A 72,089-nucleotide genomic window follows, 5' to 3' on the forward strand; every position below is an offset into this window, starting at 1 on the left:
AAGGAATAAGCGCGGGAACGACGCTGCCTACGAACTGACGTGGGAGGAACTGAAGGCTATCATGCTGGACGAGTTCTGTCCTCCCCACGAACGCCAAAAGTTGGAGGATGAGTTCTGGACCATCAAGCAGAAGGAGGGCGACAACGCTGGTCTCACCGCCCGTTTCAAACAACTGAGCATTATCTGTCCAGACCAGGTCAAGACTCCTGAGATGACCATCAAGAAATACATCCGTGCTCTTCCGGATTGTGTTGCAGATTTTGTGTTCGCCGCCAAACCCGCATCAATCGAGGAAACCTACCTACTCGCTGCCGAGATTAATGACAAGCGAGTTAAGGCTGGTGTCTGGGATAAGCCATCCAAGTCGTTGCATCAAGTTACTGCCGCATCAACCGACAACCCTACTGCTCAAGCCTCCAAGTCCTCGAGAAGAAGAAAGAAGAGCAAGAGTTGCGCCGCCGCAACCAATGCTGCTCCTCTTCAGTCAGTACCGCCACAACAGCAACAACCACAGCGCACTGCGCCAGTGATCAATGCGCCGCCAGCTAAGCGTGCGTACACCGGCCCCCACCCACTCTGTGCTACATGTTCTTATCATCACCCGGTGGGTGTGGCCTGCCGTTACTGTGCCCACTGCAACGTTTACGGGCATTTCACTGCGAATTGCCGCTATGGTCCTCGTCAAACGCAAGCTCAAGCCGCTGTTAATCAAGCCCTGCTACCTGCTCCTCAAGCTCCTCAAGCTCCTCAAGCTGCACAGGCTCCGGCAAACAATGTTCGGACCTGCTTTGCATGTGGTGACCCTAACCACTTCGCAAACCGGTGCCCGAACAGAGTGGTGAAACAAGAAGCTCAACAACCCCAGCAACAACAACAGCAGCCTCAACAACAAGCCGCTCACGCCAGAACTTTCAACATCAACGCACGCCAGGCTCAAGCTGATAACAACGTGGTCAATGGTACGTTCCCTGTGAATGGTATATATGCATCATGTTTGTTTGATACTGGAGCCGATAACTGCTTTGTGTCATTTGAGTTTGAGAAACTTCTTAGACGTAAGCGCTCTTATCTTTCGTCACCCTTCGAAGTAGAAGTCGCTACCGGAAGAACCATTGCTGTCAATTCTGTGCTCCGTGATTGTACTCTCGAGCTCAACAATCATATATTCCCGATTAATCTCATTCCAATGCAGCTCGGAAGTTTCGATGTCATAGTAGGCATGGACTTTCTTCGTGAAAACCATGCTGAAGTTGTGTGTTCCGATAAGATGATTCGTTTTGTGCTAGCTAGTGGTGATATTCTATGTGTTTATGGTGAAACTACTGCAAAAGATCTCAAGCTCATGTCATGCCTTCAAGCTCGCAAATATCTCCGCAAGGAATATCGAGCCTTCTTGGCCAACATTGTTGTAGCAGAGACGGACAAGAAAAGGAAAGTTGAAGTCAAGGATGTTCCTGTTGTCCGAGAATTTCCTCAGGTGTTCCCTGATGATCTTCCTGGATTACCTCCAAGTCGTGATATCGACTTTCGAATCGACCTTATTCCAGGAGCCAACCCAGTGGCCAAAGCTCCGTATCGACTCGCTCCATCTGAGATGCGAGAACTCTCAAACCAACTCCAAGAGTTACTTGAAAAAGGCTTCATTCGCCCGAGCACTTCTCCATGGGGCGCACCAGTCCTTTTCGTCAAAAAGAAGGACGGGTCGTTCCGAATGTGCATCGATTACCGGGAATTGAACAAGCTGACCATCAAGAATCGATACCCCTTACCAAGAATCGATGATCTGTTTGACCAACTACAAGGTGCTCAGTGTTTCTCCAAGATTGATCTACGTTCAGGCTACCATCAGTTGCGGATTCAAGAGGAAGATATACCCAAAACCGCTTTTCGAACCCGATACGGCCACTACGAATTTGTTGTCATGCCTTTTGGTTTGACCAACGCACCCGCGGTCTTTATGGATCTGATGAATCGCGTGTGTAAACCGTTCTTAGACCGTTTCGTCATTGTATTTATCGACGATGTCCTGATCTATTCCAGATCGAGGGCCGAACATGCGCAGCATTTGCGATTGGTTCTCGAGTTGCTTCAGGGAAACCAACTCTACGCCAAATTCTCCAAGTGTGAGTTCTGGTTGGAGGAGGTTCAATTTCTGGGTCACATTGTGAATAGTCGGGGTATACACGTTGATCCTGCAAAGATTGAGGCAGTCAAGGGATGGGTTACGCCAAAGAATCCGTCAGAAGTTCGCTCTTTTCTCGGATTAGCTGGTTACTACCGGCGATTCATCGAAGGATTCTCAAAGATTGCTGTACCGCTTACCTCCCTTACTCATAAAGACAAGCCTTTTGTGTGGGGAACCGCGCAGGAGACTGCTTTCCAAACCCTCAAACACATGCTGTGCCATGCACCAGTTCTTACACTGCCGGACGGAAGCGAAGACTTCGTTGTCTATTGTGATGCTTCAAACCTTGGACTTGGCTGTGTTCTCATGCAACGAGACAAGGTTATAGCTTACGCATCTCGACAGCTCAAAATCCACGAGAAGAATTATACAACCCATGACCTTGAGCTAGGCGCAGTTGTCTTTGCCTTAAAGATTTGGCGACACTACCTGTATGGTACAAGGTGTACGATCTTCACCGATCACAAGAGCCTACAACATATCTTTAACCAGAGAGAACTCAATATGCGTCAACGCCGATGGGTAGAACTTCTCAACGATTACGACTGTGAGATCCGTTATCACCCAGGCAAGGCGAATGTAGTTGCAGACGCCCTCAGCAGAAAGAATTACGTGATAGGTGTTCGAAACATCCAGGCTCAGTATAACCTCGAAGCTCTCATCCGCGAAGCACAACACGCTTGCTTTAACGAGCGTACGTTGAAGAAAGAACGAATCTATCATGATGGAACTCAGCTCGTGAGCAAAGCCGACGGGATATTCTATTATCTGGACCGAATCTGGGTTCCGAGAAGGACAGATTTGCGAAAGACCATCATGAACGAAGCCCACAAATCCCGATATTCCCTTCATCCCGGTGCGGACAAAATGTACCAGGACCTTCGCTACAAGTACTGGTGGCCTGGGATGAAAAGGGATATTGCTCTATATGTTGGTAGCTGTTTAACTTGTGCAAGAGTCAAGGCTGAACACCAAAGACCTTCAGGCTTACTCGAACAACCGCCGATACCCGTATGGAAGTGGGAAAGCATAGCTATGGATTTCATAACTAAGCTTCCGACCACGCCATCAGGTCACGACAGTATTTGGGTTATAGTCGACCGTCTAACCAAATCAGCCCACTTTCTGCCAATACGAGAAGACTATAAGGTGGTCAAGCTAGCCCAAATCTACACCGACGAGATCATTAAGAATCATGGTACGCCTCGAGACATCATTTCTGATCGCGACGCTCGGTTTACATCGAGATTGTGGGAAACTTTTCAAGCAGCTCTTGGTACGACGCTGAATTTGAGTACCGCATTCCACCCGCAAACCGACGGGCAGACTGAAAGAACGATTCGTACTATTGAAGACATGCTCCGTGCGTGTGTTATCGATTTTGGTGGTAGTTGGAGCAAACACCTACCGTTAGTCGAATTTTCGTACAATAATAGCTATCACTCCAGCATCGAAATGGCACCTTTCGAAGCCTTGTATGGTAGGAGATGTCGCTCGCCTATTGTATGGCACGAGGTCGGTCATTCACAATTGACTGGGCCCGAGATTCTGCAAGAAACGACTGACAAGATCCACCAGATAAGGGAAAACTTGGTAAAGGCCCGGGACAGACAAAAGATGTACGCCGATAAACGACGCAAGCCCCGCGAATTTGCAGTTGGCGACTACGTGCTCCTAAAGGTATCACCTTGGAAGGGAGTAGTCCGATTCGGCAAAAGAGGGAAACTTGCGCCTCGATTTGTTGGACCTTTTAAGATTCTGGAAAGGATCGGTAAAGTTGCCTACAAACTCGAATTACCGGAGGAACTCAGCAATGTCCACCCGACTTTCCATATTTCAAACCTTCGGAAATGCGTAGCCGACCACGACGCAATAATACCACTCGACGATCTTCAGGTCAATGAGACGCTACACTTCGTGGAAAAGCCTGTTGAAATCATGGACCGACAGACCAAGCAACTCAGACGCTCTCGCATTCCTATTGTAAAAGTACGATGGGAAGGCAAACGAGGCGCGGAGTTCACTTGGGAACTCGAAAGTGACATGAAGGCCAAGTACCCGCAGTTATTCAGATAGATCTGAAGCATCAAATTGGTAAATCGCACGGTGATGTACGGTTCTCGGCCTAATTTCGGGACGAAATTCCCTAAAGGTGGGGAGACTGTAACACCCCGTGTTCTCCCAAAAGTCAAAGTCAAAGTCAAGAGTTGACTGTTATTGGAATTAAAGATCAATAAAGATTAATTTCATTTTAGTTTCATTTTGATTTTCATATTATTTGGAGTAAGTGTTGTATAATCAAACTAATCGGCCGATAATCGAACTGTGAATCAACGACCGACTGTGAATGATAGGAAGTAACAATGCAATAAAGCTAGTCAATCAATAATCAAGCTAATCAAATCAATCATCGAACTCAAGTGTGGATAATTTTAATGCTTTTATACGTGTGTGTGTGCCTTACGTGTTACTTGTGCATGTTTACTTTATGTTAAAGTGTGTGGTGAATCAATCAAAATCAATCAAGACTCAAAGGTGAATCGAACTCAATGAAAATCGAACCCGAAATGGTTGTAGGGATGCTCGTATGTTAGATATAGTAGTTGAGACTAAAAGTAATTTGATTAGGAATTCTATCATTCTCAAATCATCGTTCATCGAAGTCGAAATATCAAAAATCGTCGCGAAATACTCAAAACAGGACAAGCCGATCGAACAGGACAACCTGATCGAACAGGCTAGCCGATTGAACAGGCTGTTCGATCGAGCAGCCCACTCGATCAGGGATGCTGTTCGATCAGCTGACCCTTTCCTCTTTTGGAAGCCTATAAATAGGGCTGTCCTTGTCAAGCTTTCCACTTTTGGAAAAGCTCTGACCGACCAGCCTCTTCTTCTCACTAAATCTCAGATTTCTCTCAAACCGGTAAGTATTTCGCTCTAATCCTTGTACGTTTTTGTTCATTAATCGATTCTACATCTTTCTATCTTTCAAAACTTGGATTTCATCCATGAAATCACCAAGATCTAGGTGTTCTTGGGTGATGTCATCATGTGTTCTTCAAGAACACTAAGTTTTGGCATCATTCCACCATGAATAACTTAGATCTAACCGATTTCCACATAAATAACCTAAAATCTACCAAAGATCTTAACATTTCACGGTGGAAAAGGATTGGAAGATGGGTTTTCATCTATCTTTCAACTCTTTTACACTCAAAAAGGTGAAAACGAGACTTGAATCGATTTACAAATCAACCTAAACAGACACATGGTTCAAGATTCGGGTTCTACCGAGAGATATACCGATTTCGGGTTAAACGTTAAACTTAAGTTCCAAACCGCCTCTGGCCGAGCTTGGGTGATTCCTGCTCGAGTCAGTAGACTAAGTAGGGACTTCAGCTTTGTGGTTCAACTCGTAGTCAAAATATCTCTAAAACATCAACAATTAACGGGAATAACCAAGTGTTAAGTGACAGGTTAACCGAATCGAGAAGCTGGCCGAACGGCTAGGCTGTTCGATCGAACAGCCCAACCGAACGACTATGCCAGCCGATCGACTAGGCTAACCGATCGACTAGCACTTAGTCCCACAAACTCATGAAGTGTAATATTGACAGAGTTCTATTCGATCGATCGAGCCACTCGATTGTGATCATTACTACTCGAATCATGAGATACTACACTTCAAAACACTTAGACTTTTCGAAACATTGGAATGTCAACCGATCGAGCATGCCAACCGATCGAGTGACATATTTGAAAACAATGAAGTGCTAGCCGATCGGTTGGGCTAACCGATCGAACAGCCCGTTCGATCGGCCAACTTGAAAGGTAGTACAAACCATCATACACAAACACGTCCTTCACATCAAAGGAAGAAACAATCCACTTGAAGGAACCAGCCGATCGAGCCAGCCGGCCGATCGAATGGATGTTCGAACGGACTTTCAAACCAATCGAACAGCCCACTCGATCGAACTGCTGTCCGATCGAATGGCCTACTCGATCCAAATACATTGTTTACTTTTCCGCGTCACTCATCGTTGTATTGTTATCGAACTATTCAGGCTAACCTATTCTCAGTGCTCCTCTCAACCCACGATCAACCACTGTGAGTATACTCGATCCCTTTTTGCTTTCAGCACTTTTGGGTGTTACATACGTAATCTATCAAATTCACGAACAACACAAACTATTTGAACGCTAACCTACTTGCATGTATTACTTGTCTAAATGATTGCTGTTTATTATGTTTACACGTGGAGTGCTATCTACCTGCTTTAGCAACGTAGTACTATAGTTTGGACTCAGCACCCGTTCACACGGGGGTTGCTAAGGACAATTACTTGCATGGATTACAGTGGTAATCATGTATTGCGAACTGTCTCGGACAGTCAACTCGAAGTCGTTGGTATCGATGGTCCCATGTTGATAATTTACATGCATCGTTTGCCCTTGTGTACGTGCTTGGTTATGCGTAAACTTTTCGAACTTTATATGCTATATCAAACTTGTGTACTCACCTTTACATTATATGTATTGACTTTTATTTTAACGTATGTGACAGGTGTTTAAGCTACTAGCGTGCTAGGGAAGCGAGGCAATAATAAGCTTCTAGGAGCCTGTGACCTTAGGACAGTGTCCACATACCTGCTCCAGGGCCATAATTATCTGTAGATCTTGTACTGGCACCTGTAGTCAGTAAGATCTATAGTTAGCCGTCTAGAAGTCTTAAAACAATATCTAAATTCGGTTTGTAATAACTAAGAATCTGAGTTGTCGGAACAGTTCCCATGTTGTTTAGTTGATTTCTATGATAACTTGTTATTATTTGGGACACGGTATGGGACGTGTTATATAACTGAATTGTATGATAGTTGTTGTGGAAACTTCTGAACAATCTGTTTCGCTCAGTGCCGCGCCCCGATGATTCCGCCATCGGTTGGGGTGTGACACCAGGATACAACAAAATGATCACTTGCATTGCCGGAGTTGACGAAACCCGAAGGTATACCTTGAAACAAGAAAGAAAATGAAGATGATTCTGCAGAGAAGAAGTTGCATATGTTGGAGAATTTTCGGTGTGTCTTGCAGCAGGTTGTGATGCTGTACTTATACAGCATCTGAGATGAAACAGCAAATCTGAATTAAATGAGAAAATTAAATTGCATTAAACGACTTCAATGCACTTTAATTTGTCATTTAATTCTTAGTCAAAACCGTTGACTCGTCTGTTTCGAATGCTGAAGTGAAACTGCTCTGTTATTAAGCATGAATGACAGACACTCTGGTGCACGTGCGCCACTTTGCCTCACTTTCATGCGCGCGCGTGCAAGACATACACTCTGGTGCGCGTGCGCCATTTTGGCCCACTTTCATGTGCGAGCGTACAGGTCTGCACCACCCAGGCGCCCACACGCCATGTCACCATTGAACCTATACGATCACGCCACACGGTCATGTCGTATTGTCTTACTTTGGTGCGCCGCGCGCGTCACATCAGTGTCCATGCGCCATTGCGCGCAGACCAGCCTGGTCATGCACCATGTACGCCAACAAAACGCCACATTGCGCCCATCTCCTACGCCACGCGCGCGCGCGTGTGCGTGTTCGCAAGTACACTAGTGTGTGCTTCCATGAAACAGTATGGAAGGAGTGTTCCCACTTAAATACCACTTTAAGTTTCATCTCTCCTCCTATGTGGGACAAGGTGCCACTTTCCCATTATTTCAGCATTCAATGTTTGAAACACCAAACTTTGAGCATCGCTATCTCATTGATCTTAGCTTCGGTTTTGGACGCGGTTTAGTTCGTTGCGAAGCTCTTCCAACATAGAACACAAACATACAAATAAATATATAAGATCCCCTCAGTTTCTTATATTTATTTCTAGTCCAAATTTAGGAAAATGCATTTCCTATATTTGTGAAACTTGCTATTTTCACAAAATTTCCAACAGTTACCATCATGCGCTAGTGCGACTTTAAGTTTTCGACGGTTTGAGGGGTATCACCGATGTCATTACAACAATATTAATAAACAAGAGCCTATAAATCTGTGTCTTTTTGGTTGTTTCCGATGATTGAGTCATAGAACGTATGAGTGCGAGAACGTTTTCTTCCTGTATCATCTTTCGTCCATTTGCGGATTACGACTTTTGGCTTAGAATATGACCCGTCTTGTTATTTCCGCCTTTTCTTTCTTTCTTGATGACGAGGGTGTAGCCACCGGTGATGGGGTCGGTGTCCCGAAGATTGAGTGTCCGCGGGTGGTGGAAACGATGTATAGACGCCTTGTGTAACTTTTCCCCCGTGAAATTATGCATAACCGCTTGTTTAATTTGTTGATTAACTTGATATTGTTGGTAACCATAGTTGGGACTCGGGATTGTAGGCACATGGTATGCAAACCCGGATTGCATATTTCGGACAAACCCTTTGGACGACCCCTACTATGTGCAATAGACTTGTGTTTGGTCCATCTCTTGGTCACGTGTTTCGAATGTCCATAAGGCATATGCCTTGCGGTCCGTAAGGATCACTCAGGGGCCAAACTTTGGCAATTTGTCACAAATGATCCCTCCACATCCAATCTTCCACACTTTTACATGTATGGTCCCTCTCGTCCAAATAATTTGGCATAGTTGAGAGTTGATTGGACACGTGTTGCCATATAATTCGATATAAATTTCCAAGGTGTTACAGGTTAAGCCCAACGACCCCACTATTTCGAAAGATATGATCCTATAGTTCCCAAGACTGAGTTCTAGACTCCACAAAGGCATAAACCCCAACATCTCGAGCTGAGAGGAGGCCAAAACCACCTAGACGTATTGGCAGAGATGCCATACGCCACTGGAGGTCACCAAAGAAAGGGTCGCAACCCACGACTATGTCTTCTATAGCCTCCCTGAGGCCATCATCGAACCGAGATACTGCATGATCCGTCAAATGGGGTTGACAAGTACGCAGCCCAAAAAGTAACTGTAACACCTCGAAAATTTACGTCCAATAATGTATTGACACGTGTCATAAAGTTTCGGTATGTGAAAACAAACTTTAGAGGGACTAAAATCGACAAACGGTGAAAACTATGGAACGTAAGGGTCCAAAGTGTCAACAATGGATAAATAGACTCTATGATAACCCTACATAATGTTTATAACCTTAAACGGATGGATCATGGATCATACGAAGCGGAAATTGCACAAAAGTGAGGAATTACAAACTATAGGGGCTAAAAGTGTCAACATGTTTAATTTATACCTCTGAGTGAACTTTTGGCAGACCCGAAGCTTTGTAATGCTAAAATATACTCATTAGAATGTGTGGTAAAAATTTCATGAAGTTTCGTTACCGTATGAGAAAGTTATGGCCAAAATCGTACTTGAGGGGTTAAAAGCGTCAACGTCGAATTTCATGGCTTTTCGGTTGAGCGCAAAGTTATCCGAGGACATTACCATGTTGGTAAATGTCCCAAGGTTCTTAAAAACCAAGTTTGAGGGTTTACGAGTCATGATAAATAGCCGAAACCTTGTTTGCGAAGACAGGGACCAAAACTGCCAACGATTGAAAGTGTTTGGGCCTGCAGAACCCCAGGCGGCCCGCCTGGGCTACATGAAGCGGGCCGCGTGCCCCTGTCAGATGCAGAATTCGCGAATTGTTTGCATTTTGGTCCGAATTTGAGTGCTAAACAGCTGTGGTCGCCTCCAAAACTCACCAATAAGGTTACATGCATGTTGGGACACCTGTTGCCTTCTTAAAACATCTGAATTCACCATAAATTAGATCATTCTTCACATTTTGAGGGCACTTGTGATAGTAACAAGAACCAAGCAAACTTCAAGAACTTCACAAGGCAACTTCTGGAGCAATCTGATCGTCAAGGCCACTTCCAAGTCCTATCTAAGCTTCATTAGGACCTTTGTAAGCCTTTATATCATTTTATAATCCGTTCTAGCATAGATTATTAGTTAAAAGTCAAACCGTTGTTCATATAGTTTGACTTTTCGATTAAACGAATTTGGCTCTGTCATTTCTCAAATTGAAACCACTTATAAGTTGGTATTTATGTGGGAAACAAACCCTCAAAAGGGTATTCTCCGATTCCCACTCTAAGCATGCTATTTGTCGAGTCAAAGATGTTCTTAAAAAGTCAACAGAAATTGTTTTTGCGAAATATAGCATAAATGGTAATGTAGATGACATGCAATCAGTTTGATCATCAAAAAATAACTTATAATGAATATAAGAATGTGTTTTATCATAATCAACTCGACAATCTTTAGTATAAACTCGGATCGGAACCGAAAGTCTTATAAAACGACTTTTTCGTTGACTCTCGATTCGGATCCGTGCATGCATGTTTGAGATCTGTATTAGAGTTTATTTTTGACCATTTTTATTTTAGTTTAACTCTCTGGAATTTTTACATCATGAGTCTATGCTTAACCGATTCATATGCATGTTTCCGATTATGCTTAAAAGTTGACTATTTTGCCCTTTTTGATATAAAACGTGATTTTTGGAAAAGTGAAAGAGTAGAAATCTTTATTATTAATTTATAAACTTGCACCGAAAATTTGAGGTCAGTTGGTGGTCCAGATTTTGAGTTATGGCCGATAGCGTAAAACTATATCTTTATGTTTAATAAACGACGCATTTAGCGTATAACCTATTTCAGGCCACGTTTTGATATAAAACTTTTTACCCACTAATGTTATATAATATTTTGGGATTTTTGATGATTTTTATTTAATTTTTGGCTGATCGTTTCTTAGATCGCTAAGTTATTTCGGTTAATGCCGTTTTGACCGTTTAAGCCATAAAATGAGTTTTATACATCCTTTTGACCCCAAACCTTTTTCTACTGATTTTATTTGTTAAATAAAGTATTTTAAGTATTCTAGAAATATAAGAATCACTGCTTTCTTTTGAAAACCCGGAAACGGCTCTAAATCGCATTTTTAGCGTTTTTAGCGCATAGTAAGCGTTATACTCATTTTAAACATATAAGAATTATACCTACTGATGTATTTAGCATATTTTCATATAATAACAATAAGTATAAAAGGTTGAACTCAGATTTCCAGTTTTGACATTTTTAGCCCTTGTGAAATTACTAAAATACCCCTACGGTGCATAGTTTGATTTTAAATGATAAGTTTTGTATATGGGTCATACCCTACTGTTATAATATGTTAAATGAAGTATATTTACTGTATAAATCAGACCCGTAACTCAGAGTTCCAAATTTACTCTTTTATAATCTTTTAAATGACCAAAATGCCCTTCTAAAGCATAAATTGAGTATAAAATTAATCGGGGCATAATAGAACATAACTTACTGATATTATATTATGTTTAAAGCATATTATCTCAAGAAACTTGCATATGACTCTTTTTCCTACCCGTAACGCCCTTTTTGCGTTCGGTTCGGTTTACGTAACTAGTTTGCGTAAATTGACCGAATCGGGTCAAACGTTATCATTTTTATCTCAAAATCCAGAATGTATTTAGTATACCCATATTATACAAGTATTCAAACTTGTCGGGTCTAAATCACATCCTATCCGGTCTTTCGCTTAATCGTGCGCTTGTACCGTATCGTCCTTAAAACTAACCGGTCTAAGCTAAAGGTTAAATAAAGACCCGTTAAGAATCTAATAGGTTATTATAAACCTTTGTTCCAGAATAGGAGGCCCAGTAAAAGCTACCTACACTTACCAATTGTGATTCATACTTACTCAGGTAAATACATTTTGACTTATTTTCCCTATACGGGCTTGGGTAAGGTATATAAAATACCGCTTGGTCCGGCATCGAATCATTTAATCGTATAGTGGTTAAATCCATTGAAATGACCCTGTTTTGAATGTGTTTTATTATTGAAGCCTTTGGGGGGTTAATGACCATGTCCCGGATATCCTTGGCATTATCTTACGAGATGGCCACGACCAGAGCACGGGGTGTCGGCGTACATCCGTCGTGTATAACTCTATATTGTGGTGTGTCTATTAATCTTTAACCCGGACAGAAGATCCCGGGCTACTGAACGCGGAGTAACATATAAATCCATTACAAGTTTATCTTGCATAATTATCCCAAGTTATAAAAATATTTATGCCATGTGCATTTAAATCAATTTTCAATCATTTTCAAAATGAGTCAGTTGATTTGTATTTACCAGTGTAAACTGACGTATTTTCTCAAAAGGTTAAGTGCAGGTACTATACGAACTAGGCTGGCTGTCTCCTAGAGCGTCCACAATAGTCTCGCAAGCTCGGACGACAAATAAACTGTTAAACAATTTATCTTATTTTATTTGATCCGCCTGTGGATCCGTTTCAACTACTTGTGATATTTATTATTACATTTTATTTAAAGTTGAAATGAATCTATTTCTGCTTCCGCTGTGCATTATTATATTGTGTTGTTTGTCTATGACGATGCCAACTACGTCACCATACCCCACACCGGGCCCACCGGTGACACGTGGAGATCGGGGTGTGACAGGTTGGTATCAGAGCCAACGCTGAGAGAATTAAACACTAGTCTTTTGTGTTTAATCTCAGTTACACAATTGCACATTCCTCGATTTTCGAGTCTAGACAAAGAACTTAGGAAATGTTCAAAATTTCGTTTATTTTTATTTTTCTAACTTTGTCTCATATATATATTTTTGTTGTGCAACTTGTTTGATTTTTGACAGGTTCATCATGCCGCCACGTATGCGAGGACGAGGAGGATTCGCCACATCACATGACCACGAGGCAGGGCCTTCGCACAGGCGAGCCCCATCGGCATCCCACAACACTGCTGCCCACGATCTTTGGAGATCATTTGCTGAACCAGCCAGGCACTCGGTATCACTGAGTACCTCACCATCCCTACCTCACTCCTTTGGGCCACATTCTGAAAATGGGCCCCATGACTCCCATGGATCTTTCATACCCCTACACCAGTCACCTCACCACTACCCAGCACCAGTTTATCAGAGCCTGTATAACCCTGATGCCTACTTGGATGAACCAGTGGGTCATAACCCACTAGGACCTGAAGACCACTTCTCTGGTGGCAACGAGATGGAGGTCGACGAGGACACCGATCCCTCCATGCCACCGTCCGGCACTCCCAACCATCCCATAGAGATATCGGATGGGTCACCATACAGGGGATCACCTTTCAATGGTGTTGACAGCTACGAGGAGAGGTTTAAGCAGCACGATTGGGTCTATACCCCCAGCTACCATAACTCCCCCATGCACCAGTCTTACCACGGTTCTCCCGTGCACTCTCAGCACCACTCCCAGCAGCAGCAGCTTCAGCAGCAGCCTCAGCAGCAGGACCCATCTGAGGCCTTCTGGCGCGACGTAGTCACTCCGTCGCCACCACCACCATCGGTTTTGCCTCCTCCGCCTCAGAGGCCAAGGAGGAACGCGCGTATGTCTACGCGAGGAGGGATTCGCATTGGCACCCCTCGACATTCAGGTAGCGGCCGCTACTCGCCGCTCCACGAGGAGTCAGAGATGGGAGAATCTCAGCATCCCGTCTCAGAGGTTTCTTCTGCGCCTATTGCGCCACCGCCACCACAGAACTTTGGAGAGCCAATCCCTGCGTATGCTAGCGCAGCACAGTTCAACCCTTTCGAGCCGACTTTTCCTCCCGGTTATGATTATACGGGAGATCCCTACTGGTTAGCTTCAGGCTACAACCCTCTCAACCAGGAGAGTGCTTTTGGAGGTCCCTGGGCTACGGGACAATCAGCTTTTGGGTACTTACCGCAAGGGTACCAGCAGCCGCAGCCTCCACAGCCACCGCAGTATCAGCCACCGCCGCCGGCGCCGATGATGTCGCCACCGCAAGTCCAAGAAATCCTGCAAGGGATACACGACGTGCGACGGGAATTGCAACATGATCGCCGACACAACCGCGGTATGTTCAAGAAGATGGTTGACTTGATTAAGGGTAAGAGTAAGAAGGATTATTAAATCCTTTGGTTGTTAGCTCATTTACTCATGTCCCTGCGAGGACATTCATTCCTGTATTCTACCCCTGCGTGGGTATATTTCTCTTATTCTACCCCTGCGTGGGTATGTTATTTCTGTTTAACCCCTGCGTGGGTTTGTTTTGTTTTAATTGTTTGTTATTTGGTTTAGCCCTTGCGTGGGCATGTCATTTGAGTAAAAGTCCCGTTTAGGGCAAAGTTGTATTCGTTTACTTTATTAAAAATGGTTAATTTAAGTTTTTCATTTTATCTATGTGCATGAACATAATATACAAATAAATGAAAAATATCAATTTTATTTTGATTTATCATTTTAACAAGGATCTTAAGAAGGTAAAACCTAGCTTGAATGTCTTATTAAAAGGCCTGGCCAATATGGTAAAACTTGGATAAAAAGATTCAAATCTCTGTTAACATCTGTGAACATGTTAACATTCTTGGCTAAGCGTGATCTGTAAAATCACACAAGCCACCCTTTTTAATAAATTATCTACAGATTATATCTGTATACAAGTCTGATTGTGACTTGATGCCTGCGGGTTATGACTATGTCATATAAAACAAAAGGCAGTTGTGGTTTATAACTCCCTGCCAAGCAAAGGATTATCTGTTTAATTATACAAATTTTAATCCTATAAAAATCTGAATTTAAAATTTAGAAGTTGTCCGAAGTGACTAGGCCTATGGTGCCAATATATATATTTCATTCTATGATATAGTTGTTAATAAAGGTGCTGAATGAAATTAAATAAATTAACTATTATGGTTATTAATACCATGGTTAATAAATCGTCAAGGACGATAATACTGTTAGGTTTCTAAATAGACCTTGTCCTTACTTTTATATAGCTTAAAGCTACATGGCAAAATCGGAAGAAACCAACAGTCGTTCTGGGGAACACCCAGATAATACAAAGATTCACGTAACTGGTGCGGAACTGCAAGCACTGGTAGAAAACGCTGTTGCCAAAGCTATGGATAGGCAATTCAGAGAATCTAGCGGGACTCGGAGTAGGACCCGAACCGTATCGCACGTCAAGCCCAAGACTCATTCGGAGGCTCATAGTAAGCCGCCTTCTAAGAAAAATGAGCCGAAAAAGGATGAGGAGGATAATCACTCCTCCAACCACAGCAGCGTACCGAAACAAGAACTCAAGCTGAAGCATGATACGCACAGCAAGTCCTGCACGTACAAGTATTTCGTTTCATGCAAACCCAGGGATTTTACTGGGGAGAAAGGAGCAGTTGACTGCATGACGTGGTTAGATGAGATGGATACGGTAGTTGATATCAGCGGGTGTGCTGATAGGGACGTGGTGAAGTACGTGTCCCAGTCGTTTAAAGGAGATGCTCTAGCATGGTGGAAGTCACTCCTACAAGCTGCCGGTAAGGCCACATTGTACAGCATGACATGGGATCAGTTTGTAGCCCTGATCAAGGAAAATTTCTGTCCGCAACACGAAGTCGAAAGGATCGAATCGGATTTCGTATCCCTGGTAATGAAGAACCTCGACTGTCAGGCATATCTCACCACATTCAACACCTTATCTCGATTAGTGCCGTATTTGGTGACCCCGGAGCCGCGAAGGATCGCTCGTTTTATTGGGGGTCTGGCACCAGAGATCAAGGCGAGCGTTAAGGCATCCAGGCCTACGACGTTCAGATCAGTAGCTGATCTATCCCTCTCCCTCACTCAAGATGTAGTCAGATTGAGAGCCCTTAAGAGCTCGGAGGAAAACAAGAGGAAACGTGAGGATGACACCTCACGAAGATCTGAGAAACGACACCGAGGGAACAACGACCGCAGGAAAGGGTCGGGATCTCGGAGAGATTGGCAACCATCAGGGGATAAGCCCAGATGCAAGACCTGCAAGAGACATCATTTTGGGAAATGTCGTTTGGAATCGAAATCGCAGTCTCCCTTGAGGCCCTGTGGAATCTGCAAATCTGCAGATCACACAACTCTGAAGTGCAAAGGTCTGAAAGATGCAACATGTTACGGTTGCAACGAGAAGGGGCACATCAAGTCTAATTGCCCAAAGAATACTAAGAAAGCTGAGGATGGAAAGAAGACAAATGCGAGAGTCTTCAGAATGGACGCCAAGGAAGCAGTTCTAGATGACAACGTCATTACAGGTACTTTTCTTGTAAATGATGTTTTTGCTAGAATTCTATTTGATTCAGGAGCAGATAAGTCATTTGTAGATGATAAGTTCTGTAAATTGTTAAACCTTCCTGTTAAAACCTTAAGTGTGAAATATGAGGTGGAATTAGCCGATGGAACCATAGAAACCGCCTCGACTGTTCTAGATGGATGTGTTATATCCATTAGGAATCATTCCTTCCCGTTATCCTTGCTTCCCTTTAAGCTAGCTGGATTCGACATAGTAATAGGCATGGATTGGTTATCGCATAACCCAGCCCAGATTCTGTGCAATAGAAAGCAAGTGATAGTGAAGACTCCGTCTGGTGAGTCACTTACTATCCAAGGAGACACCCAGCATGGATTGCCTGAGCAAGTGTCCATGCTCAAGGCATCCAGATGCCTGCAGAAGGGTTGTGTCATTTATATGGCACAAGTTACTATTGATGAACCGAAGCCGAAGATTGAAGATATCCCTGTCATCTCAGAATACCCTGAAGTATTTCCTGAAGAACTCCCCGGTTTGCCACCGGATAGGCAAGTGGAGTTCCGAATAGACATCATTTCGGGTGCAGCGCCTGTAGCAAGAGCACCATATAGGTTGGCACCAACAGAGATGAAGGAGTTGAGGACGCAATTGGATGATCTGTTAGCTAAGGGTTTTATTAGGCCTAGCTCATCTCCTTGGGGAGCGCCAATCTTGTTCGTTAAAAAGAAGGATGGATCGATGCGTCTGTGCATCGATTACCGTGAGCTTAACAAGGTCACTATCAAGAATAGGTATCCGTTACCCAGGATCGACGATCTGTTCGATCAGTTGCAAGGAGCAAGCTATTTTTCGAAGATCGACTTGAGGTCGGGCTATCACCAGTTGAAGGTCAAGGAGGAAGACGTACACAAGACAACGTTTAGGACTCATTATGGACATTACGAGTTCCTAGTGATGCCTTTTGGGCTCACTAACGCACCAGCCGCATTCATGGATCTCATGAATCGCGTCTGCAAGCCTTATCTGGATAAATTCGTCATCGTCTTTATTGAAGACATCCTTATCTACTCAAAGAACCAAGCTGACCATGAGAAACACCTTCGTTGTATTCTCAAACTTCTGCATCAGGAGAAACTTTATGCCAAATTTTCGAAGTGCGAATTTTGGCTTCGAGAAGTCCAATTTCTTGGACATGTGGTAAGCGAGCGTGGTATCCAAGTGGATCCCGCTAAGGTAGAAGCAGTCATGAACTGGCAGGAGCCGAAGACTCCTACAGAGATTCGCAGTTTCCTTGGATTGGCAGGATACTATAGGCGATTTATCGAGAACTTTTCAAGGATTGCCGCGCCCCTAACTTCGTTGACTCGTAAGAAGATTAAGTTTGATTGGGGCCCTAAGCAGCAGGAATCCTTCGACATTTTGAAGAAGAAGTTGAGCAATGCGCCCGTGTTGACATTGCCCGATGGTATTGAAGAATTTGTGGTGTATTGTGATGCGTCACATACTGGTATGGGCTGTGTACTCATGCAAAGAGGCAAAGTCATTGCCTACGCTTCTCGTCAGTTAAAGGTGCACGAGAAGAACTACACCACCCACGATTTGGAACTGGGTGTTGTTGTGTTTGCTTTGAAGCTATGGAGACATTACTTGTACGGAACCAAGTGTATAATTTATTCGGATCACAAGAGTCTTCAACACTTGTTCAATCAGAAGGAATTGAACATGCGACAAAGGCGATGGATGGAAACTCTAAATGATTATGACTGTGAGATAAGATACCATCCAGGCAAGGCAAATGTGGTTGCCGACGCCTTGAGCAGAAAGGAAAGAGTAAAACCGATCAGAATCAATGCCAAGCGCATTGAAATAAGGAATAATTTGAATGAAAGGGTGTTAGCTGCACAGAAGGAAGCTGTGCTGGAAGCTAACTATCCTGACGAGAAGTTAGGAGTAACTGAGGAGCAGTTATCCTACGACAAAGATGGAATGCTACGACTAAACGGACGAATATGGGTTCCAGTTTATGGAGGACTTCGGGATGTTATCCTCCAGGAAGCCCACAGCTCTAAATATTCCGTTCATCCTGGAGCTGATAAGATGTACCAGGATCTGAAAGCAAACTACTGGTGGATTGGTTTGAAAAAGTCAGTAGCTGAGCACGTAGCTAAATGTTTGACTTGTGCGCAAGTCAAGGCTGAGCATCAGAAGCCGTCAGGTTTGCTTCAGCAACCTGAAATTCCCAAGTGGAAATGGGAAATGGTGACAATGGATTTCATCACCAAGTTGCCGAAGACAAAAAAGGGAAATGATACCATATGGGTCATAGTAGATAGACTGACGAAGTCAGCTCATTTTCTACCCATCAAGGAGACGTATAGCTCCGATATGTTAGCTCAATTATACGTTGATAAGATTGTAGCGTTGCATGGTATACCTGTATCTATTATCTCCGATAGAGATACTAGATATACGTCGCATTTTTGGAAGAGTTTCCAACAATCGTTGGGCACTCGTTTGAATTTTAGTACGGCTTATCATCCTCAGACCGATGGTCAGAGTGAGCGTACTATTCAAACTTTGGAAGACATGCTTCGTGCATGTGCGATCGACTTGGGTGGTAGTTGGGATAAGAACCTACCACTGATTGAATTCTCCTACAACAATAGCTACCATTCCAGCATAAAGGCTGCGCCTTTTGAGGCCCTATACGGTAGAAAGTGTAGATCGCCCATTTGTTGGGCAGAAGTTGGAGATGTCCAGTTGTCAGGACCAGATATCGTTTTTGAGACGACGGACAAGATCGTGCAGATACGCGATCGTTTGAAAGCTGCCAGGGATAGGCAGAAAAGTTATGCGGATCCTAAGCGCAAAGACTTTCACTTCGATGTAGGTGATAAAGTGTTGCTTAAGGTATCGCCCTGGAAAGGGGTGATGCGATTTGGTAAGAAAGGCAAGCTAAGCCCAAGATACATAGGACCTTTCGAGATTATCGAACGTGTCGGGGCAGTTGCTTATAAGTTAAACTTGCCTGAAGAACTTAGCGCTATTCATAATGTGTTCCACATCTGTAATTTGAAGAAGTGTTTCGCTGATGAATCACTGGTTATACCGCATACAGATATACACATAGATGAGAGTTTGAAGTTTGTAGAAAAACCTTTGTCGATTGAGGATCGACAGGTGAAGAAGCTTCGAAGGAAGCATGTGCCTATTGTTAAGGTCAAATGGGATGCCCGTAGAGGTCCCGAATACACGTGGGAAGTGGAATCCACGATGAAAGAGAAATATCCTCATCTGTTTCAGTAAATCTCGAGGTCGAGATTTCTTTTAAGGGGGTGAGGATGTAACACCTCGAAAATTTACGTCCAATAATGTATTGACACGTGTCATAAAGTTCCGGTATGCGAAAACAAACTTTAGAGGGACTAAAATCGACAAACGGTGAAAACTATGGAACGTAAGGGTCCAAAGTGTCAACAATGGATAAATAGACTCTATGATAACCCTACATAATGTTTATAACCTTAAACGGATGGATCATGGATCATACGAAGCGGAAATTGCACAAAAGTGAGGAATTACAAACTATAGGGGCTAAAAGTGTCAACATGTTTAATTTATACCTCTGAGTGAACTTTTGGCAGACCCGAAGCTTTGTAATGCTAAAATATACTCATTAGAATGTGTGGTAAAAATTTCATGAAGTTTCGTTACCGTATGAGAAAGTTATGGCCAAAACCGTACTTGAGGGGTTAAAAGCGTCAACGTCGAATTTCATGGCTTTTCGGTTGAGCGCAAAGTTATCCGAGGACATTACCATGTTGGTAAATGTCCCAAGGTTCTTAAAAACAAAGTTTGAGGGTTTACGAGTCATGATAAATAGCCGAAACCTTGTTTGCGAAGACAGGGACCAAAACTGCCAACGTTTGAAAGTGTTTGGGCCTGCAGAACCCCAGGCGGCCCGCCTGGGCTACATGAAACGGGCCGCGTGCCCCTGTCAGATGCAGAATTCGCGAATTGTTTGCATTTTGGTCCGAATTTGAGTGCTAAACAGCTGTGGTCGCCTCCAAAACTTACCAATAAGGTTACATGCATGTTGGGACACCTGTTGCCTTCTTAAAACATCTGAATTCACCATAAATTAGATCATTCTTCACATTTTGAGGGCACTTGTGATAGTAACAAGAACAAAGCAAACTTCAAGAACTTCACAAGGCAACTTCTGGAGCAATCTGATCGTCAAGGCCACTTCCAAGTCCTATCTAAGCTTCATTAGGACCTTTGTAAGCCTTTATATCATTCTATAATCCGTTCTAGCATAGATTATTAGTTAAAAGTCAAACCGTTGTTCATATAGTTTGACTTTTCGATTAAACGAATTTGGCTCTGTCATTTCTCAAATTGAAACCACTTATAAGTTGGTATTTATGTGGGAAACAAACCCTCAAAAGGGTATTCTCCGATTCCCACTCTAAGCATGCTATTTGTCGAGTCAAAGATGTTCTTAAAAAGTCAACAGAAATCGTTTTTGCGAAATATAGCATAAATGGTAATGTAGATGACATGCAATCAGTTTGATCATCAAAAAATAACTTATAATGAATATAAGAATGTGTTTTATCATAATCAACTCGACAATCTTTAGTATAAACTCGGATCGGAACCGAAAGTCTTATAAAACGACTTTTTCGTTGACTCTCGATTCGGATCCGTGCATGCATGTTTGAGATCTGTATTAGAGTTTATTTTTGACCATTTTTATTTTAGTTTAACTCTCTGGAATTTTTACATCATGAGTCTATGCTTAACCGATTCATATGCATGTTTCCGATTATGCTTAAAAGTTGACTATTTTGCCCTTTTTGATATAAAACGTGATTTTTGGAAAAGTGAAAGAGTAGAAATCTTTATTATTAATTTATAAACTTGCACCGAAAATTTGAGGTCAGTTGGTGGTCCAAATTTTGAGTTATGGCCGATAGCGTAAAACTATATCTTTATGTTAAATAAACGACGCATTTAGCGTATAACCTATTTCAGGCCACGTTTTGGTATAAAACTTTTTACCCACTGATGTTATATAATATTTTGGGATTTTTGATGATTTTTATTTAATTTTTGGCTGATCGTTTCTTAGATCGCTAAGTTATTTCGGTTAATGCCGTTTTGACCGTTTAAGCCATAAAATGAGTTTTATACATCCTTTTGACCCCAAACCTTTTTCTACTGATTTTATTTGTTAAATAAAGTATTTTAAGTATTCTGGAAATATAAAAATCTCTGATTTCTTTTGAAAACCCGGAAACGGCTCTAAATCGCATTTTTAGCGTTTTTAGCGCATAGTAAGCGTTATACTCATTTTAAACGTATAAGAATTATACCTACTGATGTATTTAGCATATTTTCATATAATAACAGTAAGTATAAAAGGTTGAACTCAGATTTCCAGTTTTGACATTTTTAGCCCTTGTGAAATTACTAAAATACCCCTACGGTGCATAGTTTGATTTTAAATGATAAGTTTTGTATATGGGTCATACCCTACTGTTATAATATGTTAAATGAAGTATATTTACTGTATAAATCAGACCCGTAACTCAGAGTTCCAAATTTACTCTTTTATAATCTTTTAAATGACCAAAATGCCCTTCTAAAGCATAAATTGAGTTTAAAATTAATCGGGGCATAATAGAACATAACTTACTGATATTATATTATGTTTAAAGCATATTATCTCAAGAAACTTGCATATGACTCTTTTTCCTACCCGTAACGCCCTTTTTGCGTTCGGTTCGGTTTACGTAACTAGTTTGCGTAAATTGACCGAATCGGGTCAAACGTTATCATTTTTATCTCAAAATCCAGAATGTATTTAGTATACCCATATTATACAAGTATTCAAACTTGTCGGGTCTAAATCACATCCTATCCGGTCTTTCGCTTAATCGTGCGCTTGTACCGTATCGTCCTTGAAACTAACCGGTCTAAGCTAAAGCTTAAATAAAGACCCGTTAAGAATCTAATAGGTTATTATAAACCTTTGTTCCAGAATAGGAGGCCCAGTAAAAGCTACCTACACTTACCAATTGTGATTCATACTTACTCAGGTAAATACATTTTGACTTATTTTCCCTATACGGGCTTGGGTAAGGTATATAAAATACCGCTTGGTCCGGCATCGAATCATTTAATCGTATAGTGGTTAAATCCATTGAGATGACCCTGTTTTGAATGTGTTTTATTACTTGAAGCCTTTGGGGGGTTAATGACCATGTCCCGGATATCCTTGGCATTATCTTGCGAGATGGCCACGACCAGAGCACGGGGTGTAGGCGTACATCCGTCGTGTATAACTCTATATTGTGGTGTGTCTATTAATCTTTAACCCGGACAGAAGATCCCGGGCTACTGAACGCGGAGTAACATATAAATCCATTACAAGTTTATCTTGCATAATTATCCCAAGTTATAAAAATATTTATGCCATGTGCATTTAAATCAATTTTCAATCATTTTCAAAATGACTCAGTTGATTTGTATTTACCAGTGTAAACTGACGTATTTTCTCAAAAGGTTAAGTGCAGGTACTATACGAACTAGGCTGGCTGTCTCCTAGAGCGTCCACAATAGTCTCGCAAGCTCGGACGACAAATAAACTGTTGAACAATTTATCTTATTTTATTTGATCCGCCTGTGGATCCGTTTCAACTACTTGTGATATTTATTATTACATTTTATTTAAAGTTGAAATGAATCTATTTCTGCTTCCGCTGTGCATTATTATATTGTGTTGTTTGTCTATGACGATGCCAACTACGTCACCATACCCCACACCGGGCCCACCGGTGACACGTGGAGATCGGGGTGTGACAGTAACTTAGCAACCCCCATGCACGACCTTAGCAGAAGGAGTTCACATTAGGGATCCCTAAGGCAGGGCAAGAGTTTTATAAGGTCAACCGCCCCCAAGGCCCATCGCGCTGCCAACTCCCTAATAAAGCTAGCATCACAGCTAACAGCTCCACCAAGGAGCTTAACCCCCCCCCCCCCCTCTGGTCTACCAATCCCTCCCGGTTGTGGTTTCGAATCCTGGATCGATTCCTTTACCGTTGAATGCGTGCGAACACGTAAGTTGTGCGGAATCTAAAATACGCGTGTGGATGTAACGCCCTAACACATTTTAACCTAATATTCGCAGCGGAAAACGCATATGTAAAATTTCTTTCATGATACTCTTCAATTCACTTAAATACATTAATCTCTTTTTATAATTTAATGAAAACTAACATACATATATCAAATTAAGTGACCGTATACACACCCACGTACAATCCATGACTTGACTCGATTCTTCGACCGCGTACACTTCTTGATGAAATTTCCATAACCCTGTACAGCCTGCAGTCACCACATTCAATCACATCATTAGAAACCGGTGACATAATACAAATAATCATAACACATGCATAATAAAGCGTCATCATATCATGCTTTCTCTTATACTAGCCCCATCATCCATCCATTCGATCACTCGCATCGGATTGCGGAGTCAACCTTCTCTTCCATAGTTACGTGCCTATACTTCACATTAATTCTCAATAGGAAAACGGTTAGTATCATTAGCTTCCCTTCATATGAACATGTCCTCAAATACCCATAACTCGACTTATTCATTCAAGCATATAATTAAATACCCACTCAAACATGTATTCAATTTCTATCCATACACGTACTTGCAATTTACATCCTACATGTATAACTCCTTAATTCGCCTTTATGCATAATTCATTATGTAAGTTCCCCTTTCTTACCCAAACTTAATCGAATCCCTTTCTTAACCACTTTCAACCCATTACCACTAAAACTTAACTTAGTAATAATCATTAATTCATATCTTCTTACAGTACATTCAATAATTACCCTATTTCATAAATACCTTACCAAACAAAAAGGGGTAAGTTCGGAGTTCACTTACCTCGTGCGTCCGAGTTCAAGTATAGCTTCCGTGTTTATTTTTTTTTTTGGCCCGTTGCCCGTCCATGCTTGTGCCCATGTTGACATGACTCCTATCCGTACATGCTATCACATTCATCATAACATGATTAGCATACATGAGCGTGCATATCTTTTAATGAAGGTTTCTAGCCATATCATGTTATCAAACTAATTTCCCACTTGTAATTCATTCAAAACACATTCCTTATACAAATCTATTATCTAATACATCATCATCACATACTACATACATTTATTCATTATTAGCATACAATCTCACTTATCATTTCTCTTAAGCATTTCATCAAACACCTAGTGCGCGTATCACTTTCTCAGCATAATGTACAAGTGCTTTAAACATGTTCCTCCTTATTTCATCTTATGAACCATTACATTCAAGCAAAATCTCATAATCATGAATCCTACATCAAGTTTATCTATCTTTGCCTATCATACAATACCCTATACATCACAAGATCACACTATAACATCTTCAAGTTCATCATGATCATCATCTTCACACACATGCAATGGGTTTTATTCTAAATCACCCAATTACTTGAAATTATTCATATCACAAGTTCTATTTGGTGTTTCTAACACCTCTACATGCTTAAATTCATACAATTTCATGGATTGATCATAACCCACTTCAAACAAGATCATCAAATCTGAGTTTTAAGACATACCTTGTGATCCCCTTGTGAAGGTGATCGTTAATTTATGTTCGGTTGTGAATTTGGGCTTCGTTTAGTCTTTCAATTTGAAGAACTTGATGAAGTTTAGGGTTTTTGGCTCCATGGGAGCCTTCCTGCTCGTTCACGAACACACACACACGATGTGTGTGTCTGTGTGTGTGTTGTTTTCTTTTAATAGAACAACTTTCAAGTTGTTCACTTTGGTCCCTCATGTTTCGTTTTAATTAAATAAGGCTACAATCCTTCGTTTAATACCAACGATACTAATATTCAACTAGGTTAATTATCCCTAGTAAATATTCATTTACGGATTCCCTTTTACTCCTAACAGTATTTTTACACGTTCCTTTATGTTACCCGGGTTTAAATTACCAAACCCATTTTTGGGGTGTTACAGTGGATCAGAACACAAAGATGTAATTATATGTTGTTTTCTATTACTGATTTGACAGATACAAAACCGTGAAAACAAATGGACAGAGCTTCGCCTCAAAGTTTGCAAAAGTTCTCTAATGACAAGACCCTACACTCCTATTTATAGGCAGACTCCATCCGGATCAAACAAGCTAGCGGATGGACTCTATCCGGACGGATGGACTCAACCTATTAAATTTCGGATGAACAAAAGGTGCATTCGTTCGGATGGACTTTGTGTCCATCCATCTGAATGGACTGTAACCTTTATCCTTTTGTTGTTTAACTCAGTTCAGCATCGGACTTGATTCAACTGATTAAGCTACGATACGTGATTGACGGAAGTGATAAACATTACGCATTCACACCGGGAAAAACCAGTCCTGAACTTTCCGCCTGTTGCATGTCGGCCAAAAAAAACCTCTGCTTTCTTAACGTTGAGATAAAGCCCCAGAGATGGCCCCTCCTCATTGATGATGTCTAAGGCCTTAGCAAGCTCAGACACGTTGTCGATAAACGTCCCATCATCCAAGTACCAAGCATTAAAAGGGAGGTTACCGCGATCCTGGACTCGGAGAATAAGGAATTGAGATTCAAGTTCCTACAAATTCAATGAACCAAATATCTTAAGAGATGGAATTCAGATTCCAATTCCTATATATCTCATTGAATTCCTGCGAACCAAACCCATTTGGAGAAAAGAATTTGTATATTTAATAGTAGATTAATTGTTGGACAAAAGAACTTGTATATATATATTTTTTTAAGGGTGACTTTCTATGTACAGGACCTAGTGGTCACCGGGTTCTTGTCAAAGACAATTCCCCGTTAGCCCCGCCTACGGACACGATGTTCTATCGGGCCCCTGCTGCCGCGCAAACTGACCTTCGCCCGTAAACCATACTGCCTCCACACGAGAACCTCGCTGGGGTAACAACTGGATAAAACCGGGTTGCCCTCCGGATCAAACCATTCCTCGATAGGAAACGATCCATCATTGGGACGTCCCGCACCTTTTGCTACAGCCGGGAGTCGAACCGACGTCTCCAAGGAAAACACCAGCCCAACTGACCAACTGAGCTAGGGTGGGGGATAAAAAAAGAACTTGTATATTTACAAGTAAATTAATCAGTGTGTGAGTTAGTTGTGTAAAAAAAATGTTAAAACAGGCTTTGGTGTGAACGGGAAGCTTCTAAGACATGGGTCCAGCAGTGGGATATTGACAGTAATGTGAACAAGAATTTTCAAGAATCATTTAGAATGATAAGGTGACAAATTATATGTACGTGGGGAGCAAGTCAAAAACATTGAGAAAATATTAATGTAAGTTATGTTGCAATCACTCAACCAAAATCTTCATAATACTGTAAAAATTTAAAAATAAAGTATATGGATAAGGAATAATATATACACTGTACTTCGATACCAAGACACTGACCAAAAGCTATATATTATAGTTTTTTTATATGGACAACTGGACAAATAACCACCCAAGTACAATGAAAATAAAACATTTTAGGGTCTAAAATGTTTTGCACGGTATTATTGGTTGGGTTTTTTTTTTTTTTTTACTTTGAAGTTTTATACAATTTTTAGAAGTTAACATGCTTATATGAATTTGATATAAACGAATTATGATACGTAATAAGTAAAAGGATCATTGAAAACATTTGCTGTTAAAAAAAGTAGACTTTAATATACAGCCTTTTTTTCTATAACAAAAAAGTAGTAGACTAAATTGCAAAATCAATCTTTATGTTATACCCAAACTGCACTTCGTATATTTCACTATGAAATCAGCGAAAACCAACATTTGTGTTCATGTTTTGCTACAGGTTCAACCTTTACCACTCACAAAGTTAGATTTCTTGGTTAAGTTACCTCACGTGCTTTGCATGTGAGGGTATTAATGTCTTTTCCCATTTTATCAATACAATTTATATATTTATTTATGTATTATTGTAACTAGGGTTAAGCCCCGTCCGCGTTGCGGCGCGGGTACATCGTAAACATTGAATGGGTTAGTCCAAACGTTATATGATAACCATACGAAAACACACATTTCGACGTATCCAGTTGAACTTAATGTAACCTGTATAAGCGTTGTGATTGGATCAAACGTAAAGTAAAGTAAATCAAATTCATATCGAACAATCATAACGTACTAATGTGACCCAACTCATACATAGAGAACGTAACGAGTATGAAGGAAAATATGCACATGTAATCAAAAGAGTTTAATTAGAGCTTTCGAAAAAAGGGGAGAAAAAGAAACCATAATTTGACTCCACTCAGTTCAAAACAAACTTTACGAAACATACATAAAATAAACACGAAAACATATTATATTTGACCTGAATCATTTACCAAAAAAGTTTACGTCGAAACGTAGAACAACTTGAATTTATACCAAAACGTACATAAAAATATACACGTAAAAATGGTTTCTTTAAACGAAAACGTAATTTATTTGACCTGACTCGTCTATAAAAAAAAGTCTACGTCGGAATGTAGAATAAATCATATTTATACATATCCGTACATAAAATATGCATGTAAAAATAGTTTTTAAGTAAAGGAAGTATAGGGGTAAACCGAAACAAAATATTAGTAAAAAATTTAATAGGTTAAAAACGTTCGTAAAACCGTGCCAAGTAGCACCAATGCCACAACGACATCGACTCTTAACATCGTAAAACTAAAATAGATAAAATGGTAAAAATCACACTGAACGAAAAGCAGACTAAAATCGTTGAACCACGCGCACCCGTTATAGTGTGTTAATGCAAAGAAATTAACCAGAAACGTAAAACGTAGAAAATAATAACTTAGTCGATCTAGGACCCGCCCGTTACGACGAACTTTATAAAAGGGAAAAGTTGGACGCATTGCGACGGGTTTGTCAAATATGAAAAAATAGAGCAAAAAACATTGAACCTCACATGCACGCTACGACATGTTAACTCGCAAAATTTAGAACGATATGTAAAACGAAAAACTTGTGAAAGACATAAAGTATGGTGGACCAAAGTTGTAAATAATAAAGTGTTGTGTTAAATTACAAAAGATGAAAAAGTTTAAGTTAAAAGTAAAAATTTGAAATGGGTTAAAATTTAAAAGAAAAAACTTTAAGGTTTAAAGTGGAAAATGAAGTTTTTTGTTTGAAAAACTTCCAAAGCATGATGTACAAATTATGATGCATAAGAAAGTTGCTAATTTATATATGAAATAATATATAGAAAAACAGAGTATGTGTTGTCCATCTCTCTTTGATTTCTTTTTAGTTAAATACATCAATGGGCCCTCCATCTTTTTCCCTACCCACCACCTACCTCATCTTCTTTTCTACCCTCCACCTTCATTCTCGGAACCCTAGCCCACCGTCGTTGGAACTGAAAACCCAACCATAGATGGAACTAAGACCCCAACCAGTACCCTCTCTTCGGTCACAAAACAAGAAATAAATTGCAAATTCTTAATTACTTGAAGTCTAGATCATCTCTGGATCATCATCAGAACTGAAACCCCAACCCGAACCATCACCATCTTGCAATCATGCCATTGCCATTACTGGTTACTAGGAAAATATGGATTTTTTGTTATGACTATCTCTGCTGCAAGTTACAGTCCCATCTACCACTACATGAAACTGGACCTTTCGCGACTAACCCTTTAGCGACAAAGTTTTTATTCTGGCCCAAAACTAAAACCCACCAACTCTCTGCGATTTCCGACGATTTCCTGGACTATTCATAAGCTCCAACCAACTAAAACCCATTAGCTGCTCTCTGCGATTTCCTAGTTAGCGAAAGCTTTCGGCTTTTTTATACAGTATCAAGCTCATGGTCAGATGCATTAACTGTGAAAGCATGGTACCCAGAGTTAGAATCTCTCTGGGGAAATAAATTATAGCATTCTACCATTGAAAGCTAAGAACATATTGGTTGTTAATTACTAGATTTATTGTTGATTTGTTGAAGTGATTTCAAGAACAAATTGAAATTTTAGTGTTATTTTAGGTATGGGTAATTTCAAGAACTGATCAAGATTGAAAGAGTTGAGTTTTATGGTGGGTTATTAATTTAAAAAGAATTATTAATTAAAAAGACGGGTGAAAAGACATTAATACCCTCACATGTAAAGCATGTGAGGTAACTTAATCAAAAAATCTAACGGTGTTAGTGGTAAAGGTTGAACCTGAAGCAAAACATGAACATAAAGGTTGGTTTTTGTCGATTTCATAGTAAAAGGTACGAAGTGCAGTTTAGGTATACCATAAAGGTTGATTTCTGCAATTTTGTCAAAATAGTATCAAATCGCATAATAAACATCCAAACACCTCTTGGAATACAAGCACCATAGTTCGTAGTTTTGTACAATAATATAAAAAGAGAGTTCTTTGATACAAAATCAATTTAAAATAGAGAAATGTAATTTGAATAGACATTTTTTAACATTTAATTTAAATAGATATTACAGTATTAATAAAAAATTGACTCGACTATAAGCTTTTAAATTTCTAACTTCGTAAGAGACCTTCCGTTAGCTCGTGCATATTCTGCACATGATTCTTCAACGGCTGTCTCATCGTTCTGATCGTGTCCCAAATTGTTGATTCATTTGCGGTAAATTATATGAAATCTTTCAAGTCCTGACGCCATACTTGTCCACTTTGCAATATTTAAACAGTTGTATGTTCGGTTGCAAAACCCATTTCTCTCGTCAAATCTATTGTTAACGTGACGCAAAAATTGGGACCAAATCTATCCCTTGTAGGCTTGTACCTTCCTCGTGTAAATTTAAGGTCCTAACATGTACAGAAGCAAAGCCACGGTGTACTCCTCATCTTCGGTCCAAACAAGACCATGACATATCTATTTATTGTAACTTGTTTTGTGGGGTGTGGGAGGGGGTTATGAATTAGTGGTAAAAAAGGTAAAAAAACAACCACAAACGGTCATGTGGCCGCTCTTTAACGGTAAAAACGTCAAATTAGCATATGCAACAATTCGAACAAACTGCTTTTTTAGGCTTGGCAAAAACCGGTTCGGGTCGGTTTTGTGTGGGGATGCGGAACCATTGCCAACCTACGGTTTGGAATGCAAAACAAACCGGTTTGTAAACGGTTTTGGTTCAGCCCGGTTTCTCCAATTCGGGTCAGTTAACCGGTTTTGGTGTTCATCTCTAGGAGTCTAGTGAGGACCTAAGCCCCTTGCCTTGCCCTCAAATGCTATTGGGCCGGCCTAACAAACCGATACCAACAGTAAATCCTCCGTGAAACGTGAAAATCCCACTAGTTTACTATATTAAAATCTACTATACTACTATATTCAAATCTTATGTTGATTATATTTAAATCATAAAAACAGGTTTTGGCGTGGGCGAGAAGCTTCAAGACATGGTCCAGGTAGTGGGATATTGACGGTAATGTGAACACGAATTTTCAACAATTATTTAAAGTGATTTTCAACAATTATTTTAAAGTGATGATGTGACAAATTATATGTACGTGGGCAGCAAGTCAAAACATTGAGAAAATACTAAATGCAACTTATGTTACAATCACTCAACCAAAACCTTTATAATAATATTTTTTTCAATTTTTTTTTTTTTTGAATTGTAATGTAAGTGGATAAGGAATTATCCCTACAATAAATACTTCGATACCAAGACACTGACCAAATGTTAAATATTATAGTTTTTAGACTTAAATGTCATTTTAGTCCCTGTGGTTTGGGTCATTTTGCCAGTTTAGTCCAAAGGTTTTAGTTTTAACCTGTGAGTCCAAAAAGGTTTCACAATTGCCATTTTAGTCCACTGGGTTAAATTCATCCATTTTTTCTGTTAACGAGAAGGCGAATTCGGTCATTTTATATGGCTGAATTGCCCTTTTAGTTAACAGAATTACATACAAAATGACCGAATTGGCCTTCTCGTTAACTGAAAAAATGGATGAAGTTAACCAAGTGGACTAAAATGGCAACTATGAAACCTTTTTGGACCCGCAAGTTAAAAATGAAATCTTTGGACTAAACTGGCAAAATGGCCCAAACCATAGGGACTAAAATGGCATTTAACTCTAGTTTTATATGGACATGTAACCACCCAAGTACAATGAGAAAAAAAAAAAACATTTTGGTGTCCTAAAATGTTTTCTACAGTATTGTTGGGTATTGTTGGGTATTTTTTATATTTTGAGTTTATTTTATACATTTTTATAATTAATAATGAATTTGAAATATACAATACATAATCAAGTAGACTATAAAATACATCAAGTATTATCAAATCACCACATAAAAGATAAAACTATCACCCCAAACACCTAAAGACAAAATATCCAAAACATGTCTTGGAATACAAGCATAGCCATAATTTGTAGTTGTACAATAGTTGTATTCATTGTTTTCGGTGTGACACATAAGCAATGTCGGACCCAGAAATTATTTGCTGGAGGGTGCGGATGAGTAGTTCAAGCATATTTTCAAGGGGTGCGGTCAGGGTTTATGCCTAAAAAATACACTAATTTTTTTCAAAGGGTGTGCCTGCCCACCTTGGGTTTCACCTAGGTCCGCTCCTGCACATAAGACAGTTACATAACCGCATATTTAGCTTACTTTCTCTCTCATATTGAACTATGTTATAAACTCGTCAAATTATACATTTAGAGCACGGCGATGATCAACGAACCAAATCGAAACGAATTTGTTATCAATATCAGATGATTTGGTGTTGCTATTTTTGGTATATATTCATTGAATGTTGAATATTTAACCCTAACCACTATTTAATTGTTGTGATTTTCTTGATATCAACATCAACAAACATCATCATGTTAATGTAATTTAACATTTTTAATCCAGTCAAATATGACAATTCCAACTTGGCTCACCTCACCTTCCTTTGAATCTTCCTTCACTTGAACCTCACCGGACCACCCGGTGACCGGTTAACTTTTAGCATGGTGGCTAAGGTTCCTCCACAAATCCACATTTCCAAGAAGCTTCCATTTATATATATTTTACACACAATTAGATAATAAAGCTCCCACTCCACTAACAACCAACCACTCACTACTCACTTGTACTTCATGCATCAAAAGTTGTACATACACCCCCCTCTGGACAAAGCAAAAAACATCTCCTCGTACTCTATATTAACCCATGAACCAAACCCTGTTGTGTTTCATACATTTCACACTAGCAAACCTACATGGACACTCTATATGCTACTGCTATGAACAACTACATCAACGGTTACAACCACCATACTGTTCAACCAACTATCTACCTGACACCCATGCAGTATCATCAGGACCCATCGCCGTCAAACACTGTCGACGGCGATGGGTCATGCCTCCAGAATCCATCGTCATCTGCTGTGGACGATGGGTTCTACAACCAGGATCCATCGCCACTAGCAGCTACAGTTGGCGGCGATGGATTTTACAGCCAGGATCCATCGCCGTTAGCTGTTGACGGCAATGGGTTCTATGACCAGGATGGTCATCCATCGCCGTCAGCAGTTGTTGTTGACAGCGATGGGTTTGAGAACCAGGATCATTACGATTCTGTTCTCAAGTTCCTGACTCAAATGTTAATGGAAGAAGATGAGTTACAAGTAAAACCATGTATGTTGAACGAGTGTTTGTCGCTACAAGCGACGGAGAGATCGTTGTACGATGTTCTCGTCAACAATCAGCCAGCGAATTCGTTGGATAGTTTCGTCGGAGCCACGAGCAGTGAAGACAGCAGTACGATTACTATCTGTGGTGGTTATTATAGCAGAAAGAGAAGCCCTGATCGAGAAGAAGAACGAGGAACGAAAATGGCAACTGTCTCGGATCCTGAATCCGATCAACCTGAACCGTACGATGAAGATCTGCTGCTGTATGATCACGAGCCACAACAGTTTAGCTCAACTGCATTAGCGAAAAAGATGAACGAATCGTCGAAAAGAGGACGACCACGAGGGAAGAAGAACACCATCACTCAAGAAATTGTTGTTGATTTAAGGGATTTGCTGACTCAATGTGCTCAAGCAATCACAAACAACAATCCCAGTTCTGTTTGTGATTTGCTGACCCGAATCAAGCAGCATTGTAACCCGAATGGCGATTCAACGGAAAGATTGGCGTATTATTTCGTGACAGCGATCGAAGCCCGGTTAGCGGGAAACGGGGCCGAGGTTTACCGATTAGCGAGTCTGAAAAAGATATCAGCTGCACAGATCTTGAAAGCTTACCATGCTTACTTAATGTCATGCCCTTTTCATCGGATGTCGAATATTTTAGCTAACGGGTCGATCGAGAAGCTATCAAAAGGGGCGGATAAGCTACACATTATCGATTTCGGGATCTTATACGGGTTCCAATGGCCATGTTTTATCAAGAATCTGTCCATGCGGGCCGGTGGCCCGCCCACGCTTCACATCACCGGCATAGATCTTCCACAACCCGGGTTCCGCCCAGCCGAGCGGGTCCAAGAAACCGGTAAACGTCTCGCGAAATATTGCAAGCGGTTTAACGTACCGTTTAAGTACACCGAGATAGCAAAGAAATGGGAGGAGATAACGGTCGATGATCTAAACATTGATCGAAGTGAGTTGACCGTCGTCAACTCGGTTAACCGGATGCATAACATTCTCGACGAGACGGTTATAGAGAACAGCCCTAGGGATGCGGTCTTGCAGTTGATTAGACAGATCAACCCGGACATGTTTATTCTCGGGATTCTCAACGGGACCCACAACGCCCCGTTCTTGCTAAACCGGTTTAGAGAAGCCCTTTTCCATTTCTCAACAATGTTCGACATTTTCGACAACACGGCGGCCCGAGAAAGTAAAGAGAGGTTGTTATATGAGCAAGAGGTGTTTGGAAGGGAAGTGATGAATGTGGTAGCATGCGAAGGGACCGCTCGGGTTGAGAGGCCCGAGGGGTACAAGCAGTGGCAGTCGCGGAACGTTCGGGCCGGGTTCAAGCAGGTCCCGTTGTACCGCGATAAAGTGGAGGAAGTGAAGAGTAAAGTGAGGTCTAATTACCATAAAGATTTTCTTGTGGATGAAGATGGTAAATGGATATTGCAAGGATGGAAAGGGAGAGTTCTTTTTGCATGTTCTTTATGGAAACCTGCATAACTAATGTAGAACCCCTTGCATTTTTATTATTCATCATGTCTTTATTATTTCTTTTTTTATTATTATTATTATTAACTAGAGTTTGAATCAAGTTCAGAAGTTCTGAAGTATTTCATGTGGAAATGCATACTTGTGTTACAATATCATTTCAGACATCAAGAAATCCATATAAAAACATATTTAGGGTGGTAATTAACTAATTATAAGTTAAGGGTGTATATGTTTAAAATGGCATGGGTTGACCCGACCCGGCTTATACTAAACAATAGCCCATTTCAATCAATGTTTTTATAATTGGATCAGTTTTTGAATTGACAAGAAACCGCCTTATGCGCTACTGAATGGACAGGTTTTAAAAACGGGATGACATGATGATTAATTTATAAATTAGAGTTAATTACTGTTTTCGTCCCTGTAGTTTGTCAAAAATCACTATTTAAGTCCATTAGTTTAAAAATTGCGATTTCAGTCCCTGTGGTTTCACTTTCGTAACCATTTCAGCCTACCTCGTAACCATTTCAGTCCCTATACTTATCAGAATAATGGACTGAAATGGTTACGAAAGTGAAACCACAGGGACTGAAATCGCAATTTTTAAACTAATGGACTGATATAGTGGTTTTTGACAAACCACAGGGATGAAAACAGTGATTAACTCTATAAATTAATATTTAGAACTATGAAACGAATTTATGTTTTGGTGTGAATTTGTAATGTTAACAAAATATATATAGTCTAGCATAAATAAAATATGGAGCCTAAAGTATTAAATGAACCTAAAACATATTTTGAAAGGGAAAAATAAAATTAAAAAAAAAAAAAAAAAAAAAAAAAAACTTTTTTTACCATCTAGTCCGACCGATTCAAATGAACTCAACCAGACTGGTTATAATGTTATATACCTAGCTCGTGGTTTGGTTCTAACACTAGTGGTTTCAATAAAAAATCTATTAGAGCATATAAATATGACAATTTCAGAAGGTAAAAACATATCTAACCTCTTATTGAGTTTGACTTTGACCTTTGAGAGCAGCACACAAGTAAAATCAAATTTAATATTTGAATCTTTTTACCAACCTCGTGTTAAATTTCTTGATTAATCTAATGCATGTCATTTTCAAGATATTATTGTATTTTTATTATAACATCAAAATCATGTTTGCACTTTTTGGCCTTTTGCATTATTCACTGAACCTGGTCCATTATGTCTTAGTTTCCTGTGAAGCATCCAATTTTGAATATTTTATAGATGAAAGGTCCAGAGGCAAATGTCTCATCATAATATTCAAACTTTATATAAACCATTTTATATGTGTATATATAAAACAAAAAAAAAAACACCAGTTAGTCATAGAGCTAATTGTTTGACCAGCCTGTAGGAGTCAAACCCATACCCTTAAACCCTAACACTGCCAATGAAACCCAGTTAGTGATTATGTAGTTAATATCGGTGGGATAGTAGTGAGATATCGATTATCGGCCCTCTGCAAAATATTGGCGTCAAATATTGGTCTGGAATTTGGGTTCCGATACGATCGGCGACGGCGATATTGACTGCTATTTGACCGATATTGACCTCTATTTTGGACTATGCAGTTAATGAGGTAAAAAATTGGATATCGATTAAGGACCGATATCTGAGATATCGGTTATAGTGGTGGGATATTGGTAATTTTACTATCATACAGAATTTATATATATAGCCTAAGTAGTTAATGCGGTAAAATATCGGATATCGGTTAAGGACCGATATTTGAGATATCGGTTATCGCGGTGGGATATCGGTGAGATATCGGTAATTTTAATATCATGATAAATTTATATATATAGCAATTTAATACTAACAATTGTAACAAGTAAGAAATGACTAAGACTTAAAACACTAACATTTAACAGTAACAACTAACAATTAAGACTTAAAACGCTAATAGCAGCATTAAGAAGAAAAATGAACGGTAGAAATAAGAAGAATGGTACTGATATCGGGAAAAATCAGTGATTTATCGATCAAATATTAGGACATATCGGTCAAATATCGGACAATATCGTTGATATTATCGGTACCGATATTGTGACCAATATTTTGTAACGCTATCTCGGCAGGGGACCGATAACCGATATATCACTCATATATCGGGATATTAACTACATAGTATATAGCAATTAACCTTTTGCAACTTGCTAAACACTAACAATTGCAACAACTAGAAACAAATTAAGACTTAAAACACTAATATTTAACACTAACAATTAATAATTAAGACTGAAAACACTAATATTTAACACTAACGATTAACAATTAAGACTTAAAACACTAACAGCAGCAATAAGAAGAAAGACGAATGGTAGAACTAAGAAGAAAGGTACTCATATCGGGAATATCGGTCAATATCGCCGATAATATCGGTACCGATATTTGCCACCGCTATTTACATGGGGACCGATAACCGATATATCGGTGATGGTGATATATCACGATATTAACTACGTAGCACCAAACACTGCCAATCAAACCCAGTTAGTCATAGAGTCCCTTTGAATGTTTCTGAAAATTAAAGAGGCAAAAGATTGTTCTTTGACTATTTTTAGTCAAAATTTAATATAAACTAATAGAAGTTACAGGAAGTCAAACAATGGGAGCTAAAGAAATGGTAGTTCTACGATAAACATGACAAAATATTCTTGATTGTATAGCTTGAAAAAGATCAGCCCATTTTGTTTTGACGGTTTGGAGATCTTAAGACATTGAAGTCAAGCTTTCCACGCTTGTTAGAATTTTTTCTACGATTATTTGACGAAGAAGTATGGTTGCGTTCAATAATATTTGGTGAATTATTGGGAAGTGGTACCTCTGTGATGACTTCAACTTGTTTCCTTTTGATGTCTCCGTTGGCTTTATTGCTATGCTCGCTTACTGGTTCTTCATTTTCTCTATTATTAAAAACAAAAAAACTTATAAGATGAGCAACTTTGATTCATTTTCTCTATTATTAAAAACAAAAAGACTTATAAGATGAGCAACTTTGATTCTTTGAGCAAGAATGATGGGGATTTGAGGTGGGAAAATGGGTTGGTCTGGTAACGGGTCAGAATCGGTTTTAGTCAAAATGGGTTAGTTTGGAACCAGGCAAAACAGGTCGGTTGGTTTGACACGGACTACTTTTGACCAAAAATATTTAAACCTTTAGGCTTCTACAAACAACGAGAGTTAAAAAAGATTAACAAAATTGACTTATGTCATTAACAAATAATAAGATTTAACCTTTTAGGGATAAACTGATTTAAGAGGTTTTATGCATTAGACATACACTTGAGCAACTTTTGACCCATTTCTGTCTAAGTATTTTTTTTTCTAATTTTCCCATTGACCTATTAAAACAGGGTCAACACATACATAAGTAACGGGTCAAATTATCACCTCTAACTGGAAATAAAGAAAATAAGATATATACATTTAAATGTATGAACATAGCTTTTGTGCATCGTTAGAGTACATAATATTTAATACGAAACCATGTAATCAGACCATATAGACAGAAATCTATAACCATTAAATGGTTTCCTGATACCATGGTATTATAATACTTCATAAATCAATACAAGGAATAAATCAAACATGAGTGCTTCTTTAAAAAGTCAAGGCTGACCAACCTGTTAGACGGTTTTCCTCCTTGATTGCCCGAGCACATAGAATCACCTTCAGATTGTCTTGGGTTTGAAGCTTCTTCATTCAGTTTCTACCCAAATAAAAAAGAATTTATAAAAAGGCAGACCATATAGTAAAGAAAACATATTACTCATCACACAGCTATTATGCTTACATCGATTGATGGATTGAAACTTTGAAATGACATCCGGCCTCTAATGGCCCCTGGACTAGGATCTCCTTCCATAACAACCATACTGCATGTACAAACATTTAATGATTTTAAAATGAACATAGAGACATAATTGTGAAAACGGAACATAAAGAAATGCCAATATACCAAAAACTTTGGTTTTAAAAAGTGTGCATGAGGAGCACAAGGCTATCTGGATTCTGGAAACACTTCATGGCCTTAACACGGTGCTTCAAGAACACGTGAATAAAAAATGTTAACATCTAGGGTCTATAAGAGGCCGATATGTATTAAACAACAAAAGGGATGAAAAAAGTTATGATTCGTTTAGATAAAAAGGCTAATATGTAAAAGAGATTTGAGATTTGAGATGCAGCTTTTGGCTGTACATAAAGCTTATTTACTTATACATAGAGCAGGACCTCACGTACGTGAAGCTCTCGCCTCTTGGCACACATCACACTTCTTAAAACCAAGCCGAAAACTATGAATTTGCCATACGGTCATTTGTACAACGAATACTACAACTATGTAGTTAATATCCCGATATATCAACCGATATATTAGTGACATATCGGTTATCGGTCCCCTGCCGAGATAGCGGTACAAAATATTGGTCAGAATATCGGTACCGATAATATCAGCGATATTGTCCGATATTTGACCGATATAGGACCGATATTTGATCGATAAATCACCGATTTTCCCGATATCAGTACCATTCTTCTTATTTCTACTGTTCATTTTTCTTCTTATTGCTGCTATTAGTGTTTTAAGTTTTAATTGTTAGTTGTTACTGTTAAATGTTAGTGTTTTAAGTCTTAGTCAGTTCTTACTTGTTACAATTGTTAATGTTAAATTGCTATATATATAAATTTAGCATGATATTAAAATTACCTATATCCCACTGCGATAACCGATATCTCAAATATCGGTCCTTGACCGATATCCGATATTTTACTGCATTAACTACTTAGACAACAAGAAATCCCCAAATATAGAACATCCAATATTATTCAAGGAAGACTAAAGAAACAACACAACTGACATTATCAGTTGTCAATTCAGTCTCGGTATCTATACTGGTCAATAAGTTCATAATGTGGCTCATTATCCCAAGAATCAATCATTAATTCCAATTTTATAAACTATTCATCCATCATTCATCAAGTAAACAACAATAAAACTGATAAGTGATGATTAACAATGAGTAATACCACTTTTTGGTAGTAAGATTAGCTGGAAAACTTCCATCAGGTATGGCCTCTTCTTCCTTTATTGTTTTCTCCTCTTTGTTAGCTCCCCTTTGCATGAACTATATATCATACATTAACAAATTATGCTTGAAACCTCAAATTTGTGAACAAATAAAAACCCTAGCGTTTGAGTGATGAAGTAGAACAGATGTAATTGAGCAATAACTCAAAGGAATTCGAAGAAAGTTATGATTAGAAATCACTGAACGATAGCTGAATCAAGAAATGAATAAGGATTCCTGCTGTGTTTTACCTTCAAGTTCTTCAATGTGCTTGATAACTCGCGCTTCGACATTGAAGAATTTTGAAAATTAGGGCTACAGCAAGACGATGAACAATGGTGCCTTTTTTTTCTACCGTTGAGATATTTAATAGTTATTTACAAATCCTTTTCCATATTTTTAATTTTAAGAAAACAATTTTAATATTATTCCATATATAAGTTTGTAAGTTTTTTCTGCATCATTAGTTGTACCTTGTGCTTTGCGACTTTTTTTTAAAAAAAAAAAAAACTTGATTTTTTTCTTTTAACTCAAAGGTTTTTACCTTTTTCAATTTTAACCCTACATAATTTGTTTTTTTAACTTTAACCCAAAACTTTTCATTATTTGCAATTTAGCTTCGCAACTTTTGTCACTTATTCTTTTCATTTTTCGCAAATTTTCGTTTTACGTATAGTTCTAAATTTTTCGAGTTAATACGAAGCAACGTGTATGTGCGGTTTAACATTTTTACCTCTAATTTTCCATGTTTGACAGGTTTGTCGCAACACGCATATCCTAGGTCGAGTCAGTGTTGGTGGTCGATTACGGTTGTGTGACATTAGTACTATTTGACACCGTTTTACGCCCCGCAGCAACGCGGGGTGTGCTTTGGGGGTTCAAAGAAAAAATGGTTACGCATATGGTTGTCGTAACGTTGACTTTGGGGGTTTTTCAAAAAAATGTTTTTTTTTTACTTTTCATTCAAAAGTATTTCATAAATTACTTTTAACCCAAAACTATTTGTTTTTTTTTTACTTTTAACCCAAAACTTTTTATCTTTTGCAATCTATCCTCATAACTTTTTTACTTTCAACTTTGCTCCTTTATAGTTTTCATTTTCCGCAAATTTTTCCCTTTATGCTTGGTTCTAAATTTTGTGACTTAACACATCGCAGCGTGCGTCTTTGGTTTAACGTTTTTACATTTCGTTCTAAATTTTGCGAGTTAACACGACGCAACGTGCGTGTGTGGGTGAATGTTTTTACATCGTCTATTTTTTCCCCGTTTGACAGGTTTAACATAACGTGCGGGTCCTAGATCCACTTAGTTATAACTAAAGAATTCCCGCCGCATTGCGACGGGTCGCAATCCTAGTTTTATTATTAATTTTATTAAAGAGTAAATTGCCATTTTAGTCCCTGAGTTTTGGTCCAAATTGACATTTTAGTCCAAATAGTTTTTTTTTGTCTTCTCTGGATCCCTGACTTTTCCATTTTCTTGCCATTTTGATCATATTGCCTAACTCAGTCTAAAAATCTGGTTATAATCAGGGGTATTTTTGGCATAACTGTTGTGTAGTGATAGTCAAGGGTAGTTTACAATATAATTTATAAACCTCATAATAATTTAATGCCAAAAATACCACTGATTATAATCTGGTTTTTACACTAAGTTAGACAATGTGATTAAAATGGCAATTTAGACAAAAAACTCAGGGACTAAAATGGCAAAGATTTGGTCATGTTTGCTTGTTCCGTTTAAAATGACTTTTTTTTCATTTAGTCCTTGAGGTTTGCGTGTTAATGTCATTCCATTGAAATCACTAACATAATTTATTTTTAAGTAATTACAAGATGGTCCTTTATCTATATACCTTTTTGTAGGCGGTGTTCTTTGTCGCAAAACTTGGCGCGTTTTGTACTTAATGTTTCAAAATCTTGCACAGTATGTCCCTTGAGCCTAACCCAATTAATTTTTCTTATTAAATAAAGAAACATTAAGTACAAATCTCGTCAAGTTTTGCGGCAAAGGACACTGTCTGCAAAATGGTATATATATATATATATAAAGGACAAAACTTGCAATTTACTCTTTATTTTTTCTGTTAATTTTTTGTTAAGGTGCAGGGCATTTTTGTCCATTTAGCTAAAGTACAACATATTAAAGCCGGTACAAGTTGTTAACGCACACACACAATCACTACACAACCACCACTACCTACCCCACCATCTCACCACCACTGTACACCATCACTACCACCACTCCATCACCACCCCGCCACCACAACCACCATCCTCCACCATTGTCCACCACAAACACCACCCTCAAAACCTTGTAGTTGAAACCCAAGGATATTCCAATCGTCACTATCATAGAGTAAATATAGTCACCCTCGGGGTGTAATCGACACCAGACACCACCAACCCATCTTCAGTTGCCGGTTGTAGTTGTTTCACCTATTGTTGTTGCTTGAATCTATGGTCGACACCATTGTTGCTTTGTCTCGATGTTGGAACTATTACTAGAAACATAACTTGGTTGGAAAGGAAATAGGTGGTGGGTGGTGCGATGGGAAGTGGGTTCGGTATTGGTGAATTAATGTTAGAGATAGGGAGAGATATAAAGAGGTTGGGGGGGGGGGGGAATAGGGTTAAAATTAATTTCTTTGGTTTTTATCTGAAGGTTAATAAAAATATTTAAAAAAAGGAAAAAATATGGTGAAATGTCCAAATTGTCCATGAGTTAACACTTAATTTGAATAGTATTAGTGATTCTGATAGAAATTGCAAATTAAGATGATTTTGGATGGAACAAGCAAATATGACCAAACCTAAGGGACGATTTTGGCATTTTACTTTATTTTGAACGTATAGTATTTATGGACCTGTTTTGATGAATGTAGTGTGGCATGAGTAAAATCATAGATCAATCATTATCTAGTTTATGAGTATGGTTTATCAGTTCCGTTTTTCTTTTACCTCAACTTTTGACTGGTAGAGTGACTAGACACGTAACTAGTTCCACCACAAGTCTTTACTTGATAACTTGATTGTTAGGACACTACTCAAATATAAATAGGATTAACCATGTACCTCCAAGTTAAACACATTTTCGAGTGAACCCAATCTTTTAACATTTTGTTCACGACATTCTCTCACCATCATAACATGCTCGTGATATGTAGGGGTGTTAAACGGGTCGTGTTCGTGGGTTAGCGGGTTCAACCCGACCCGACCCCGAAAATTTTATACGAACCCGAACCCGACCCGAACCCGAAAATTGTGTCTTACATATGAACACGAACCCGACCCGAATATTCGTGGGTTGACCCAAACACGACCCGTTCAACCCGAATCTTTTGATTTTTTTAATTTTTTCCACAAGTTAGTATATTCAATTTAAAATTTACTTAAAAAAATACAAACGTATATAATACAATTACATTTAAATTGTCAAATCTTATGTGAATTTCTCTTTTTAAGTTATAATTATGACATAAAATAGATACCCAATTTAATTTATTTCATAAAATATATTGTAAAAAAATATAATTAATATGAAAGGGTTAAACGGGTCAACCCGCCAACCCGACCAGGTTGACCCGAACCTAACCCGTTTAGCTAAACGGGTTCGCGGGTTCAACCTGAAACTGACCCAGATCCATTTATCCTAAACCTAAACCCACGAATTTCGTGTTAGGTTCGTGTTGTGTTTTCGGGTCGTGTCAGAAATTCACACCCCTAGTGATATGGTTGCACTTTCACCCTATGGCTTGGCTTCTTTCTATTGTTGACCAACCGTATAGACTTGTATATATACAGTATAAATGAAAGCATTTCCCTCGAGAACTAATATGATTCTAGAATTTTGGACATGATTGATATCAGTATCTCTAAAGCATATTTCTAAGACTATATCCAACTATTTATTATTCATTATTTATAAAATTCTTGATTTGGATAATAATAAATTGTTTATGGACTCACCAGGTCTACTAAATTTATTGTATTAAAGTATCTATTTGAGCTTACTTTATTTATAAAAAATTAATAATATAAATCATTTATTTTAAAAGTTGCCTGATTGAAACAGGCCCAAATGAAGAAGCATACCACTTGCACCGCAGTTGGCACTTCCATCACTACTACCGCTACATTTTTAACGACAAATTTTGATCACTGGAGTATCATCATACCACGAGCGAAACCACCATATACACCAATTCAGAAGAAAACCCAATAAATCTGATAAAAATTCTCTTGTAGGAATCAAACTCGGGATTTAATTGTCTCTAAACCTTATCCAACTACTATCACAGTATCACTACTGCATCCTCATCTAACTACCACCCTCATCACTAACCGTTATAAACAGACCATATAAACCGACTTTGATAACTTTTTTTTTCCTAAAACAACCCATCAAAACAAATCCATTTTATACATGATTGTTGTGACCCGATCCAAATTTTTCTAAAAAACTCAATTTTATTAATTACCCAACCCAACCGCTTTGCGAAACTTATCTAAGGGGCTGTTTGGTAGCCTCTGAATGATCATTAAGAGGCTACCTCTTAATGGAACCATTAAGAATTTTACTAATGAGAAAGTAGAAGAATGTAACATGTGATGATTTACCATTCAGAGGTTACCTCTTAACCATTCAGACTTGAGGTTACCTCTTATTCATTCAGAGGTTTTAAACCATTAAGAGGTAGTATCTGAATGGTCATTAAGAGGCTACCAAACAGCCCCTAAGACTATCCAAGACATCCAATTAGTTAAGGTTCAAACTTCAAACAATATAATCACAACATAATTTGTAACGACCAACCAAACAATATAATCACAACATAATTCAAACTTCATACATGGAACCAGAATTTGTAACGACCAACCAAAATCTAGACATGTGCCCTTCAAAATAGCTTGTTTTATTTTTGTTACAGAAGTTTTATTATTTAACAAGCGTACATTGAAAAACTATTTAAATCCAACTTAAAAATGAAAAAGAAATAAAAAAACTGTTAGCTTTTAACGTCTAAAACAGAATCAACAAAGTCAGGAAAAAATATTCAGAGAAATATAAATAAAATGCAGCACGTGACCTTTACATCCTGTGTTCTTTGTGGATCATTAGCATTAAGCCAAATACGTCATCAAATAACACAACTTGAATTATGACACCCTCCACCCAAATCTTTTTCAAATCCAAATGGGGAGGAAGAACCTTAATTTTTCCAAATAACAACATTTCTATGCAGGAACTACTTCTGGCTCAAGTGGGGTCTGGCTGTCTTCACCGCTGCCACCACCCTGTTCGGCTTGACCCGTTTTCGCATCTTCTTCAAACCCGAGCTTGAATCTGTCGTAATTGGTCATTTCAGGCGCTTTAAACGGGCGTTCACCCAAAACTTTAAGTAAATCTTCTTGATGAAGGACTTCTTTTTGAAGCAGAAGTTCGGCAATTTGGGAAAGTTTTTCTTTGTGTTCTTCGACAAGTTGAACCGTGCGGGTATACGCCTTGTTGACCCATTCTCGGACTTCCGTGTCGATAATTGCACCGGTTTTGCTGCTGTATGGTTTAGTCATCTCCATTCCGTCTTCCCTTTGTGGGAATGAGAGTAGACCTACCTTTTCACTGAACCCGTATACTGCAACTTGAGCGTATGTCATTTTTGTTACTTTCTCCAAATCGTTTTGTGCCCCGGTTGAAATCTTTCCCAATATCACCTTTAATCACGAAATCAACAAAATAAGCTTAATCAGGTAACCAAAAAGGGGTTTCTCTTATATTATTAAAGTATCAATTTTAATATATGACGATTTGTTTTCTGTTAACTAAGAATAATATTTCCCATAAACTATTTGTAAATAAAAAGTAATACAAATTATAAGGGATGAGCACGATTCGTATCGGTTATGAGCTTTCACCGAAACTGACATGTTCGGTTATTAGAGTTTCTTAACTGATCCATTCAATTAATTGACTAATTCGGTTTTTGGTTATTTTGGTTTTATGCTCACCCCTAGAAATTATTATCTAAAACTCCAACAAGTAATCTATCTACTATAATAAAAGAAACCAATTTTTGGACACGTGTCATTCATTGAAGGTATCCTCAAATCTATACTTATTTTATATTAACTAAATAAATAATAAATTAATATTAAATCTTATCATACTTTAAAAAAATATAATCCTCAAATCTAAATTGTTAAGTTAATATATTTTTAAAACAAATACCTCTCTTTCCTACTTATCTTATATTAAATATATAAATAATAAATTAATATTAAATGTTATTCTAATTTATTAAAAATATAACTTTTTATTATTTGGTATACAAAATTATATTTATTCAACTCGTGTAAAATGCGGGGTTTTTAAAAATTTAACTTTTTTATTATTTACTATACAAAGTTACATTTATATAACCCGTGTAATATACGAAGTTTTTAAAGATATAACTTTTTATCATCTGCCAAGTAAAATTAGATTTATTCAATACGTGTAATACACGGGGTTTTTAATAATTTTCTTTTTATTTGGTAGATTTTTCAACCCGACTATACACGGGTTTTTTAAAGATACGACGTTTTTAGTACTTATTATACAAAATTACATTTATTTAATCTGTGTAATACACATGGTTTTTAAAGATATAACCTTTTTTTATTATTTGATATATAAAATTATATTTATTTAACCCGTACAATATACGAGTTTCATAAAGATATAACTTTTTATATTTAATATATAAAATTACATTTATTCAACCCGTGTAATACACGGGGTTCTAACCTAGTATCATTGTATCACGAATTCAACTCCCAACAATCATATTATCAGTTTCATAACACATCCAAGCATATACTGACCCGTTCTAATAATAAAGAGTTAAAGGAACATTTGACATTTTTGAGACAACTGGTTAAAATCAAACATAAGGTATGTGTCAGTTAAGCAATTGTTCATCGGGTGCATGAAATATAACATTTATTAAATCCTAAAGCAAGCAAAATTACCTGTTCTGCAGCCCGGCCACCAAGAGTCATACAAGTCATGTCAAAAAGTTGTTCTTTGGTCATAAGTAGGTTCTCGCTCGGTACATACTGAGCAAAACCAAGTGCTGCTGTACCACGAGGAACAATCGTCACCTTCAACAAAGGTTCTGCATGTTCCAAAAACCACCCGACAACCGCATGGCCCGCTTCATGATACGCTACAGTTCTCCTTTCAAGCTTGCTTATAACCTGTCACAAAAGCAGTATTAACACATGCGCTGGATCAGAAAACAGATCAAAATAGCTTGCATCAAAACATGTAATGTTTAAATACAGGTCAGGTTGTGTTCACAGTACCCTTTTTTGTCCATCTTTGTTATGACATGTAAATAATTAATATGTTAATTGTTAACTAACAAAAACTAGTAAATTTCTCCCGCGCGTTGCAGCGGCGTCGAAACATAAAGTAACACGAATTTATACCGTCTAATGAAAACGTATTATACCCGACTTGTTTCCGAGCAAAATTTACGTCAAAATGTAGACCAAACGAAAACATACATAAAAATAAGCACGGAAGCATTTTATATTTGACCCGAGTTTTTTCCTAAAAAAATTAATTCGAAACGTAAAGTAACTCAAGTTTATACCGTCTAATGAAAACATATTATATTTGACCCGTCTCCTTTCCAAACAGCACTTACGTCAAAACGTAGACCAACTGAAAATGTACATAAAAATATGCACGAAAACGTATTACATTTGACCTGACAAAATTTACGTTGAAACTCGAAAGGTAAACCAACTTGAATTTATACTGATATGTACATATATACAAATAAGCACTTAAAACTTCGAGGGGCGTCAAAATGAAATTTCATAAGTTTTTAGGAAGTTAAGGGGTGTAAATGTAACTGAAAGTTAAGGGTTCAAAGTAAAAAAAAAAAAAAAAAGACAAAAATGAACAAAAAAAGAAAAAAGAAAGTTACTAAAGCTCCGATGTGATGGACGCTACAGTAACCCAACTTGTTATTTAATAATATTTATTTATATTATTATTTATATAACTGCTTCATGTTACCTTGTTTTTCTTCTCTAGCCCACCGATAACCCTATCAATGGCACCTTCGAAATGTTCCATGGTTATCTTAGTTTTTTCACCTCTAGCTGCAATTAACGCCGCTTCGTTACAAACATTCGCAATATCAGCACCAGCAAAACCCGGAGTTAGAGCAGCAAGTCTCTGAGAGAAATACGACGGTTCATTATCAAGCTTAAGCTTCTTCAAATAAATTTGGAAAATTTGTTCACGTCCTCTGATATCCGGTTTATCAATACTAATTTGTCTATCAAATCTTCCGGGCCTCAACAACGCTTTATCTAAAATATCCGGACGGTTCGTGCCCGCAAGAACAACCACACCAGCAGTGGTTCCGAACCCATCCATTTCAACCAGAAGTTGGTTAAGTGTGCTTTCTCTCTCATCGTTTGAACCCGAGAACCCACCACGACCCCTGGCTCGACCAATTGCGTCAATTTCATCGATGAAAATGATGCTCGGTGCACACTGTCTGGCTTCTTGGAACAAGTTTCTAACCCTAGATGGGCCCACACCGACAAACATCTCCATAAAATCTGATCCTGATATTGAGAGAAATGGGACACCAGATTCTCCTGCGGTTGCTTTAGCTAAAAGGGTTTTCCCCGTCCCAGGTGGGCCCACCAGTAAAGCACCTTTTGGGATTTTGGCTCCTAGTTCCTCGTATTTCTTCGGGTTTTTGAGAAAGTGCACGAATTCCATGATTTCTTGTTTTGCTTCGTCACACCCAGCGACATCGTTGAAAAAGACCTGTATAAAAGATTGAAGTGATTATGTTTATCCAAACATTAAAACCGGATTATTATGACCACATAGCACGATAACTGGATAATCAGTTTCAAACTCAATACAAACACCAAAATACTTAATTGTAGCAAAGAACTTTGTGAAAGCATAGGTTAAAAACAGAAAGATGATCTATACTCTATGCAGTTAATGTAGTAAAAAATCGGATATCGGTCAAGGACCGGTATTTGAGATATCGGTTATCGCGATGGGATATCGGTAATTTTAATATCATGCTGAATTTATATATATAGCAATTTAAAACTAATAATTCAGGTCTAGTCTCATACCATTAACAAAGTAACCTTTTGCAACTTGCAAAACACTAACAATTGCAGCAAATAGGAACTCATTAAGACTTAAAACACTAACAGTTAACAATTAAGACTTAAAACACTAATAGCAGCAATAAGAAGAAAGACGAATAGTAGAACTAAGAAGAAAGGCACTGATATCAGGAGAATCGGTGATATATCGATCAACATCGCCGATAGTATCGGTACCGATATTTTGCACCACTATCTCACCAGAACGATAACCGATATATCGGAGATATTATACTCTATACTATATAAGAGATGAAAAAAGCACCTTATTTTTTGCATTCTTATCGACTTTATTAATATGGGCTTTTCCAATATTGAATATCCCACGAGCACCTTTTCCACCACCACCGCCAACCCCTAAACCACCTTGCATTCTCCGACTCATGTACCAAAGGGATCCCAGTAACAAAAGTGTGGGTGCGAACCGCATAATTTCTTGATACCAAACCATTTCAGAAGCATATGTGACAGGAACATAATCATGAGAATCTATGCCGAGTGCTTCTTGTGCTTCCTCTAGTTTCTCCTCGAAAGATTCAACACTCCCAATATTGAAATAGTACTTGTATTGGCTTGTGTTAACTTTTGCGGGTGAATCGATTCCTTCCATAGAGCCATCAGTTGATTGATTCCTGGGTGTGTTTCGGACATATACTTTTGCAACTGATTTGTTGGATATAACTATGTGATCCACCAAGCCTGGTTCTAGAAGCTTGTTTTTGAATTCTTGGAAACTAATCTGTAAATAACAAAAGCAAAACGAAAAACATGTTAACATCAATAGTCAATACTATACAATATAAATCTACGGTAAAATTTAACCTTTGCTGACCTGTTTTTGTTCACGAGGACCAAACGAGAGCGATGAAAAGAGCAACAATCCAATCACTAGCATAGGAATGGGTATTTGGAATTGAAATTGCTTTGGAAAGAAACCTCCATCATCTTCTGCATTTGATTCCTCTACACGTTGTATAAAGTCATTAGTACTAAAACAAACAAACGATGAATGCGACCAATTTGTCATTTACCAAAAAAATCAATACTTTTGAAAGTTTTGCATTAATCAACACAACAACAACAACCATACCCAGTATAATCCCACCTATAGCGAAGCTATTGACAGGGTCTGGGGAGGGTACGATGTAGGCAAGCCTTACCTCTATCCCAGGGATAGAGAGACTGCTTCCAGTGAGACCCCCGGCTCTAAAAACCATAACCAAGATATAAGCTTCTAGGTAAATATATAAGCACACACTACTAAAAGAGAGGGGGGGGGGGGGGGGAACCCAAGACATAATCTTCTGGGACATCATATAAGCACACACTACTAAAAGAAGGGGTAATAAAAATAATCAAAATAAACACATAAATGAATAAGTACCTGTTAGTAAAACTACGACACCGGGACTAGGTGGGGACTTATAAAAGCTATATCACACCTCATACAAAATGAAAAATTAAACTAATAAGACGAGAATGTAAAGCAAAAACCAGGCCACCCTCTTAAAAGTCCTTAACCTTAATCCTACGTCTCCACGAAGTTCTGTCCTCGGCCATGTCCTCAGAGAGGTGCAAATCTAGCAAATCTTGCCTAATCCGCTCAGAGAGGTGCATTAATCAACACAAGGGAGGCTAAAAACATCATTGACCAGTCTTACCAAACATGATATTACACCTGGCCATGCATATAAGATAGAAATATACTCGAATATGCATTACAATAGTTCCTATTATTAGATTACACATTCAAGAAATATCCATGATCGATGTTCATTCTAGCCTGTTCATATTTTCACAGGAAATATATCAACAAGAGGTCCAAACTACAAATGAATATGCATGTTCATTCTAAGAGTAGCCTATTTCTAGCACACTTAGTGATTAAATCAAGTAAAACTACTAACAAACAATACAAATACATAAAGACTATAATAACAACACTCCAAATTATAGCATCTAAACTCAGAAAGCAAGCTATCTAACCTTTAGATTCAGATTTCTGGTTATTCCCCTTTGGAGTTTCCTTCTTTTCCTTGGGATAGAAGTTCTCATAATCTGCACAAAAAAAAAAAAAAAAAAAAAAAAAAAAAAAATAGAAAACATAGCCATATGTTCAATTTGCATAAATTAGGTCAAAACATAACCACTAATAGCAATCCAAAAGGTTACTTTTATCAAATTCATCTTCAACAAAACAATCAGGTGCCACAAGTGATTCAAAATCAGTGAAATTAATAGTATGCATATTAATATCAGCAAGAAAACAATACAAAAAGAAGTTAATCTTACTCTTCTTTTTAGGAGCTTCACTGGAAAAGAACCTTCTGAACCTAGGGTTTGCAAGAACACAACTTATATCCGAAACACACACCTTACTCGACAATCCACCACCATTTATATCTTTATTCCCCGCTAACGAACCTAAAAACCGCCTCAAAATCCTCAAACTTTCATCTCCGTTTCCATTAACCCGAGATTCATACACAGAAACGGTCAAAATCTGCGATCTTCCGCTCAAAACATTCTACCAAACGATTGAAAACAACAAAATCAAAACATAAACACAATCAATTAGAAAACACAAATCCATTCGAACAAAGCTTACCCTAGAACGAGAGGATCGAGCGATTGAGCGGGCGAGCCTTGAGAACATCATGATTTCGAGATGAATTGGTGTGATTTCGTTGAAGGAATTGGCATGCGAGTGTGTGAATTTGGGGGAAGATATGAGAGGGGGAGAAAGAAAGAAAGAAAGTGCCTGTGAGGTGTTCGACGAAAATACCAGATATTTGTTTGTTCTAGTTTTGGGCCACGAGTATCGACGGATATATGGAAACACGAAACGCGGCTAAGGGGGGGGAACTGAAGGTTTTCTTTCAGTTTGATTGATTATTATTATTGTTTTTGATTTGATTTATTATTATGGATTAATGAAAACTTGGGTAGCAAGATAATATTGGACTTTTAGATGTCAAATGTCACCAAACCTAACAAGTTGTTTGATTTTAATTTATTATTAATAATAATAATAAAAATAGTGCTTTTATTTATAGTTGATTGGAATAATATTTTTTAAGAAGACTTGCGGTATTACTTAGTTAAATATATAGTCGAGTTCTGGATTATAATTAGATTGAAGATATCTTAATAGAAAAATCTAGTATACTAATTATTATTATTATTATTATTATTATTATTATTATTATATGTTATTATTATTATTATTATTATTATTATATGTTAATAGACCAACTGAAATGAATAGTGTCTAGCAGTTGATTCACCTGCTTGCTTCACTTTTCCATTTTCTCCAACACTTGTCATCACATATTTCTCAAAAGAGCTTCGTGGCATCATATGAAAGAAAGAGAGTGAGTCATACAAAGGAACAGAGAGAGAGAACGGAAGAGAAAGAAAGAGTAAGAATGAAGAAGAAAAAAGAGAGATTCGGAAGAAAGAGACAAATCCAAAACTGGCGAGTAATCGGCGACCGGCCCCCAGAGCATGCTCGCATCCCACCCATAGAACAGAAAATGTAGAAACCCTCGGATTTTTAGTCAGATCGGGTTATGTTTAGGGTTTACAGCGGTGGGGTGGTAGGGATGTGGCCGGTGGTGTTTATTATTTGTTTTTCATCATGGTTTGTGCAAGGAGTTATGCTGTCAAAATGCTTTCTGGTGGTCTATACATTTGTGGGTTTTGTTTGGAAATCAAGAAAGACACGGTCTTGATTTAGGCTAGGGTTTCTGGTTTTTATTAACTTTATAATTAGATTGGAGATATGTTAATAGGAAAATCTAGCCCCGTTTGCGGTATGTACATATAATGTATATATGTGTGGACGCTCGGGGGGCAAAAGTGAAAGTGCACTAATTTTAACGTTATTTTACTAATTTCGTGAAAATAACGTTAAAAGAGGGGGATGGTTAATCATGCATCATGTGATGGTGTTGATAGTCGAAAGACAAAATGGTACATGTACTAATATGCCTTTGTCCCGATTGTTGAGTGTTATGTGTCTTGTGTCTAAGGCTTAATGCAAAACTACTATCGAGTCAGGGGTCTCATAGAAAGCAGCCTCTCTAGTCCTACGTAAAACTAATCACATTGAAATTTTTTATTAGTTTTAAATAAATAGATTATAACACCTTTTAAGCAATATTTCCTTGTATTAATCAGTTAGAACTTTTCAAACGTAAAACTTTAGCATTCCCAAATTAGTCATAGAAGCCTCTAATCTTTATAATTCAAGCGTGCTTTAGACGTCAAACTAAGCTATACCAATTAAACCTTATTACTCTATTATAATAGGGTAGCACTTTGGGATTTCTCCAACATCTTACACATTTGCAGTCGTTTGGTTTGTTTAATATTTCCGTCTTTTCTATTTTATGGTAATCTTATCTTTTGGAGTTCTCATTTTCGTGCGGTAATTCACGGATCGATAAACGCAACCTGTGAGTAGATCTTATGTAACACCCCGTGTTTCGAAAGTCAAAGTCAAGATTGAAGTCAAAGGAAAAAAAGATCGCTAATTGCGATCTGTCACTCCTTGCTCAATTCCTGTTTTGACCTATTTGACTTGTAGATAGTCTCTTTATGCTTTTACGTTAGTTGTATTATGTGGAGTACTTGTTAATAATTGAGGTTTAATCGATGTTTATCGCATGATTTGTCGACTTATCGCTTATCGCATCGCAATCGCATTCGCAACTCGAATTATGTGTCTGAATATGGTTTTTAAGTGTGTGTGTTACTTGTACATGTTTATTTATGTTTACGTTGTGGTGATTAATTGAAACGCAATCGCAAACGCTAAACGTATGTTGATTAGGATGATTGTATGTTAGATATAGTAGTTGGGATTAAAAGTAATTTGAATGAGAAGCTCTATCGCATTGCAACGCTCAATACACGAATAAAAAAAAAAAACAAAACTCGTCGCGCCAAACACTCGAATCGAGTGGCCAACCGATCGAGTGGCCAGCCGATCGTGTCACACCCCTATTTTCCACGTGTCACCGGTGGGCCCGGTGGGGGATTGTCGTGACGTAGTTGATATCATCATAGTCAAACAACACAAATTATAATGCACAGCGGAAGCAAAGAAAGATTTATTTCAACTTAAAATTATTGTAATATCCAAGTATCACAAAATGTCGAAATAAAATCCACAGACAGAATCAAATAAACAGGAAACTTCATTTCAACAGACTTCATGCATCCTAAGCTTGCGAGACTTCTATGGATGCTTAAGGAGTGACCAGCCTATTACGCGTAGTACCTGCACTTAGTCTTGTTTGGAAAATACGTCAGTTTACACTGGTAAATACAATTTAACTGACTCATTTTGAAAACATTTAAAATTGATTTAAATGCACGTGGCATAAAACTTTTTATAACTTGGGATAATTATTTGCTTAATAATCTTGTAAAAGAATTACATGTTCATTCTGCGTTCAGTAGCCCGGGTTCGTTCCGGGTTAAGGATTAATAGACACACCACTTAATATAATTCCGCTGCGAGACTTCTCTCGTACCGACGATTATACATATACAGCGCTACGGGTGTACGCCTACACCCGAGTGCTAAGGTCGTGGCCATTCTTTGAATGATGCCAAGGATATCCGGGACATGGTCATTAAGCCCCCAAAGGCGTTAAACAAACAAAACAGCATTTTCAAACGGGTTCATTTGACTGCACATAACCAATACCGGTTATGGTCAATTTCCCGACCAAGCGGTATTTTATATACCGTACCCCAAGCCCGTATAGGGAAAATAAGTTAAACGTATTTACCTGAGCAAGTATAAACCAAATATAACGAGTGCAAGTAGCTTTTACTGGGCTCCTAGATCTGGAAATTAAGGTTTTAATAACCTATTAGAATCCTAACGGGTCTTAAGCTTAGACCGGTTAGTTTTATATAAAGATTACGGTTTTAAACGCACAATAAGGCGAAGACCGTTTTAGAATGTGGTTTTGACCCATCAAGCTTGCACACTTGTTTTATATGGGTAACATAATCACATTCTGAATTTTGAGACTGAAAAGATATGGTTTGACCCGTTTCGGCTAAAATGGCCAAACTAGTCACTTAAGCCGATCCGAACGCGTAAAAATCGTAACGAGTAACCATAAGAGTCAAATACAAGTTTCTGAAGTCAATATGCTCAAAATATGTTGTGATATCAGAATGATACCTTCCATTATGCCCCAAATGATTTTAAACCAAAACTATGCCTCATAAGGGCGTTTTGATCATTTTATAAGGTGAAAAAGGGTTAAAATAATAACCTGAGTTGCAGGCCTGATTAAATTAGTAAATATACTTAATTTACTAAGTTATAACAGTAGGGTATCAAATTTATGTGAAATTTATTATCTTTAACCTTACTATGCACCGTAGGGGCATTTTGGTAATTTCACATGTGCCTAAAAGGTCAATTCTGGAATTCTGAGTTCAAAACACTTGCCTACTGTTTAAAATATAAAAATTTACTAAACATATCAATAGGTATCAACCTTTGTGCTTAATAAAGTTCTAGTGCACACTTATGTGTTAAAAATGCCTAAAAAGGCGATTTGGAGCCATTTCCGGGTTTTCTGTAAAAAGCTGATATTTTTAATATTCCAGAAGGCTCAAAATAGTTTATTTATCATAACAAATCAGTAGAAATTGGTTTGAGGTCAAAAGGATTTGTAAAACTCAATTTATGGCTAAAAAGGGCAAAACCGGCATAAACCGAATTAATCTTAGAACACTAAGTTATGCTCAGCCTAAAAATAAATAAAAATTTTCAAAAATCCCAAAATATTATCTTATAACAGTAGGTATAAAGTTTGGTATAAAAATTTGGGTTTTGATGGGCTATACATAATTTACGCTAATTAATTATCAAAGAAGCCCTTAATTACGCTATTGAGCATAACTCTTAATCTAGACCTCAAACTGACTTCAAATTTTGGGTGCAAGTTTATAAATCAGTAGCTAAGGTGCTTACCCTTTTACATTTTCAAAAATCCCGTTTTAAGGTCAAATGGGCATAATGGTCAACATATAAGCGATTAACGAAAACATGCATGTGAATAGGATATCTAATGAACCAAGTTGTATAATCTCAGAGAGTTATACTAACATGTAAATAGGTTCAAAAGAAGCTCTAAGGCAATCCTAATCTTGGCTTAAACGGGTCAGAACTGAAAGTCAAAGCAGAAGTCAAACTTTGCGACTTTCGGTTCCAAACCGAGCCTAAACTGAAAATTGTCGAGTTGAACATGTTGGAACATGTTCTTACATTAATTACCAAGTTATTTTAATGATTAAACAGGTTGCATGGATCCTACATTGCTAATTATGTATTAATTCGCAATTAACCTTTCTGTTGACTTTTTATAACAAGCTTTGACTCGACAATTAACATAGTTAGAGTGGGAAACTGGAAATACCCTTTTAAGGGTTTGTTACCCATATAATTACCTACTTAAAGGTACTTTTAATTCGTGATTTGACAGAGCACATTTTAATTAATCACGAAGTCAAACCTTAATTACGACGGTTTGACTTTTAGCTAATTAACTAAGCTAAAATGAATTAGGAAGGGTTAAGGGCACTTAATTAATCACGAAGTCAAACCTTAATTGCACAGCCCCTTGTATCATTTCATAGGCCACAAAGTCGGTTAAACAGGCTGGACAGACACCTGCAGGTGTTTTCTGTCGCTGGCACCCTGACGCGGCCCGCCTGAGGATATAGGGAATTCTAACGCGGGCCGCCTGACCTGTCTGATCAGTCAACAAATTTTCAAAGTTTGCACTTTTGGTCCCTGGTCCTTTGTAACGTGGTTTTGAGCTTCAAAATTGCCATTTCAGCCTCCAAACTTGATTTTTAAGGGCCTTGGGACATTTACTAACTTGGTTAAGTCCTTGACTAACCTTGTAACCACTCATAAGGCCATAGAATTCAATGTTGACGCTTTTAACCCCTCGAACACGAATTTGATCATAACTTTCTCATACGATAACGAAACTTTATGAAATTTTAACCACATATTCTAATGAGTATATTTTATCATTACAAAGCTTCGGGTCTGCCAAAAGGTCACTCAGAGGTATACTTTGCACATGTTGACACTTTTAGCCCTTGTAGTTTGTAATTTCTCACTTTCCTTTATGTTTCGCTTCGTATGATCCATGATTTATTCGTTGGAAGGTATAAACATTATGTAGGGCTATTTTAGAATATATTTATCCATTGTTGACACTTTGGACCCTTATATTCACATAGTTTCCCTGTTTGTCAACTTTAGTCCCTTCAAAGTATTCTTTCTCACGTTCAGAGCTTATGACACGTGTTTATACTTTATTGGACACAAATTTTCAAGGTGTTACATCCTCACCCCCTTAAAAGAAATCTCGTCCTCGAGATTTAAGGAAACAGATGAGGGTATTTCTCTTTCATTGAGGATTCTAGCTCCCACTTGTATTCAGGACCTCTGCGGGCGTCCCACTTCACCTTGACAATAGGCACAAGCTTTCTCCGAAGCTTCTTTACCTGTCGATCCTCGATCGACACAGGTTTTTCCACAAATTTTAAGCTCTCGTCTATGTGCACATCTGTGTGTGGTATGACTAGCGACTCATCGGCCAGACATTTCTTCATATTGCAGACGTGGAATACATTATGAATACCATCAAGCTCTTCAGGTAAGTTTAACTTGTAAGCCACTGATCCTACACATTCGATGATCTCGAATGGTCCTATATACCTTGGGCTCAACTTACCTTTCTTGCCAAATCGCATCACCCCTTTCCAAGGTGATACTTTGAGCAAAACCTTATCGCCTACCTCAAACTTGAGAGGTTTTCGCCTTTCATCCGCATAGCTCTTTTGCCTGTCTCGAGCAGCTTTCAGGTGGTCGCGAATTTGGACAATCTTGTCCGTTGTCTCGAAGACTAAGTCAGGACCTGACAATTGCGTATCTCCTAATTCTGCCCAGCAAATGGGCGTTCTGCACTTTCTACCATATAGTGCCTCAAAAGGCGCAGCCTTAATGCTAGTATGGTAGCTATTATTGTAGGAGAACTCAACCAACGGTAAATGCCTGTCCCAACTACCTCCTAGATCAATCACACATGCACGCAGCATGTCTTCCAACGTCTGAATGGTACGCTCACTCTGCCCATCCGTCTGAGGATGGTAGGCCGTACTGAAATTTAATTGAGTGCCCAGAGACTGTTGGAAACTCTTCCAGAAATGAGATGTGTATCTAGTATCTCGATCTGAGATAATAGATACTGGTACGCCATGCAAGGCCACAATCTTATCTACGTACAATTGGGCTAGCATGTCAGAGCTGAAGGTCTCTCTAATGGGCAGGAAATGTGCTGACTTGGTCAGCCTATCAACTATGACCCATATAGTATCATTTCCCTTCGGCGTCTTAGGCAATTTGGTGATGAAGTCCATTGTCACCATTTCCCATTTCCAGGTGGGAATCTCAGGCTGTTGCAACAAACCTGACGGTTTCTGATGTTCAGCTTTGACTTTAGCACACGTCAAGCATTTAGCTACATAAGCAGCTATAGACTTCTTCAAGCCTATCCACCAATAATTTGCCTTTAAATCCTGGTACATCTTATCAGCTCCAGGATGGACGGAATACTTGGAACTGTGGGCTTCCTTGAGGATAACATCTCGAAGTCCTCCATATACAGGAACCCATATTCGTCCGTTCAATCTCAACATTCCGTTCTTATCGTAGGACAACTGTTCTTCAGTTACTCCTAATTTTTCCTCAGGATAGTTAGCTTCCAACACAGCTTCCTTCTGTGCAGCTAACAACCTTTCATTCAAACTGCTTTTAATTTCAATGCTCTTGGCATTGATCCTTATCGGCTTCACTCTTTCCTTCCTGCTTAAAGCATCTGCGACTACATTGGCCTTGCCTGGATGGTATCTTATTTCACAATCATAATCGTTCAAGGTTTCCATCCATCGTCGCTGCCTCATGTTCAAATCCTTCTGATTGAACAAGTGTTGAAGGCTCTTGTGGTCGGAATAGATCACACACTTCGTCCCATACAGATAATGCCTCCAAAGCTTTAGTGCAAATACAACGGCACCCAACTCCAAGTCATGGGTGGTGTAATTATTTTCGTGCACCTTTAATTGACGTGAAGCGTAGGCTATGACCTTCCCTTTTTGCATTAACACACAACCCATTCCGGTGTGTGATGCATCACAATACACCACAAATTCCTCAATGCCTTCAGATAGAGTCAGCACCGGTGCGTTACTCAACTTCTGCTTCAAGATATCAAAGGATTCTTGCTGCTTAGGCCCCCAATTAAACTTAATGTTCTTTCGTGTTAACGACGTTAAGGGTGCAGCAATCCTGGAGAAGTTTTCAATAAAACGCCTGTAGTATCCAGCCAAACCTAGGAAGCTACGAATCTCTGAAGGTGTCTTCGGCTCTTGCCAGTTCATAATAGCTTCTATCTTTGCAGGATCCACTTGAATTCCACGTTCGCTCACAACATGTCCAAGAAACTGGACTTCGCGAAGCCAAAACTCACACTTTGAAAACTTGGCATAGAGCTTCTCTTGATGAAGTAGCTTAAGAATGCACCGAAGATGCTTCTCATGGTCAGCTTGGTTCTTCGAGTAGATGAGGATGTCGTCGATGAAGACGATGACAAATTTATCCAGATAAGGCTTGCATACGCGATTCATGAGATCCATGAATGCGGCAGGTGCGTTAGTGAGCCCAAAAGGCATCACTAGGAACTCGTAATGACCATAACGAGTCCTAAACGCAGTCTTATGTACATCCTCCTCCTTGACTTTCAACTGGTGATAGCCAGACCTGAGATCTATCTTGGAAAAGTAACTCGCTCCCTTTAGCTGGTCGAATAGATCATCGATTCTAGGCAAAGGATATCTGTTCTTGATAGTAACCTTGTTTATCTCACGGTAATCAATGCACAGACGCATTGATCCATCCTTCTTTTTAACAAACAGAATTGGCGCTCCCCATGGAGATGAACTAGGTCTAATGAAACCTTTAGCTAGTAAATCATCTAGCTGTGTCCTTAATTCCTTCATCTCCGTTGGTGCTAATCTATATGGTGCTCTGGCTACTGGAGCAGCTCCGGGGATGATGTCAATCCTAAATTCCACCTGCCTATCTGGTGGCAACCCAGGTAGTTCCTCTAGAAAAACCTCAGGATAGTCAGAAATAACCGGTACGTCTTCGATCCTGGGCTTCTTCTCGTCAATGGTTATTTGTGCCATATAAATGACACAACCCCTATTCGTACATCCGGATGCCTTAAGCATGGCCACTTGCTCTGGCAATCCGTGTTGAGTATCTCCCTGGATAGTGAGTGGCTCACCAGATGGGGTCTTAATTACTACCTGCTTCTTGTTGCACATTATCTGAGCTTGGTTGCGCGATAACCAATCCATTCCTATTACTATATCAAAGCCGGCTAGCTTAAAGGGTAACAAGGACAAAGGAAAAGAGTGGTTCCTAATGGATAGGACACATCCATCTAATACAGTCGAAACTGTTTCTATTGATCCATCAGCTAATTCCACTTCATATTTCATACTTAGAATTTTAACAGGTAATTTCAACAGTTCACAGAACTTATTATCTACAAAGGACCTATCCGCCCCAGAGTCAAACAATACTCTTGCGTAGACATCGTTAATGAGAAAAGTACCTGTTATGACATTATCATCCTGTATAGCTTCCTTTGCATCCATGCGGAAGACCCTTGCATTAGTCTTCTTTCCCTCTTCTGCTTTCTTGGCAAGCTTCGGGCAGTTGGGCCTAATATGTCCCTTCTCATTACAATTGTAGCAGGTGGCATCCTTAAGTTTCTTGCAATCTAATGCCTTATGATCCGGGGACTTGCAAATCCCGCATAGTTTCTGCTGAGATTGGGATCTAGACTCCTGCCTGCATTTCCCAAAATGGTGCTTCCTACAAACTTTGCCCCTGGGCTTTTCACCTGTCTGATGATCTCCCTTCTTGGATCCCGACCCTTTCTTGTGGTCGTCATTGCCCTTATGCTTCTTTTCTGAGCGTCGCGAACCATCATCTTCGCGCTTTCGCCTCTCGGCGTCTGCGGTTCTCAGTGATCTCTGTCTAACTGCGTCCTTTGTAAGGGACAGAGATATGTCAGCCACTGATCGAAAAGTAGTGGGCCGAGAGGCCTTGACGCTTGCTTTAATTTCTGGGGCCAGACCCCCAATGAAACGGGCTATCCTCTTCGGTTCAGGTGTTACAAGGTAGGGAACTAGCCTTGACAAGGAATTGAAGGTTGTGAGGTAAGCCTGGCAGTCCAGGTTCTTCATCACCAGAGACAGAAAATCAGATTCTATTCCTTCGACCTCGTGTTGGGGACAGTAATTCTCCTTGATTAGGGCAACAAATTGTTCCCAAGACATGTTGTATAGCGGTATCTTCCCGGTGGCTTGAATCAGCGACTTCCACCATTGAAGTGCATCACCTTTGAAGGATTGTGTCACAAACTTCACAATATCCCTTTCAGCACAACCACTTATATCCACTACTGTCTCCATCTCATCAAGCCAAATCATACAGTCCATTGCCCCCTCCTCCCCAGTAAAATCCCGGGGTTTACAAGACACAAAGTATTTATACGTGCAACCCTTGGCACGTGGGGCATCGTAAAGCACAATCTTCTTGGAATGATTATCATTTTCATTTGAAGAGTGTCTATCATCCTCCTTCTTGGATTCCTCCTTCTTGGATTCCTCCTTTTTGGACTTGGGTTGGACAGAAGGTGGCTTGCTGTGAGACTCCGAATGAGCCTTAGATTTATTATGCGGTGTAGACAGGGTTCTACTATGGGTCCCGCTGTACTCACTGTACTGTCTTTCTAATGCTTTAGTGACCGCATCATCTACCAGTGCTTTCAATTCCGCACCAGTTAACTGTATCTTTGTGTTATCGTGGTTTTCCACCGGACGACTATTTACCTCGTCCGACCTAGCCATGTAGCTTCACTGCTACATATAAACAATAATGGGCAAGGCTTTATTTAACAGCTAATACAGTATTTTATGTATTTTATTAACCATGGTTTTAAATAGCCAGTACAGGTTAATTTATTAATCAAATTTTAATTCAGGATTTGTATCATAATCCTATATTATAGTTAAGAATTAACATATACCTTAGTCACAAGGACAGTGTTAGTTTATAACTCGAATTCTTACAGAATCAAGGTATTAGGGTCTGAATCACAGTTCATTACCCTATTCTAGACAGTGAGTTGCAGACTCAAACTGTCTCTTAGTCCCTAGGACATTAATTACTACCCGTAGGTACTTCATTCCCAAGGAATGGTCATTTACTTACAGGGAATTTCAAGTTAACCCAATTTTCAATGATGGTCTATGTGACTTTTACTGTGTCACATTTTGCCCATTATGTTAACATACTTACAGATGTTAACAGAATTTGGAATCTTATAGACAGGTTCTACCATTTTGGCCATGTCTGCAACGACACGTGGCTAGGTTTTACCCCTTAGATTCTCTTTATAACGCAGATCAATCCTAAGTTGAGACGTTAATTATGGACCTGAATCTAATTATGGAGATACCATCTTGGCCTTGTCTTAAAATGACATGTGGCTAGGTCTTGTCCTTTTTTAGATTTTGCCATTTTAAATTAATGGTAGGTCTTCTTTAATTTAGGAAATGTTATTTTCATTTTTACCTTTTTATTTTAAGTTTATTCATATACTTATTTATAGCAATAAAATCATAAAAATTTAAATGCAACATTTCACTAAATAAATGTTCAACAGTACAGTACTTGCCCTAAACGGGACTTCTACAAACAATATGCCCACGCAGGGGCGAAATACAGCAAACAATAAACTCACTAACAAACAACAAACAAACCCACGCAGGGGTCAACTGAAAGACATGCCCACGCAGGGGCAGAATACAAAAGACAAGCTCGCGCAGGAGCTGAATACAGAAACAACAAGTCCACGCAGGGACTGATTACAACTAAGCAACAAACAACAAGGTCTTTAGTGACCCCTCCTCTTGGACTTCCCTTTTAGCAAGTCTGATAGACCCTTGAAGAAGCCTTGCCGCTCTCTGCGGTCTTCTCGAACTTCACGTTCGACCTGGTTCAACCTATCAAGAACCTCCTGCTGACGCTCCGGCGGGAGGAGCTGTGGCTGCGGCGGCTGGTACATAGGTGGAGGTGGTGGATGCTGGTACCCATAAGTCGGGTAACCAGTGGTCCATGGTCCTCCATATGGTCCTTCAGGGTGAAGAGCGTTGTAGTCCCGAGCTACTTGATATGGATCGACCTCCGCATAGCCGAAGTTGTAATGAGTATGCGCTGGCTACTCAAAGGGGTTATATGCTGCTGAATAAGCAGGAATTGGGTTGTCAAAACCCAACGGAGGCACCTCAGGCACTGAGTTAACATCTGGAATGGGGTTTGATGGAACCCCCATTTGTGGTTCTTCTTCCTCCTCCTGCAGTGGCGGATAATGGCTGCCACTTGATGGTTGGGAAGTGCTGATGCGGACACCCCGTCGCACGGACATCCGTGCATTAGACCTCCTCCGCCTCGGTGGCTCCGGAGGCGGCTGCTGTTCCACTGGTGGTGGTGGTGGCGGAGTAACTGCCACGAAACGAGAATCCTGAGAAGGATCCTGTTGCTGTTGTTGCTGCTGCTGGTATGGAGAGGAGTGGTGTGCGGGAGTAAAATACCAGTCGATGTTCCGGAACCTCTCTTCGTAGCTGTCTGGACCGCGATAAGGCGATCCGTGAAAAGATGATCCGTCAGAGATCTCTATCGGGTGATTGGGTGTTCCTGTAGCGGGCTCCATTGGATCGGTATCCTCGTCCATGTCATCAGCGTGGTCACCTGAGAAGTGATCCTCAGGTCCTAGTGGGTTAGGACCCACGAGTTCTGGAAAGATATTAGCCGGGTTGAACCGGCTCTGGAAGGTTGGGGTTGGGTCACCAAAGGAATGGTGAGAGTTGGATCTCTGCAGAGGTATGAAAGAGGGTGGTTGCTCGTTGGGCTCGTTTTCCGATTGGGGCCCAAAGGAGTGCTGTAAGAAGGTGAAGAGCTGAGGGAAACTGACCGTCTCCCGGGTTCAACATAGAGCCTCCACGGCTCTTGTGGACTAGTGCTCATGGTGATGGATGGGGTACGCCGGTGCGAAGGCCCGACTTCGTGGTCGTGACCCGTGACTGGTCCTTTGCCTCGTCCGCGAAGAAATCTTGGTGGCATTTTGACCTGCATACAAGTTTTAGATAACAACAATATATAATAAAATAAAGACCCAAATAAAACAAAACAGAGTTTGTCCTATGTCCTTTGTCTAGACTCGGAACTCGAAGAATGTGCAATTCGTGTACTGAGACTAAACACAAAAGGCTAGTGTTTAATTCGCTCAGTGTTGGCTGTGATACCAACCTGTCACACCCCTATTTTCCACGTGTCACCGGTGGGCCCGGTGGGGGATTGCCGTGACGTAGTTGATATCATCATAGTCAAACAACACAAATTATAATGCACAGCGGAAGCAAAGAAAGATTTATTTCAACTTAAAATTATTGTAATATCCAAGTATCACAAAATGTCGAAATAAAATCCACAGGCAGAATCAAATAAACAGGAAACTTCATTTCAACAGACTTCATGCATCCTAAGCTTGCGAGACTTCTATGGATGCTTAAGGAATGACCACCCTATTACGCGTAGTACCTGCACTTAGTCTTGTTTGGAAAATACGTCAGTTTACACTGGTAAATACAATTTAACTGACTCATTTTGAAAACGTTTAAAATTGATTTAAATGCACGTGGCATAAAACTTTTTATAACTTGGGATAATTATTTGCTTAATAATCTTGTAAAAGAATTACATGTTCATTCTGCGTTCAGTAGCCCGGGTTCGTTCCGGGTTAAGGATTAATAGACACACCACTTAATATAATTCCGCCGCGAGACTTCTCTCGTACCGACGATTATACATGTTATACAGCGCTACGGGTGTACGCCTACACCCGAGTGCTAAGGTCGTGGCCATTCTTTGAATGATGCCAAGGATATCCGGGACATGGTCATTAAGCCCCCAAAGGCGTTAAACAAACAAAACAACATTTTCAAACGGGTTCATTTGACTGCACATAACCAAGACCGGTTATGGTCAATTTCCCGACCAAGCGGTATTTTATATACTGTACCCCAAGCCCGTATAGGGAAAATAAGTTAAACGTATTTACCTGAGCAAGTATAAACCAAATATAATGAGTGCAAGTAGCTTTTACTGGGCTCCTAGATCTGGAAATTAAGGTTTTAATAACCTATTAGAATCCTAACGGGTCTTAAGCTTAGACCGGTTAGTTTTATATAAAGATTACGGTTTTAAATGCACAATAAGGCGAAGACCGTTTTAGAATGTGGTTTTGACCCATCAAGCTTGCACACTTGTTTTATATGGGTAACATAATCACATTCTGAATTTTGAGACTGAAAAGATATGTTGACCTGTTTTGGCTAAAATGGCCAAACTAGTCACTTAAGCCGATCCGAACGCGTAAAAAGCGTAACGAGTAACCATAAGAGTCAAATACAAGTTTCTGAAGTCAATATGCTCAAAATATGTTGTGATATCAGAATGATACCTTCCATTATGCCCCAAATGATTTTAAACCAAAACTATGCCTCATAAGGGCGTTTTGGTCATTTTATAAGGTGAAAAAGGGTTAAAATAATAACCTGAGTTATAGGTCTGATTAAATTAGTAAATATACTTAATTTACTAAGTTATAACAGTAGGGTATCAAATTTATGTGAAATTTATTATCTTTAACCTTACTATGCACCGTAGGGGCATTTTGGTAATTTCACATGTGCCTAAAAGGTCAATTCTGGAATTCTGAGTTCAAAACATTTGCCTACTGTTTAAAATATAAAAATTTACTAAACATATCAGTAGGTATCAACCTTTGTGCTTAATAAAGTTCTAGTGCACACTTATGTGTTAAAAATGCCTAAAAAGGCGATTTGCAGCCATTTCCGGGTTTTCTGTAAAAAGCTGATATTTTTAATATTCCAGAAGGCTCAAAATAGTTTATTTATCATAACAAATCAGTAGAAATTGGTTTGAGGTCAAAAGGATTTGTAAAACTCAATTTATGGCTAAAAAGGGCAAAACCGGCATAAACCGAATTAATCTTAGAACACTAAGTTATGCTCAGCCTAAAAATAAATAAAAATTTTCAAAAATCCCAAAATATTATCTTATAACAGTAGGTATAAAGTTTGGTATAAAAAATTTGGGTTTTGATGGGCTATACATAATTTACGCTAATTAATTATCAAAGAAGCCCTTAATTACGCTATTGAGCATAACTCTTAATCTAGACCTCAAACTGACTTCAAATTTTGGGTGCAAGTTTATAAATCAGTAGCTAAGGTGCTTACCCTTTTACATTTTCAAAAATCCCGTTTTAAGGTCAAATGGGCATAATGGTCAACATATAAGCGATTAACGGAAACATGCATGTGAATAGGATATCTAATGAACCAAGTTGTATAATCTCAGAGAGTTATACTAACATGTAAATAGGTTCAAAAGAAGCTCTAAGGCAATCCTAATCTTGGCTTAAACGGGTCAGAACTGAAAGTCAAAGCAGAAGTCAAACTTTGCGACTTTCGGTTCCAAACCGAGCCTAAACTGAAAATTGTCGAGTTGAACATGTTGGAACATGTTCTTACATTAATTACCAAGTTATTTTAATGATTAAACAGGTTGCATGGATCCTACATTGCTAATTATGTATTAATTCGCAATTAACCTTTCTGTTGACTTTTTATAACAAGCTTTGACTCGACAATTAACATAGTTAGAGTGGGAAACTGGAAATACCCTTTTAAGGGTTTGTTACCCATATAATTACCTACTTAAAGGTACTTTTAATTCATGATTTGACAGAGCACATTTTAATTAATCACGAAGTCAAACCTTAATTACGACGGTTTGACTTTTAGCTAATTAACTAAGCTAAAACGAATTAGGAAGGGTTAAGGGCACTTACTAGAGTCCTAATTATGCTTAGGGACCACTAAGAGGCTTGCTTGTTGTCCAGAGAGCTCCAGGAAAAGAGTTGTGAACTTCTTGGAAGTGGGTGTTCAAATGGTTACAACATGAGGCCTTTATATAGCCTCTTTGATCTTACAAGATGATGCCACAAGACCCTATGCATGCTCCCTGATCATCACAACTGTCCCTAGTGCATGAAAAACAATTTGCACAGCCCCTTGTATCATTTCATAAGCCACAAAGTCGGTTAAACAGGCTGGACAGACACCTGCAGGTGTTTTCTGTCGCTGGCACCCTGACGCGGCCCGCCTGAGGATATAGGGAATTCTAACGCGGGCCGCCTGACCTGTCTGATCAGTCAACAAATTTTCAAAGTTTGCACTTTTGGTCCCTGGTCCTTTGTAACGTGGTTTTGAGCTTCTAGATTGCCATTTCAGCCTCCAAACTTGATTTTTAAGGGCCTTGGGACATTTACTAACTTGGTTAAGTCCTTGACTAACCTTGTAACCACTCATAAGGCCATAGAATTCAATGTTGACGCTTTTAACCCCTCGAACACGAATTTGATCATAACTTTCTCATACGATAACGAAACTTTTTGAAATTTTAACCACATATTCTAGTGAGTATATTTTATCATTACAAAGCTTCGGGTCTGCCAAAAGGTCACTCAGAGGTATACTTTGCACATGTTGACACTTTTAGCCCCTGTAGTTTGTAATTTCTCACTTTCCTTTATGTTTCGCTTCGTATGATCCATGATTTATTCGTTGGAAGGTATAAACATTATGTAGGGCTATTTTAGAATATATTTATCCATTGTTGACACTTTGGACCCTTATATTCACATAGTTTCCCTGTTTGTCAACTTTAGTCCCTTCAAAGTATTCTTTCTCACGTTCAGAGCTTATGACACGTGTTTATACTTTATTGGACACAAATTTTCAAGGTGTTACAGATTGGGTTGACATCCGATCGAGTTGCCACCCGATCGAGCTGCCACCCGATCGACCAGCCACTTTCCCCATTTTCCTTTTTGGGAAACCCTATAAATACCCCCATTTGTCACCTCACTTGATGGTGACAGCTCCCTTGCTCGACTCAGCCGGACTCAAGCTCATTTCCCTCGATTTCTCTCAATCCTTGTAAGTTTTCAACCTAAATCTTGTACTTTCTTGATCTACACGCACTCCTACACCTTTCTATCTTTTGAATCTTTACTTTTAACCGTGAAATCACTAGATTTGAGGTGTTCTAGGATGATGTGACAACCCTCACAAATCCAGGTATCCGTACAAATTAATTAATATTTAATTAGTGCTTAATTAATGTGCTTTATTACAATTATGATTAAACCACTTTTTGTTTTCTGATACATACATACTCATGCATCATACCTTATTACTGTTACTCCATTAATTATACACAAACAATAGTGACAAGCTTGATGCACAAAAGCACAGTTAGCACAGTGAGCGGATAACCCAGTAAACATGCTGAGATTGCCAGCACTAGACAGACATTGTTTCTGAGGCCAGTATGAGCCAGGAATGGAATACTACACTAGTAGGGATGTGAGGACCATTAAACTGCGTCACTAGGTGATAGTTATAGTGACCGGAAGTGCTTAAAACATACTTTAACTGCAAAATTCTGCACTAAATACCAAAATTCAGCATTTAACAATGCTAGTAAAGTGCAAAAACTTGGCAAAATAATTCTATGTATTTTCCAAAGTGTTGGGAATTTAATGTGGCACTAAAAACAATATAAACGACACTTTAAAGCTTTACTTAACACTTTAACGGATCAATATCCAACCGAACAACCGGACTTTACCCGGGACATAAAAATTTTGCCAAATACACTCTTTGTACTTTTCTGAGCTAGTTAGGGTCCCCGAACACCCTAACACCCTTATTATTAGATAACAAACTAATACCCTAACTAAAATCCTAACTAAAACTAACTAGATAATTACCATTCCATTACATCCCAACCCCATATCCCCCCCCCCTCACTTCGACGGTCACAAGGGGTGACCCACCCCTTGCCTTTCTTTGATTATTTTATTCACTAATGTTGGAAGATATGGAACATGTTGCATGATGGATAATAAGGATTATGGTTTATAAATATGTTTAGAGGATAACCATGCTCTCTCATTTCTAACCCTTCAACAAACAACTCTCCTCTCCCCTCTTCACTACCTCACGACCGCCACCACCTCACCATACTACCACCACCTTTAAGCCATTTCCAAGCCATCCATACATACACAAAGGTGCAAGGAGTCCTACAAACAAGCTTGGTGCACTCGGAAGTTCAAGAACCACTCTAGTTTTCTTTTATCCACCGCTTTTACGCCTTGTTTCTCCCCTAACCTTGTGCTAGTAGTAAGTGTTCTAAAACATCATCTTGTTCTTGATTTTAGTGGTTAATAGATGGTTGAATGATGAAATGATAAGAAACACTAATGAACATAATCTAAAGTCTTAAACATAAGTGTTAAAGGGTGGATAAAGAGAAGATATATGGGTAAATCATGTAAATCTTGTGTAGTTATGATTATTTGATGTTGTTTGTTAGTAGAAGTAGGATGGATCATCATCATGTTCAAGAACATGAACTAGTAATTTGTAAAAGCTAGAATTATGAAGGATGATGAAACCATCCATACATAAACCTTGAACTTGAATAAATATAATTTTTCTTGAAAAATAAGGTTATAACTTGTAGATCTAAAGATCTACAAGTGGTTTTTCGGAAGAACCAAGTGAAAAATACTAGTTTTGTTAAAACCCGGATCTTGTATGAACTAAAAGCATTTTTAGTAAGTAAACAAGTGTGTGAACACTTGTGTAACCAGAAAATTTAACAAGGAAACATTTTTGTAAATCATGACTAGAAGTTGTGAAACTTCAAGTTCTTTAAAAATAAAGTTTTCAAGAAACTAATCTTATTTTTAAAGATAACAAGACCTACTAAATATGTTAGTAATTTACTACATATTTTTATAAACTTTCAAGTTCATGAGTTTATAATTTAGTCTTATTTTGTCAAGATTAAAGATTGTATGTTGTTGATTGATGATTGTTGATTGATTTCTCAAAAGAAAATGATATGCTAAAAGCATGGACACCTCCATTTACAGAGGAAACCCTGGCGAAATTTTTCTAAGAAGAAATATAACACTTAGAAATATTTTTATAACGAACGTTTACATATATATTTTTAACTTGGCTTTCAAAATAAACTTCGCCATGACTTTTATTTCAAAAATTACCAAGTATCGGAGGTGGAATTTTCGTAAATAAAACTTGATAAATATATATTTAGAATATATATTTTATAATAAAACGCTTGTGTGATTATGTGATTATTTTGTGAACTAGATATATTATTTTTAGGGTAAAAATAATATAACTTGAAAATACCGTGTAATTACAACTCCAAAATAATACCAACGCTCTCACAAAATAACTATTTAAGTTGTACAAGTATTGTTATTACAACGCGACACGTTAAAATGTAACTTATGTATTTTTCAGAAAAATACTCCTATTTGTACATTTTTTTGGTGGAATATTATTTTGGAAAAACTATTGAAATAAAATATAATATTTTTGGGAAAAATATATATTTTGGAAACTAAAACACTTTAGACAAAGTGATTAAAATATATTTTTCAAGTGAGACTTAAAAATATATTTTCAGAATGGGAAAACTCCGTAGAATAGCAACCAAGTTTCTTCTCTGTTCCACTAAATTCACTCTAACTTTTTTTTGTCTCTTTAACATCACTCAAGTTTCATTATATGTTCTAGTCTTGTGTATTTTACAAGTTTCCAGGTTACCTTGATGATGTGTCAGGTAACATTTTCTTTTTATTTTATAATACTTATTTGTAATTACATGCATTTCCAATGAAAAAATTAGTAAAAATACTGATTATATTTTAACAATCTCCATAAAAATAAGACTGACAAAACCCTTGGTCGATCAAATTCAGTGATGCAGAAAATCACAATCGACCGAAACCTTTCTTCACAGAAGAATATGGGTTGTTTGATACAGGTGTTTTCTAATTATCTATATTTTACTTTAGTTTCAGTTTGATATGACTGAATTTGTGATTAGTTACTGTTTTAATTTTTTTTTTCACTTGATCTAAGATCAATGTTTATATGTTCCTGGTTCTACGGTCATAGATAATTTTACGATGAGTTAGAAATGAAACTTGAAAGTTTTTGGTTCTAAATCTTTAAAACTTTTTTGTGGTGCCTAGAAATTTCAGAAAAGAGTATTGAAGATGGCAATGAGTTATGGGAATGAATGATGACGATGAATTAAATTTTGATGTTTGGATAAATATATTTTAATTTTAAAGAATAACAAAAGTTACTGTCTTTTAAAGTTAAATAAATAAAAAAATGAAATCTCTTCTATTCTTTTCGAAGATAATTAAAGTAAAAGCCAAATCACATTTATGTAATCCATATAAACCTTCGAAGGGTAAAAGAAAAGGTTTTAATATGTCACATCTTCAAGGTAACCTGAAAACCTGCTAATTACACAAGACTAAAACACTACATCAAACTTTAGTGATTTTAGAGAGACAAAAATAGTTTTAGTGACTTAATTAGAACACTTTACAAACTTGGTTACATTTATATAAAGTTACCCCCAGAATTATAAAGCACACATGTATTATTACCCCCATCCTTGGGAAGGAATATACCTATAAAATAATTAAGAAGTGTGAACACGAAATAGTTGTCTAACTATTTCCCAAAAACATTAAACCTTAAGCCAAAGCACGGTCGTCCGTCTAATAGGAATTAGTACGTGTAGGTCGTCACGCAGCAGGTTGAGTTGGGATCGACTATTTCACGAGACGCACTTCTGTGAGTTCATGTCCCCCTTTTCTCTTTACTGTTTTCAGTTTTATAACTTCGGGGGTGAAATACATGTTACAATTATTTAGAACATTTTATACATGGTATGGTTAGCTTAAGGAGGGTTGGGACGTTCAGATCATGTGAGTGGTGGGTACAACGCTTAAAGCCATTAATCCTCGTTGTTAGGACCGAG

General features: G+C 38.6%; 3 protein-coding genes across 5 annotated transcripts; 1 reads left to right on the forward strand and 2 right to left on the reverse strand.

Annotated features, from left to right (window-relative positions):
• Positions 1-31,767: 31,767 nt before the first annotated feature.
• Positions 31,768-40,030, reverse strand: LOC110895270 (M-phase phosphoprotein 6). Of its 3 annotated transcripts, none has more exons than XM_022142552.2 (6): positions 39,914-40,030; positions 39,622-39,719; positions 38,387-38,468; positions 38,217-38,302; positions 37,415-37,496; positions 31,768-32,007 (listed from the first exon to the last, which is right to left on the reverse strand). In XM_022142552.2, the coding sequence occupies exons 1-6, from the start codon at positions 39,953-39,955 to the stop codon at positions 31,996-31,998; spliced, it is 402 nt and encodes a 133-aa protein (XP_021998244.1). In that variant the 5' UTR covers positions 39,956-40,030; the 3' UTR covers positions 31,768-31,995. The 3 variants fall into 3 exon arrangements, with proteins under 3 accessions (XP_021998244.1, XP_035832119.1, XP_021998243.1); XM_035976226.1 differs by lacking the exon at positions 31,768-32,007 and adding an exon at positions 37,069-37,110; XM_022142551.2 differs by lacking the exon at positions 31,768-32,007 and having other exon boundaries at positions 37,118-37,496.
• Positions 32,498-34,711, forward strand: LOC110895269 (scarecrow-like protein 30). Its single transcript, XM_022142550.2, has one exon. It carries the CDS (start codon positions 32,643-32,645, stop codon positions 34,563-34,565), a length of 1,923 nt encoding a protein of 640 aa, XP_021998242.1. The 5' UTR covers positions 32,498-32,642; the 3' UTR covers positions 34,566-34,711.
• Positions 40,031-44,648: 4,618 nt separating the features above from the next.
• LOC110895268 (ATP-dependent zinc metalloprotease FTSH 10, mitochondrial) lies at positions 44,649-51,747 on the reverse strand. Its single transcript, XM_022142549.2, has 8 exons — positions 51,471-51,747; positions 51,155-51,389; positions 50,849-50,920; positions 49,695-49,825; positions 49,128-49,601; positions 47,733-48,500; positions 46,673-46,900; positions 44,649-45,376 (listed from the first exon to the last, which is right to left on the reverse strand). Exons 1-8 carry the CDS (start codon positions 51,519-51,521, stop codon positions 44,900-44,902), a joined length of 2,436 nt encoding a protein of 811 aa, XP_021998241.1. The 5' UTR covers positions 51,522-51,747; the 3' UTR covers positions 44,649-44,899.
• Between the last annotated feature and the right edge of the window lie 20,342 nt (positions 51,748-72,089).

Source organism: Helianthus annuus, chromosome 8 (genome assembly GCF_002127325.2).
Source record: "Helianthus annuus cultivar XRQ/B chromosome 8, HanXRQr2.0-SUNRISE, whole genome shotgun sequence".
NCBI classification, from domain to species: Eukaryota; Viridiplantae; Streptophyta; class Magnoliopsida; order Asterales; family Asteraceae; genus Helianthus; species Helianthus annuus.

Excerpts from the sequence above, each read along its gene's own strand:
- LOC110895268 (XM_022142549.2), bottom strand. The coding sequence starts at position 51,521 with ATGATGTTCTCAAGGCTCGCCCGCTCAATCGCTCGATCCTCTCGTTCT. Across the intron at positions 51,390-51,470 it reads CTCGATCCTCTCGTTCTAGG|AATGTTTTGAGCGGAAGATC; the intron begins GTAAGCTTTGTT and ends ATCGTTTGGTAG. Across the intron at positions 49,826-50,848 it reads CCAGAAATCTGAATCTAAAG|AGGAATCAAATGCAGAAGAT; the intron begins GTTAGATAGCTT and ends TACAACGTGTAG.
- LOC110895270 (XM_022142551.2), bottom strand. The coding sequence starts at position 39,955 with ATGTCGAAGCGCGAGTTATCAAGCACATTGAAGAACTTGAAG. Across the intron at positions 38,469-39,621 it reads AATCTTACTACCAAAAAGTG|TATGGTTGTTATGGAAGGAG; the intron begins GTATTACTCATT and ends TTGTACATGCAG. Across the intron at positions 37,497-38,216 it reads GGAGGAAAACCGTCTAACAG|AGAAAATGAAGAACCAGTAA; the intron begins GTTGGTCAGCCT and ends TTTTAATAATAG.
- LOC110895269 (XM_022142550.2), top strand. The coding sequence starts at position 32,643 with ATGGACACTCTATATGCTACTGCTATGAACAACTACATCAACGGTTAC.